General features: G+C 43.7%; 1 protein-coding gene across 1 annotated transcript; it reads right to left on the bottom strand.

The window, feature by feature from the left end:
• Nucleotides 1-13156: 13156 nt before the first annotated feature.
• Nucleotides 13157-48338, bottom strand: hhip (hedgehog interacting protein). The gene is made up of 13 exons (XM_070988440.1): nucleotides 47500-48338; nucleotides 43439-43631; nucleotides 36923-37067; nucleotides 35098-35299; nucleotides 28806-28957; nucleotides 27509-27682; nucleotides 27241-27384; nucleotides 26932-27050; nucleotides 25095-25218; nucleotides 24143-24288; nucleotides 22875-22956; nucleotides 15969-16117; nucleotides 13157-15729 (listed from the first exon to the last, which is right to left on the bottom strand). The coding sequence occupies exons 1-13, from the start codon at nucleotides 47773-47775 to the stop codon at nucleotides 15533-15535; spliced, it is 2103 nt and encodes a 700-aa protein (XP_070844541.1). The 5' UTR covers nucleotides 47776-48338; the 3' UTR covers nucleotides 13157-15532.
• Nucleotides 48339-72089: the final 23751 nt, after the last annotated feature.

Below are 72089 nucleotides of genomic sequence, written 5' to 3' on the forward strand. Positions count from 1 at the left end.
CCTGTGATCGGCTGGCGACCAGTCCAGGGTGTACCCCACCTCTCGCCCGTTGACAGCCGAGATAGGCTCCGGCCCCCCGCGACCCTGAAAGGGATAAGCGGCATAGAAAATGGATGGATGGATGTTTGTTTATTTTAATATTATACCCTGCATATGTGTTTTTTTTTTAACTAAACAATAATTCTTTTCTCTTTTGTCTTGTTTATTTGTTGCTCACTATACTAAAACTTACGGTAAAAAGCAAAAAAATAAATAAAACAGAGTAATGAATTGCTTTTCATAAAAAGTGAAAGACAGACACAGATGAGGACTAAAGTGTTTTCCAAAGGCTGGGACTGAGATCTCGGGGTCGGAAATAACTGCTGGCAGCCTCAGAGGTAGAGCCTTTGAAGCCTTAACTATTACCAGCACTGATCAGAGTGCAATCAGTTGTATTAAGCTCAAAGGCGGAGTCCATGTCTGGACGCCTGGTGGTCCGCTCACTATGCAAAATCGCACACACACACACACACACACACACACACACACACACACACACACACACAGTCACACACACTTGCCTTAACACTACATCTGTCTGATGAATGAACATCAGCTGCTAAAAAAGACTTTTATAAGTTAGCCCCCCTGCAGCTTCACTGAGAGCCCAGATCAAACTGATTATACTCATCCCCAACAAGGCCAACATTATTCTGCTTGTTTAGTCAGCTTACAGCAAACCAGACTTGTCTGTTCTCAATCGACACTTCCATTTGTCTCACCCCAAAACAACAAATGTCACATATTTGGCAGGTCCCTTCATTCCCATTCGGCTAATTATGAGATTACTGTGGGTAGGTGGCCCCAGGGTGCCACAACTGCAGAGGAGACCATAGCGCAGAACTGCAAACCACACAGTTTTTACATTCAGCCAATCATACTTGTAGAAGAATGTGAGTGTGTGAGGTGCTGGATGGCAGTGAAGAAGGTGTGGTTTAGGGTGTTTAAAACTTTTGTCTCAGTTCATTCTCAACTATGTCACTCTGTAGACGCGCACACACACACACACACACACACACACACACACACACACACACACACACACACACACACACACACACACACACACACAGACCCCCCCCAACCCTCCATCTTGGATGGTTTTTGTCAAATGTGTCACCACCACACATCAGCAAGTGAGGTGGAAAGAAACCATAAAATGGCTGTGCACGGTCTGCCTTGAGTTAGTGCCAAACCTCACTTCGTATCTGTCATAAACGATACAATTAAACTTAATCCTGCCTGCCAAAGAGGAAAGGAGTGAGGAGAGCGGAGGGAAAAAAGAAAGTGGCCGTCAACAGTAAAACGGGATGATAAACGCCGTCGGTGCAGGCGCAGTGTGTGGCAAGTGCAGGAGTTGATCAGGGAGCTGCGCCGTGCTCGCCTCCATCTGCCCGCATGGACTCGGTGGGAGCGGATCAAGATTTCAAGAGTGCGTCTGAGCCAGATCTGCAGATCCTCCTCCTCCCTCTCCTCCGACCACATTAGAGGTGTAACACACTGGTGGTCTTTGATTCCTCGACTTGAAAAGGGATGCCCCACAAAGAGATCAGATGTCATTTACTTAAAGCCTCTTCCCCACCCCCACCTGCTCAAAAAATATAACATATCCGTCATAAATGATGAGGTTGGAGTGAATCCCTCCATGTGAAAATAAGATTCCTGGAACAATGTTGGTGGTCAGTCACACAGGCCATAAAGACAGCCCTTCTGCTCTTATTAAATCCTACTTTTTCATATGTAATAGTGACATGCGGGTGTTCTACGTGACAATTCAGATTTTCTTGAGGAATATTTGCTTTTCAGATCTTGCCCACAGTGATAAAAAGACCACCAGTGCACTGGAAAGTCAAATTAAACTTAATTCCATAATTGCTGATTATCATTTTGGAGTTAGCCACTAATGGCTTAATTTGGACTTAATTGTCAAAGATCTGCTTCCAAAATTAACACTCTCATGAGTGTAGTTTTATTTTTCTAATCTCTCTGTTTTAATGTTTATATGTTGAAATTGAAAAGACACGTGGACATTAATCACACAATCAGCTGAAAAAGGAGACGATTCTGTACATTTATGCTGCCCGCATGGGTTTACTTTGATTACTTTTTCTGAATTGAGAATAAATCCTTTCAGTTTAATGAAAACACAGTTCAGGAGAGTTTAAGGAGTCTTCTGGAGTCAACATGGAGAGCATGCTTCAAATAAGAGGCGACCAAATGTCACAATGAAATTAGACTCGCAACGTGCTTTAAAAGCAACTTCTAAGGGCTCCAGTTGTTAAATTTCAGAGGAAAAATAAGTCACGAAATCCACAATAGCTTGTCCTCGTAAACAGGACGCCACTTGTACAAACCATTAGAATATATTCTTAATAAACTTTTTGGATTCCTGGCTGCCTGCACACTAAGCTGTTGAGTCCAGGAGTAAAACTGGTTTAGAGTCCCAAAGAGAGCAAAGCTTGTCAATGATCAAAGGTCAAAACAAAAACTTAATGTGGTTCGTTTTAAAGATGCTACAGTCACATACAACTTATCGAGTTTCAGATTAACGGATGCTTCATTTCTAAAGGCCAGGAACTAAAAGACTACATGAGGTATTGAAAAGGACAATGCATTTAAAGCACTATGTTTTATATTTGCATTGAACCCGCTCATACGGCTGCTTCTGTCCACTGCCGGTCTGTCACCTTCAGCTCTGTGGATGCTCTCTGCTCAGGAGCCGGCAGAGTGCAGAGGTGAACAAGAGACCGATACAGGACGTTTTCTGCTGTTTAAACCAGCAATGAATGAGCACTTCACCTCTCATGGCGTGCTTGACAGACACACTGCTCTGTATTCATTCATATGCATAGCTTCACGCACACATGAAAAGGTGTAAAAGAACATCTGGTTCTGATACACATGCAGGTCTACGATATGAATTTATGTATGAGTGTGTATGTAAAGCAGATATTGGCCCATGCCTGTGTACCTATGCATGTTTCTCTATTTCTTCATGAAATGCTAGAATCTGACATTTTTCAACCTGCTGTTTAAGACCACAAAAGCAAAATCAGATGAAGATGAACAGGTTGTGTGTAGTCTTTGGTGTGTTGTGTGTGTTAATGAGGACATGTCTCCTGCAGGAAAGAGCAGAGCATGAAAAATGAGACTTCCAAAAATCCAAAAAAGTTGTGTCTCACACTCATCGGGATGAATTGTGACCGTGCAGAGCTGATGTAGTTTTTTGGTTAATGCTTTTACCAGGTGACCCCCTGGATGATGGACAGTCTGGGGTCAGAGTTCGGAGAGGGTATGCACCGGAGTGGTCCAGGTGTGAGGGGTTAAAGACTAAAGGTCAGGGACGAGGTCAGCAGATGGGACACCTGCGAGGGCCTGATGAGGACAGCAGGGACGGCTGTGGCAGGAGGACAGAGTAGAGGATCTGAGGGGAAAATGGGGAAAAAGCTGCACTCCATATATCACCTCGATGTTGAATGAATTACTCTGTGATCTGTCCTTTCATGTGCGGGAACGTGTGGACATTTCTTTGAGTCCTCTCACTTTGTAATTTGCAAATTGAAATGATATCAGTGCGGTGAATTAATTTAAGAAACTCCAGAAATCAGGTGATGTTGTGCAACATGAGGATGATCTGTCTCCCTCATAACAAGAAAATTGGCAGGTGTAATTACACCTTTATCCGCATCAGCAAGTCCTCTGACCAGACTAAAACCGACAAAACAATTCATTTATTCTACTAATAGGTGTTGTTTGTGCTCCAGTTTCATGAATTGTTTGATTTGATTGTAAATTGAACATATTTGGATTTTTGGACTGTTTGTCAGACACAAATGAGTAATTTGAAGTTGTGCATTGGGTTGCTGAAAAGCGTAACAGACAATTTTCACCATTTTCCACAAAGACACCACATTCACCCATGCAGAGAATTTCAGGGCTCAGAATCTAGTTCAACGACACTTTGAAATCAAGGAATCGAACCCTCAACCTTCTGATCAGTGGACAATCAATCCCCCTGAGCCACAGCCTGCTAATACTCCCAAACTAACTGACAGGCCTTGTACGAGGCATATGAGTAATTCATGTTTTCTGATACATGTAAAACAGGCATGTACTCTCATTTATGACCCTGCTGATTTTTATGTCACAGTCTCTGTAATTATATATGACCATGCCCACAATTTAACGCCCTCCTTCCTCCCTAACTTCCTTCCTTCCTTCCTTCCTTCCTTGTCTGCTTGTGTAACAACCTCTTCCTGTCACCACCTCGCCATGCTTGTTAGGCTATAGCTAAACTGGAAGTACACAGTGTACAGAGAGGCAGTGCAGCCATTAGACACAGAGCTTTGGGGAGATTAGGATGCACACAGTACACCACCACCACAGGCAGCCTCTGTACCAAAACGAGGATTAGGGCTTTGGCAAAGGCAAGGCAGCGCCACAGAAGAACACTTAACCATGCAAAAGACGCCACAGCAGCGCCAACGAAAACTGTACACCATGTGTGTTTTTACCTGATGTGGCACTGATGAGAATGAATGGGCAATATTTTCTGAGAAGGAATGAGCAATATTTCTCGCTCAGTCCAATATTTCACCGAGGAGAACGGCATGTTTACTCTGTAATCCTCCATTTCTGGAATAAGAGCGACTTGATTTATTTACGATTCATTTTGGAGAGTGCGCTCCGACGCTGGAGTCGGAGTTATGGGGGTGCATTTGTATGATTGTGTGTGGGTTTGACTGAGAGGCCATTTGTTGTGATACCAGAGCCATAAACAATCAGGTTTTTTTTGTTTACCAAGACTCGCTTTGCCTTTTTGTGTTTTACAGTGGAAGTTGATTCATTAGACACGCTAAGAGAGGGTTTTTTATTTTGAATGTTGACTCATTAGAAAGCTTTACTTAATTAAGCTTCAACACTCAAAGGAATAGTTCAACATTTTGGAAATGCAGTGATTTGCTTTGTCACAGAGTTTGTTCCTTTGCAGTTTCTCATGTTTGTACATTAAAAGCACAGAATGTGATTTCTTCTTCAATCAAACAATGAAAACAAGTTGTGTGGGATCATGGGAATTCAAGAGATTTTAATGTGGAAATCTTACTTTTTATCTTTTATCATGGAGCTAAAGCCAGGAGGTGATTAGCTTAGCTTAGCATGACTGGAAACAGGAAAACAGCTAGCCTGGCTCTGCCAAAAGAGTCTACAGCCATGCTAGCAGCCGCACAGCTCTGATTGGACTAAATGAAGAAGTAATGCTGAAATATTCACAAATACAACGTCAACATAGTGATGTTTAACAGATATAACATTTACCATGTTCAGCATCTCAGTTTAACGTGTTGCCAATAAGCACTGAACACAAAGAACAGCTTCAGATTATCTGGTCCAAAACAAAATACTGATGATTTTATTAGAGAAAAAGACATCAAACACAACATTCAACACGAACATCTGAGCCAAATTTCATGGCAATCCATTCAATAGTTGGATGGATTTCACTAAAAGACAAAAAAAATGTTTTTGTATTGTGCACTGAAGGCAACATTAATCAAGCCAGTGATGGTTTATTAATTTCAAGAATAGCTTTTCTGTTGTTTTAAATTAACTTCTTGAATTAAGGGACCGGTGTGTCAGATTTAGGGGATCTACTGGCAGAAATGGAATAAACTATTCATTTACATTTTCATTAGTGTAAAATCATCTGAAAATAAGAAATGTTGTGTTTTTGTTATCTTAGAATGAGTCCTTTATATCTACAGAGGGAGCAGATCCTCTTCCAAGTTTCTACAGCAGCCCAGAATGGACAAACTAAACTATGGCTCCAGAGAGCACCTTTCACATTGAGGCAAGGTGGTGGTTGCATTCTGAGACATCATCAATCGATACCAGAAATCCCACGCACTGGATCTTTTTAAAGAGGTTCAGATTTTCTTATTTGATATTTCATGCTGAATGATAATTAAGAATACTTCAGATTGAAGCTGCAGTAGGATGATGGTCTGAGAAGATCTGCATGCAGAGGTGTGCTTTTGTCTCTACACATGTGTGCTCATACCTCTAGGTGTGTGTCAGTGTGTGTGCGCTATCACTTGTGCAAGACCCCAACCTCTTTGCTAGTGGCTTGTGATAAAGTGTTTGGCCCACACAGCGCAGCAGAGCGGGCCGTGCCTGTACAGATAACAAGGCGGCAGGCATCTGGCAGAGTTCACTGGCCTGGACACACAGAAGCTCGGACAGTGGGCTGATGCAAGCTATGGCCCCACTTCAGTCAGAGGAAACCACATCTTTGCAAGCACAGAAAACCAACTGTGCTGTACTTTCTTTTCCTTTCGCTGTTCCTTTTTCTCGCAGGGCAGGAAAGTTCTGGAGGGAAGTCAGTGTTTGAAGAGCAAATATGTACAAGGACATGGTCGTCAGATGATGCATGTTGGTTCCAGGAGCTAGAAAGTACAGATACAGAACAGGTCATTAAAGGCTGCCCTGCTGCAGTGGCCAGGTGCCTGTGAACATCAGTGGATGCTTAGAGTCAACTAGCCAGACCTTTTTTGGCTTTTCTCTTTGCTCGGCTCGCTCTGGCATAGAGACACACAAACACACACACACATACACACTATTTGACCCCGGTGTTAGCTCTGGTGTTAGCAGTAAGGCTGTGGCGGATGTCCCTCTGTTGACTCTGAATGATGTAAGCTCGAGATGAGCTCCGCAGATTAAGAGTGAAGGCAAACAAAGGACCCTGCCAAGATGAGCCGCAGTGTATACAGATTAATATAACAATACAGCCACACGAGCGCTGCCGTAAACCATTTGCATAACTCTTTTTAATGTGTTTCGGAAAATTTCCTCACTTTGCTTTGAGGGGATACCCCCACATGGAAACTTGTACCTAGGTGGTCCATTCCAGCCGACATCAGTTGTTTACCTTGCCCGGCTGAGGATCACAGAGAGGGGAAGCAGACAAAGAGCGATGTGTTGTCTTTGACAGCCGCATGCACATTCATCATAGATCAGACACACATACGCAGAAATATGTGATACATGCAAGGTTACACATGCACTGAAAGGACCTGCATGCTACTGTACACACGCTCACGGTAGCACATTTCACTCACACTTTTTATAGCAGCGTTTTTGTTGCATTTTTTTCCCCCTCAGTCAGGAAAGGCACCACAAGTGAGCAGGAAGACTCCCCGATATTCAGAAAGCAATATGACATGTTGAATACAAGATCAAGTGAAAGGAAAATTGATTAAACTCATCAGTCAAATCCAAGAAGCCTGTGTTTCTCTTGAGCTTACTGTCAAGCTAATGCAAGAGCCTCGACAGTTCAGGCAGTTTGAGGCAGTTCACAACAATAACTCATGAAAAACATGCACTTAAATGAAACATGCAGCTCTATATCTGTACGGCAATACTTCTGTTGGTACGCTCTGCAGTATTTTTATTGGTTGATAAAGTCAGGTCCACATAAATATACAAACACATGAAGGAGTTGTGGGATGCATGTGGGATTCAGAAGCTGACATTTATACTCACACACTTAATCTCCCATCAGTGTTGTGTGGTATCATTTATCATGGTTGCATTTCACCTCCTCTGCAGTACAAGGCGCCGCACTCCCCTCATTTTTTAACCACCCCTCACCCCCGTCACTCTTACCTGTCGCCCAGCACTCAGTGCTGCTCTCAGCCCTCTGTGGGGGTTTAGCATGTGTTAAGATGACAGATTGAGCCCCAGTGGGATCCTTAATTGCATCATTTCATGGATGCGAGTCAGTGCTGTGGTCCGGGAGAGTAAACAAGCTCTGAATCCAGGAGCAGAGAGGGAGGAAGGAGAAGGAAGGGGAGGGGGGGAGTGATGGAATGAAGAGTGGATGAGAGGTGAACGGAGAGGAGCCATACGGGAGCCGGTGGAAAGAAGAAAAGAGGAAGTGCTTCAGGATGGGAAATTGGTGTAAATAGCTGAGGTATTGAGATGAAATGAAGAAGTGTGAAATATGAGATAGTGGAGGTGTGAGGATGGGAAAAAAAATCTCTTAGGTAATAACAAAAGCTGACAAAATCCAACAGCCTCGCATAAAACCACCCAAACCTCCTCCAAGGTGGTCGGCGAGCGAGGTTTGTTTTGTTATGTGATAAGCCGAGAGTTAAGTGAGGCAGAAGGAAAAGGCAGCAGCAGCAGGCTGGTCGGAAAGTGTGTCTTCATTAGTAAGCGATCAGGGCCAAGGAATATGAGATTTCAGCTGCCCGTGCGTTTCAGCAGTAGTACTCACTGAGTCAGCCCAGAGTAAACACATGAGGTCACAGAATACACTACGCAATTAGGGGTGTGACAAAACCAGATATACAACCGGGGGATTGACATGCACACAGATGTGCACATGCAGGTACAGACAACCAGCACATTTAATGTTTACACAGTCCAGATCCAATATTCTCACATAAATCAATATGTGGGAACCTGGAGGGGCCACAATTCACATTCACAAATCACAAGAGACCAGCATGGACAAACACAGATGTTAACGCACAACATCAATCAGCGCTGCTCCCCCAGTGAGGATCCTTCCCTGACAAGACATCATGACTTCATGTGCTAACACATGACATCAAACTGAGCCGAATGTTCGACATACTCTGCATTTAACGGTGATTTCCACAGTTTTGTGGTACGGCGGTGAAGTGGTAATGTACAGTTAGATCACAGTGGAAACAGTTATTCATGGTGCAGGCAGAGTCAAAGGAGTCTGGAGGGGATGTCACGATCAGACTGGATGCTTGGAGACGTTTCCAGAGAAGTGTCAAGGGTGGACATGAGTGCTATCACAAACAGGGAGTCGCTGGAGTCAAGAGTTAAAATAATGAATAATGACGTGGGTTTGATAAAGGAGCGGAAAATTTGGAAAAACTTTGCATGGGTAGTGAAAGAAAATACATTAAAACATGGTGGTCCACATTTAGAATAATTTATTTGTGCCAGCTTTATTAAAGCCAATTTTGTGCAAATCTAAATGATTTATTTGAGTATGTATTTCTAAAACCTTGAAAAGGCAATTTAGCAATTAGATCATTAAAAGACATATTTCACACCAACCTTTCAAGTTTCCATGTACGGCTGGATAGAATTATATATGGTTTTTCCACAGCGTAAGTCATCCCGTACCTGCACTGTGTTATGTTTTACCTCCACGTGCACGCTGCACTTTGTGCTTATAAACCTCGCAGTCACAAGGGCACCTAAATATTCACTGAATGCTTATTTTTGGAGAATGCCAGTGACACAAACAGTGCTACACCTGGATGGGACTGCCAGGAAAAAAGGGTGTGAATACCGACGGCCAAACATGAGCTCAGGGAGGCTTAGTGAAAATGTAAAAGTCTAAAAAAGATTGGACACACGGTGACCTTACTCTCTTGCAAAAAGGATCAAATCGCAGCACCAGTGTGTAGAGATGGTGAAGCTATTTTTTTTTAAACTTATTTCTGTAGCTTTGCACATCCTTCTCATTGGTAGTGACAGGATTGGACTCTCAAAGTTAATTATTAAGGTAAACTGTTGCAAAGGCTCCATACAATGTTATACAGGCGATGATGATGAAGCATTTTTGTAGATTTGTAGGATATGAACGATTCAAATGCACAAAAGATAAGCAGGTGCATTTAAAAAAAAAAGGTAAAAGTCTCTGTGCATGAAAACAGATAAAATAAACTATGACTCCCATGGTGCATTTAGGTACAAATGATCAAACTGGCTGGCTGAAGATAAAGATGGTGCTGCAGCAAAGTGATACTATAATCTGACACTTAAAGCAGTTCAATTTCAGATTTCGGGTCAATTTTAGATGAATTCAGCAAACGGGGTGGGGCTTGTGGACAGACCTCTGTTGGTCCCTTTACCTCACTTTGAGAACCATCCATCCATTTTCTGTACCGCCTATCCCTTTCGGGGTTGCGGGGGGCTGGAGCCTATCCCAGCTGTCAACGGGCGAGAGGGGGTACACCCTGAGCCGGTCGTCAGTCGATCGACAAACAAACAATCATTCACGCTCACACTCACACCTAAGGACAATCTTAGAGTCACCAATTAGCCTGATGAGCATGTTTTTGGTCTGTGGGAGGAAGCTGGATTACCCGGAGAGAACCCACGCATGCACGGGAAGAACATGCAAACTTCACACAGAAAGGCCCCGCCCGGGGATCGAACCAGCGACCTTCTTGCTGTGAGGCACACGCACTACCTGCTGCGCCACCGTGCAGCCCACTTTGAGAACCACTAATCTATTTTTTCAGTATTCGTCTCAAATGTCCCAGAATTGGTGCATTTATGTGTGCAAAAAACAAATTTTTGCAGCGTGCATTGGTGGGGTGGGGGCCCCAGGGATTTCTTGCTTGGAACCCCAAGAGACCTTAGTAACGGCACTGTCAGCAAATGTGGCACCAGGTTTTGTTCCAATAGCAACTAACTACTGCATTATAAAATATATAAAATTTGCAGCCCTACATAGATAATCTGTCCAAAACGGAGTCTGGCTGTAGTTGGATAGACCGTCCAATCACATACGTCTCATGATAGGCGGTCATCATTAACATTTAGTAGAGCAATAAATAGTTAAAGCCTTGACGTGAGTGTCCAGTCTGAACAGTTGGTTCGTTGAGGACCTGTCAGATTGTCTGTCTTGCCCCATCGACATGATTTGGGACAGTGACAGTCCCACAGGACGTAATAGATTACTGCAGAATAGAAACAGGAGTAGATGCAGCTTGATGAGTTGTTCACTTTGGTCTGGACGAGCAGAAAAAGAATGACGCGTCTCTTTTTTAATCACGGGGCTATTGTTTCGTTCCCATTCTCTCCTGTCTCCTCCTGTTACCCTATAAGTATTGCTTGTGCCGACTCTTTCGCTCATGTATACAATATTATAGCATGCACTTCCAGCCATCTCAGTCCTACAAATATTTGGTATACAGGCTCCTCATGTTTATTCAAAGTACTGGGTTACACTGTTTGGGAAAGATAGCCAGACAAGGGCCCTTTGGGAAGGAAAAAGAAAACTATTCCAAATGAAAAGTAATGATTCATGCCACAGATAGTGTATAAACTCAAATATACGCTGGACCTCGCAGCACTATTGGACAGTTCCACTTTATGCAATTTTGATTGGATCTGAACATTGCGTAGACAACTTAGTATTGCATTACTCTAAATATGGCAGTGCGTGCACTGGTGTGTATGTGTGAGTGAGACCAGAGTGAGGTGGGTGGTCTCCACTCGCTATCATTATACAACACAAAGCCTCATTGGTATTTTGAGAAGGAAATTAATATTGCCATCAGCAGTGGCTCTTGCGTGTGTGCCCTCATGCGTGAACGTGTTTGTGTACTTCCGAATTTCCACTTCAGATGAGGAATTTTCAGGCTGAACTTTGGCATCGCTCGGAGTGACGCTGCGTGACGACACAGCAGCCATCTCGGCCCGCTCGTCGCCGTCGGCCCAGCGGGAGTAAAGGGAAAACCCTGGGCCCGCAGCCACGTTGGCCCTATTTAAACTTAAACATCTTTCTTTTTACTCTTAGAACCTGGCTGGAGGACAGAGCATCAGTGGAAATCCTGCAGCTGATTTACCAGAAATGACACAGGTCCCAGTATGGAGCCATGACGAAGGACAAAGATGTTGTACATCAAATGACAGATTACGTCTGATAAAATCTTTTCTGTATTTTCTGAATAATTTCCTAATAGTTGAAATTTAAAGTGAAGATTCTTAAATTGCCGTTTTTCTACAATCATATATCGAGTATACTGTAAAGACAGACAGGAAACATGGGGAGAGACAGACGTGTCCAGCAGCGATTACAGGACAGAAAAAAAAGCGCATTTTGATTTTATTGGAGCATCTCAAAGGGAAGGGATATGTTGAGATTTTGGGAAATTTGTGTTTCATTGCACAGAGAGATGAGGGGACCAACACAACTGTCAGATCTGTGCCATAAATATGAAGCTACAGCTAGCAGCTAGTTAGCTTAGCTTAGCTCAAAACATCTGAAATAAGGGAAAGTCTCTACCAGCACCTCTAAACCTCATTATTTAAGGTTATATTATACAATACACTATATTTCGTACACATCCTAAGTGTAACAATGACTTTAAAATGGTTTTATGGGGTTTTATGAGCTGGGCTATTTCTTGACAGAGAGCATCAACTTCCTGGAGTATCCGCTGGTTGCCTGGTAATGTCACAGTGTTGACAAAAACCCAAAGTGAACAAGAGGTCTAGAGGTCTGGGTTGGTAGATTTTTATTTATTCATTGATCTTACATTTAGGCAGAGCCACAATAGTGTTGTTTAGTCTTTATGCTAAGCTAAGCTAACTAGATCCTTGCTGCAGCCTCATGTAATGAACAGACTTGTATCAACCTTCTCGTCAGAGCCTCTGCACGAAAGCAGAAAAGTGCTGTTGACTTAAATGTTGGGACTGAAAGTTAATTCTTTACCTTGAAAAAAGCAGCACAGCTCTCGATCATATCGCATGATCTTCCTCAGTCAAAATGGTTTATCCAGCCAACGCTAGCCGGCATGGACACGTGCTTAAAGCTGGAGTTAAATATAACGTCTGTCACGTTAAAGCCCTTTCCAAACAAGTTCACAAAATGCTGATTAAGCCTTTGACGCCCGGGTAAATCTCTGCTCCAGTACAGTGGAAACTATATCGCCATTAGCATGTGGACAGCGTTTATGTAATTACTCTCACTGCCAGAAGGGGGAGACAAACGTTTGCAGGTTTAAAGTGTTCAGAAAAACATATCTGCTATGAAGGTCATGTGAATGAAGTGTGAAATTTGCCATAGGAAGAAATATCGACAGTAAAGGGGAGTAACTGGGAAACTTCTACTCACTGCAGTCATTAGTGTAACCTGGAGTCCTTTTGACAAAGCAGGAAGTCAGTTGGACAATTTACATGGAGGCGAGCATAAAATTCAAACTAGAGTGAAGTTTATAATGATGCCTGAATAATGAATGAATATTTTTATTAAATTGAGCTTTTTTTCAGTTCTAACTTGGACAGGAAACATCCTCGGAGATGAACCGAAAATCAAAAACAAAAGAGACAAACATTTCAGACATGCTATAAATTTTAATAGACATATTGATATTTCTGTAGAGAAACAAAGTTATCCCTAGTTTTATTTACAATACAGGAATAAAAAAAATTGTCACATACAGTACAATGGTAAAAACAACATAGAGAACTTAAATAATTATTTTATTTGTGTAACTACTTAAATAATGAAAATGGTTATTCTATTCACACCACGCCGTCTCAGCAGCTACAATGCAACTTTCACATTAAGTGCTAAAAAAAATTAGAATTTTCCATTTTACAGCATGAATTCCATTTTGACCAGGTAGAGTTGATTTATTTCAGCAAACACAAGCGAGGCGGGAGATGAAGGACGAGTACACCTTTAGGAACTTCGATTCACTGATGATACTTGAAAACGTGTTTTTCAAAATAAAAGCAAAACTGTGACTGTTCGCCTTCAAAGCCGTTAAACATGATGACTGATGGCTCTGTCCAGACTCATTTTATGCAATTTAAATGGCAAAAGATCAAATGTGGAGTTCTTAATAAGATGTGTTATTAGTTTAAGAGAGTATGGACATGCGTGCGTGCTGTATATGCCGCATCTGTTTGAACTTCAGTCTGGCATCCGAAAAGACAAAACACATTAATGTGGCTCCAGACAATCCCAGTCTGTGTTTAACTGTTTTCTGACTGCATGCGGGAGTCAGATGCTCATTAGAGTGTACCGTTCAATCTTATGTCCATTAGACGGATCCTTAGGTTAATCTCAAGTCTGCTCTCCACAGATAAGATCTGCCTGTGAACTGCTTCCACAGTGACTTGGTGGCCCGACAGGATCTTTGATCATCTCGCAGCGGAGACACATTTCAGACAGTGGTAATGAAACCACGTCAGGGAAGAGAATTAGATGGATTCAGCCAACTGCTGCCAATTACTCTATGCAGGCACAGACATGCATCACTTTTATGCACCTCACGTGTCTTTCTTAACAGAGGAAAAAGCTGCATATGTATAAGTACAAGAACATGAAATGACATGAACTGACAAGCTTAGTGTAAAACTGCTTTCTATAAACACCATTCTCTCCCATATATTATTACGCTTAAAAAAATAAACCCTCCTCTATGATAACAATAGTAATGCTATAGTTTTTTTTTTGTTTTTTTGTTTTTTTTTGCAATGCTAAGTAGTACTTAGGTAAGCTCTATTGGAAATATACATCACCGCGCAATCTCTTCCCTTTGTAGTTTTGAGTTCAGGTTCAGTGTGTGACGCAATGGAAGGAGCTTGTCTAGGAGACCATACCTGCGATAGTGTGGCGTGTGTGTGTGTGTGTGTGTGTGTGTGTGTGTGTGTTTGTGTGAGTGTGAAACTACTCTCATTGCGCTTTTACTGACAAATTCATTCTGAATAATAAAGTGAATGAAAAAAAAAAAAAAAAAAAAAGAATACAGTGCATGGGAGCCGGGGACTCCGTTCAGATTGTGTGAAACTGGCTTTGACGAAACGTCGCTCAGTCGCTGCTGTTTCTGTGTCGGTAACAGTCCTCTGTTGTAGATCCATTCTGTACATTGGTAGCGAGTGAGTGTTGCAAAACGAAGTATACATACTGTATACTGTTATAGCTTTTTATGACAATGTGCCCACAAACTAAATACAACATCATGAGTGAGACAACATGGTTCATGTCTCTTGTATTAGTGCCTTTAGAATAGTATAGCACAAAGCACTGCAGGCTCTATGTGACTCTCATTGTCTGAGTGTTCCTTCAGTCTGTGTATGTCGACGTCTATTTTGCTGGGTTTTGAATGGACCACCAACTTGGATCTCGAGCCACGCCACCCTTTACAATTTTGACTCCTTAAAGGACCGCTGAACAAGCAGCTGTCGCCAGTGAAAACGCCTCGCACTCCATTTTTTGAGGGGTCTTGCGTAAGGCGACAGATCACCCCTGAAAAGATCCAAAGTCTTGAGTTAATATGGTCTGTTCCTGTGGAGTTCCTGTTCGTGTGGAGTCGGCCGTGTGCGACAGAGGAAACGTCTTAGTGGAACTTCCGTATCTTGGCCATGCTTGTCGATCGTCTCGCGGCTGTCTGCGGGTCAGTGAACACGGCTTGGATGCCAGGCCTGGTGCTCAAGAGCGAGTAGCTTATAGGCGGAAGAGGAAGAGTTCGGTGATGAGGATGAAAAGCAGTCTGACGGGGATCCTGTGGGTGTCTCTTTGTGTGTGTGTGTGTGTGTGTGTGTGTGTGTGTGTGTGTGTGTGTGTGTGTGTGCATGCCTGCGAGGGTGTGAGGGAGATTAAGAGGCCATATTAAGGACACCTCGTTAGAGTCTGCTGGTGGTGGTAGGTAGATTTGTGTCAACTTGAGGATGACAGCGGGGAGCAGCCCCCCTCTGCGCGCCCCTATACGATGTAGCTGGTCAGGTCCAGGAGGTACGAGGTCATGTCGATGATGTGGTCCAGTATGCCGTCTTTCTCCTGGTCGTTGGGCATGCCCCGCTCGCTCTTCTCGCACTGCGCCCCAGAGTAGCCGCTCTTACACAGGCACTTGTTGGGCTCCATACACACTCCTCCGTTGCAGCAGGCTGGTTCACATTTGGCTACGACCACAAAGAGAGAGAGGAGATGAAAACAGTGAGGTCTGAAGCAAAGTAAGAAAAGATGACGCGAAAGATCAAACAGCTTCTTCGACGATTTTGAAGAAAAGCTGCGGCGGGCCTACTGTGCATGTGCATCGCTAAACCTCGTTCACACATGCGGAGAGGAAAAACACATGGCTGTTTGTACAGATGATACCACTCGTGAAGCAGCGCACGCAAATGTACTGAAAGGCACTCACCAACTCGGCAGAAGGGTCCCTCCCAGCCGGGGCTGCAGCAGCACTTGCCGGTGGGAGTGCAGTGTCCGTTCTTACAGTGTCTGGAACAAGCTGTCATCAGCAGCTCTGGAGGCTCCACCTGACGCTGGCACTCCTTCGGGGCATGAGGCCTGCAACAGTTGTTAGAAGGAGGGAAGGTCAACATGTGGGGGACACAAGCGTGCTAACGAATGACGTTAGCGCAGAACTGAGACACATTAGCAATCTCACAATTGAAGCTATTTAGGGAGTTTAATTTAAAAACATCAGGTTTAGGAGGATTTTAAATATTGGCAGCTTCATGACAAATAGTTGGGATGTAATAACAGTATGTGCTAAGGACCAAAATACTGGTGGTCATCTTTCTGGCTGTCTAAATGGTAGTTATACTAAAAATAAAAATCTTTGGCTTTAAGGTCACAAAGTTAACTCACGTCTTCATTTTTCTAAATTAGGTTCAATGTTGAGTTTACATCCAATAATATTGGCAAAATGACAGAATTTGGATATCTGGGGTATGCCATTCCAGTCAAACAGTGAAGCAACAGATACATCCAACAATAAGAAATGTACTGTAAAAAATAGGTGTGGTGTGGTGTGAAGGTGTGGACTGTTACCATAACTTAATGCTTTGATTTCATGCTGTGAGACCAGTTTAAATTCTTACTACTTCTCAGAGTTGTGTTCGGTTAATCAGCTCTGGATTCGTTCTGTGTTCTGCCAAGTGGAGAAATAAGCAGGACTGATCCACAGGTTGTTTTTAGCATCGGCTGGTTTCCTTCCTCTTTACGTTAAACAAGTCCATTTTGAGGTTTTCAGTGAGAAGTCACACCCAACTGACACACACCACTTCTTATTGGTCAGATCACAGTTTCCACAAAGTTACGTGCAGAATCCATTCATACATTTTTAAAAAACATGCTGCTGACAGAACAAAGAGCAGGAAAATTAAACCCTGGTCCAGCTCGTTCCCGCTGAGGCACACAGTAATACTATACCGCGACTTGTGGAAGCACTGTATGAAACATGTTCTGTTTACACACTTCATTTTGATGAACTGTGATAGCTGTGGCCATTTGTTTACTGTAAAGCTATTTTTGAAGAGTACAAGAAGGATCAACAAGTCAGCCATCATATGTGTCTGTGATGACAGATGATCCGCGGGGCGGTCAGCTTTTGTTGACACAGAAGTATGTAACCAAGTGGGACAGTACTTCTGACGTGATGCACATTAAAGCAGAGATTTTAAGCTCTGTAGCTATCTGTAAGCACATGTGTCTCTAGATCCTATATTCTTTCCATTTTCCAATGATTTGTCATTGAGGCATTAGAATTTTTTCTGTATATCATCAATTCACAGCGAGTCAATCGTGAATCCACGGCCGAAGATGGATTTCAACTGTACAGCTGGGACGAATTCCACGTCAAGTGTGGTGCTTTTATTGTTTTGACGCATGTTTTCCTTAAATTCTCCCTACTTGAAGAACAAAACAACACATAGGGTTAACGCGGGGCTCCCGCAGATATAAACATGATCTGGAAAATGCAGACACACACAAACACAAACATCTCCACACCATATGCGTGAAGTCTGAACACGAAAGAAACATATTGTGATCATTCCATATTAAGACAAACATCCAGACACGCACATCAGCAAATGGGCTGAAACTGAATTTTTTCATATCACGCTCTACAAATCTGGAAATAATACACCGAGTGCGTAATCAAGTTCAAATGTGAAGCGTCTGTTAGCGCCTGTTGCCCGCTGGCCCACACACACACACACATATTTGTGTGTGTGTGTGTTTGTGAAAGAGAGGGAGAGATATAGATGTGTAAACAGTCTGTTGTACTGAGGTAAAACGCTACTGAGGCAACACACTTTGCGCGCACACACACACACACACACACACACACACACACACACACACACACACACACACACACACACACACACACACACACACACACACACACACACACACACACACACACACACACACACACACATTTTTATACACAGACATGGTAACTGGACTCCTGTGGATTGATGCTGGTATGAGTGGTGAGGTCAGTGAGTGTGTTTACTGTATATACTGTATGCTGACTCCAGGAGAGAGCCGACCTCATCGATCAAGGCTGGAGAGGAAAAATGGACAATCAGCAGCAGAAACCAAAACTAGGCTGAGTTTAGGACATGTGACCATGACGATTCTATATTAAATCTGAAGTTAGTTAACCGTGCTTCACTCTTTGATGCTTCAGTGTTCTGCTGTGGGGAAATGTCGATGGGTCTCACCTGTTCTGACCTGCTATACAGGACTGACTGCGCTGGAAGATACACATCTCAGCTTTAAGTACTAATCTGCCAGCTGGCGGATAAACGGCTGTATTTATCTGACTGTGCGACGCTTTCCTTCCTATTTAATAAATGTGTTTCCAATGTTCTGACAGACACACTGACTGATGGCAGTGACAATACTGTGACTGTGTGTGTGCCTTAACGTTGCTTTAAATTTGGAGGATGGAGGGGAGGGCGGGAGGAGGGGGGTTGATTCCCATGCTCCCATCAGCACCCAACTCCAGACTCCATCCGCGCTGGCTTTTGTTGTTGCAGGCTGCATGTAGTTAAAAAAGAGCGAAGGAGGGAAGCAAACAGAAAGAGAGGGAGAGAGAGAAAGAGTAAGAGTCCCTGGAGGATTGGGGGGTCTATAGCTAACACTGTTAATAGCAGGCAGGGGTCAGCAGCGCTACTAAACAGTCTGTACGACTGCCAGGGTGGCTGTGAAAACAGCACCTGCTGGTAGCGCCACTTGACAAAGGCAGCTGGGTCAACAGCCACTGTGGGAATTTATCAACTTTGGGAGGGGTGGTGTATGTGTGAGAGCGAGGGAGTGGGAGAAGGGCGACAGCGCTCGCACATGAGGTAGTTACATGCACCGAGGGAGAGGTGATGATGACGGCGAAAATCAGAAAGCTGCATAAAGCGCAGATCGGGTCGTAATTAAAATGAAAGCAGAGCGGAAAGAGAGCAAGGCGCACTGAAGGCAGAGAGGAAGGAAGACAAACGCGGGTTCAGAGCGTCGCTTTGTGCTAAAAACTGAACATTAACATATCTTAACACTGACATGCATTCAGGGCTGCGCCATCAGAGCCGTGTGGATGCTCTGCCTCAGATTTGTTCCCGATCGGTTTGATTACTATGTTTGTCAGTGTGTGTGTGTGTGTGTGTGTGTGTGTGTGTGTGTGTGTGTGTGTGTGTGTGTTTAGCTTGTTGGCTCGCAGGGCCCGTTTGATTGACGCGAGGTATATGTGAGAAAAGGGCTGTGGAGTGGTGTACATTGTGTGCCCTAACAATGGCTTAATCAAACGGCCCAGTGTGGTCTCTTTTGCTGTTTTGTCATCCGACTCCATTGTTTGGGGGCTTCTTTTGTAGCTTCATTCCTTGTTTTAATTGTGCAAGAAATTTACTGTGTATTGTAGGAGCCAGGGCTATTCAGTGCGACTGGCAAGCAGCTTTGTCAAGGGGAGGACCACAGCAGAGATGTAGGAAGATTTAGGAGGGATAGGAAAATAAAGAAAAGGCTTTTTCTGCAGCGTGCTGGGGGCTAGCGTACCACACGCTCACACAGGCTCACAGATGTGCATGTTCGCGTGTACCCACCACCCACACGGCTTATATCTGTACACACAAAACACAGAGAGGCACACATGCAGATAAATATATCCACAAACGAGCACCCGCAGTCTCCTTCTGCTGTACATGCAGTGATTTGTGACTTCCATGGCTAATGCAGTTCATAAAGGAGGTCCCAGGACCCCATTCGAAGTTCACTGTGTCTTTTTAAGGTCTCCGCTCGCTGTAATTCAATCAGCCCAGCCTGCAGCTGACAAAACCTGAACGTGTGAAAAGTCCTCCGTAATACTGCTTTCCCTTCTTCTCTGTGGAGAGGTGCCGCAACAGTAAACAGAGACGGCAAACTGCATTCGACAGCAGAAATCAGCAGGAGGGCTGGCGCTATATGTTTCAATTAAGCTGCTGCCAAAGACCAACTGTAAGAGCAAGGCTGATTCTGTCCAAGTGCATGGACGGAGTGCAGCATGTGCCTTTTGAATTATGTTATAATAAACATGCACTTTACTGTTCGACTCCCATGGCGTATTGTATTTACACAGAGGGGCTGAAACAAATCCCGCCTTGTGCTGTATCATAATATCTTTGTTTGTTAGTGTGTTTCTTCTCCAGCATTATTTGTTCCTGGCATAAATATAATGCCCCCACTGTGTAAATAATTATGTTATCAAATGCAGACTCAGTGGGACTGAGAAGTAGCTCAACTTGTGCATGAATACCTGCTTACAGTGTGTGTGTGTGTGTGTGTGTGTGTGTGTGTGTGTGTGTGTGTGTGTGTGTGTGTGTGTGTGTGTGTGTGCAGTTAATCACAACTGGACTGAAGTTTCACTCAGTTTGAGGGCTAAAGCTCTGCTGTTTGTTTGAGGCTAATATAAGAAGTATTGTTGAAAAGCATAAGAAGATGACATTATTTACATATTTTACTACATATTCTAATACGACAAACATTACTCTATTATTTATGTTTGTTGTGTTTCCTTTATATATTGCCTTGGATAAAACATACATGCATGAATGCCCATTCTTATGACATACGGTGAAGGGAATCTAAGCTCAGAAGTCCATTTCAAAGCATTCAACTGGTCATGATATAGAGAGATATATGACTGGAAATGTTTCTATCTGGCTGCTATACCACAAACAAGCCACGTCTTGCCCTCTGTCTGTCTGTCTGTCTCTCACACTCACATCCACCCTCACACCACACACATTCAGCGTGTTTCAAAATGCATGGTGGCCTATTTATTATTGGAGGGGTACTCCAACTGACAAACAAATACCTAGAAATGAAGTCATCTGGCCAGGACATGTTTACACAAACACTGCTGAGGGATTTTATGGCTGATGTTTCTCTGTAAGCCTTTACCGCTCTCCCTAACAGTTCCTCTTTCCCCTCTCTAGGTTCCCAAACACACAGTTGATCAAAACACAGCACTAGATGCTATACTGGACCACAAAAACCACCATATTCTAACACAAATCTCTTTATGTGAGGGCTTTAGGGTCCAGATGTCCTCGCAGTATGGAAAAGAAAAAAGGGGAAGACCACCAGACTTGATAACGCGCTCAGGTCAGATACGTTAGCTACTCCATTTACTTCCCCCTGTCACCCCCTCTCCATCCTCCCTGTAACAAGATCATAATAACGAAGCCAGAGTGTATTAGGAGTCAAGACTCCAACACCACAGGGTCCGCGCAGACTAAACAAGTCCACTTGACGGTGGAAAGAATTGTTCTTTGGGAGAAATGCGTCCAGCGGCTATGCCAGAAAACATAAATACGGAGCTGGCCACCAGGGCCCCTTTGAAACATCTGTGGTGTAATTAATTGCACTAATGCCTGGGTGGCACTGTCGTCGCCCAGGAATAATCAGCTGCGGATATGTTTCTATTGTGATTCTGAGGCATGCGAGTTCTCTCTCAGAGTCTGCTTCTCTTACTTTATCTGCCCGTCTTAATCAAACCTGACTTGCCTGAAGAAATATTATCCATTTGGGACTTTTCTTGTGACTTTTCCTGAACAGATGGGTCTAACCCTGCGGGATCTCTCTCTCGACTTCCTGCACGAGTGCTGATAAGGCGATAGGTAAAAGCATCGGCGGGGTGGGGGGGCTTCAGCTTGAAACTTAATATGCAATCGGTTTGAATTACAAAGTCAACTTATCTGCTTGTTTGCGGTGACTTCCTCACTGCCGGGGTAATATATCACATGTAAATACTTACACATCCCTCCTGTACCATGCAGGATGAATTCATGCCCTGTCTGCATATTCTCTCGTCTTGAGTGACAAATGTTTTTCACATGTACTTGACTTTGCACAAACAGTTTATAGATCCATCACTATCGGAGCGATTTCTAATACGGTGATGCATATGGTAAGGATTATGACACAGTGACACGTACACACGTTTGAATTATGAAGCTGCACTCGCGCGCATGTTCCCTCAACATTCCAGTTGTTTAACATCAACTAATTAAGCATTAGACCGCACGGAAATAGGCTGGATTGAACCACTCAGAGTAACATTGATGGATGTGTGTGTGTGTGTGTGTGTGTGTGTGCTCCGTCTCATAATGATGAACAAAATGTGCACCACTTTATATGCATGAATGTGTGTGCGCTTCTACATTAAATAAAATATGCAGAGGTCTCCGTACTTGACAACAGGTGCCTTTGTGTGTTCCTTACGCTCAGCAGAGTAAACCCAGCTGTCAAACGCTCTGAGAATAACCAGCAGGCAGCAGTTACTAAGGTGAACACAGCCAGCTAATCAACTACACACGCCAGCATTTTGAAGTTTTTTTGCTTTTTCTCCAGTTACTGCTCAGCATTTGTTTTGGCCGAGGCAAGTCCTGGTCCCAGCGATTTGTTTTGTGTGTGTGTGTTGAGGGGACACGTATAAGCAGTGAGGACCGGAGGAGGAAAATGAGCAAGAAAAGACGTCACCGCAGTAAAATGTGGTTAACTATAGATCCACTGTTTCATGAGAGTCTTGGATCTTGCATGATATACTCAGTGTGGGTTCGTCTTAAAACAAAACAAAAACCAGCATGGAATTAGGGATGGTGGGCTAGTTTGTCTCATTAGATGTCATGTACAAGTACTGAGGGATCACTTACTTCTTGAACTAAGTGTACCGCCACAGTCTACAAACATATGACAGCTGAAAGAATATGGCTCACTCAAAGCCACTTTCCAAATGAGAAACAAACCACCGCTGAGAAAAACAAAATGTACTTCACTGTTGTACCTTTTGGGGTCGACCAGCTTGTAGAGTTTCCCGCTGTGTGACTGCGCCATGCTTTTACTGCTCGCCAGTATGTAGACTTCACCTGCAAAAGAGGAACGGCCACATCAGCATTTATTTGCATTACATACTTTGTGTAATGTCTAATGTGCAGCATACGTGCCGATAATTCAACTTTTCTGCCACCCATGCAAGAAAAATGAGGAAAGGAGACAAGAGGATGAGAGGAGGCGACACGAGGAGATGAGGACAACGAGTGTGGCTAAAGCTTCTGCATTGCTGCACTTGCCAAATGACTTTAAGAAAGAGTTTAATGGGACAATTGGATACTCATGACTGGGAACCAGGCGGATAATTTAATGAGGAACGAGCCTGCGAGAAAATTCCATAAGGGGACAAATTGTAAACATGTGTCTTTTGGGGCCCATACTTTGGGACACGAGCCCACCCCCTCCGTGATTCTTGCACCACTTGCAAAACATGATCAAATGCAGGAATCTTTAAATACCTCGTCAAATAATAACTCCAAGACCTGGCAAGAGCTGTGATCAAACATTTCTGATGGCTGTGTGAGTGATCCACATCAAATGTCTTCACTTTAATCAGAAACACCAGAGCTGACAGCTAATAATTCTGTGAGTGTCTGGTGGGGGTCCAGCGGGTAAAAATGTTCTGTATCATATTAGCCTGCTCACCTCGGCTCACCCCACCTAATCTTCAAGCTGCAGTCCCTCAGGTGAATAGTAACACATCTCTCCACCCATGAAAACACGGCCGTGTAGGTGGCCCACATAAGTGGGTCTTTGGAGTATCACTGCTATCTTATGGAAATGACAATTAATCCAGAAGGAAGTCACACTATTTAATATCCTGTTGGGAATGTTCCATAGAGGTAGAGTAAGAGGGGTATTACTTTCCCTGCAGTTCTGAGTGTTACTCCCACTTCCCAGACTTTCAGTCAGATTTTTTGCATTACTGTGTGTTAGTGCAAATCATCACCAACTGGAAAATTCCATGAATGTATGTAGCATTTATAAATATACAACAAAATAACTCCAAGCCATGATTTTTCCACAGTTTTGACATCCGTCATTTGAAGCCAACAAGCCTTTACGGGTTCAGGAGGTGAAGTGATGTGTTGACACATAGCTTTAACTCATGCGGATTTGGGAGGAAGAACAAAACAAAGGATGAAAAGATTGATTGAAAGATTGAAGAAGAGATAGAGAACCTGCATGACAGCATGGGTTTCTTAACCTTGCCCCACTAACCTAGTTCATCCTCTCCAAAACCCAAGATGTGGCCCACCAGCGCAGATCCACAGGAGCCGGCTGAGCCCAGACACAGAGCTTTCTCCTGCCACTGGTCACCACCTGCTGATGTTGACAGCGTAGACTTCTGGAGGATCCGCAGGTTACTGAGACACACAAAACACACAGAGAAGGTCACACAACACTGTGCACAATATATTTATGAATCGTGTGGGTGAGAAATATAATGTGATTCATTTACAGCAGCACAAGTCAAAATACAGTTGAGATGTGGAAACAGCTATTACTTCTTGTAACACGGTTCATTGGCCCATCGTCCTTTTTCACCCCGCGTCTCACATGGTGTTATTTAAGACCTCGGCTTTTAGTTTCAAAACAAACATCACGCCGGAGCCTTCACTTAGCCACAACAGTGTGCCCTCAAATTGTAATGAGGCACAGAATTAACCGACCACACATTGTTTTAAACACGGTGCCAACTCCTGATAGTGTACTTCCCCGCCGCTATTTACTTCCTTTGTTTACTCAAGCGTCAGTGTTTGACATCAGCAAAGTGGGATAAATTACAAACCAAAGAAAAGTGTGAACAGCACAGGGCAGGACGTCTAATCTCCATTTACACTGAATGGGCCATGCCGTAGTGATGACAGTAACATAAAACTTGTTTTCCCCCCACGTGGATAGAACTTTGTGCTTACTTTGGCGCGTATCAATGCAAGGGACAGATTTTCAGTGTGAGAGGAGGAAGATGATATATGTTGATCTATATGAGACTGCAGATGTTTCTAATAACTCATAAATCAAGTTTACATGAACGCCACTGTAGAGTCTGTAAAATACAGCTATCTGTCATCAAGCATGAAGGAAGTCAATCGACATTTCACAACATGCAGCAACTTCACTTTTCACTTTGATTGTACTGTTTCAGCAGTCAGCCCTTTATCACACTTACCCATTTTTATCTCCAAACACATAACTGCCATAGAGTCTTCTAGACTGGCAGCCTCTGTAGATGAAGCCCCCCACAGGTAGCGCTCCTCCACTGGACTGCAGGTCATAGACGGAGGGCTCATTTTCTAAAGAGGCACAAAGAGGCAAAGGTCCAGTTTAAACACTGCTGCCTGCAAGCCCCACCAGCAGACAAACCACAGAGATAATCCACTGCAACTCTACTGGTTTACCTCATAAATTGCTATAATTTGTGCCCATAATACAACCCTGATACCAAAAGCATTGCTGTGTAAAACATAAATAAAAACAGAATGCAATCATTTGCAAACAAACTGTGTTTATTGACAACAGTGTTCCTGAGTCCATGCAGTAACATCCTTCATCCAATCATGTGTTCACAAAGTGGTGAACCTCGCTCCATCCTCTATGAACGACTGAGCCTTTCCAGGATGCCCCTTTCATACCCAATCATGATCCTCTCACCTGTTACCAATGAGCCTAATTACCTGTGGAACGTTCCAAACAGGTGTTTTTGGAGTGTTCCACATCTTTCCCAGTCTGTGAAATGTGTTACTGCATCAGATTCACAATAAGCAGATATTTACAAAAATCACTGAAGCTGATGAGGTCAAATTAAATATGTTGTCTCTGGGCTGAATTAAATTGAGTTTATGTCAAAAAGGATAAGCAAATGATCACATTTTGTTTTACTGATGTTTCACACAGCATCCCAACTTTCTTGGCATTGCGGTTGTAATAAGTGCTGTTTGTTTATGTTGGAGTCAAAAATATGAATCATGTTTGTGTATTAGACAGAACGGCTGAGTGGTTCCTATTAGGGAATAAGAAAAATAAAGCAAAGAGTGAATCTTGATTTAAATTGGATGGTAGTATATTTGACTTCTTCCTTGGCAACTAAATTAGACTTTAATATGTCTTTATCAAAACTGGAAGAGGATGTTTTAATTTTTTATTCATAAGTGGGGTGTTGAGGCAAAATGAGATGTTTTCTGGATTACAGTCCTGGCAAAGGGAAATATGAATGGAGGTTTGCTGCCTTTAAAATTTTATGATCCAAGCCTTGGTGTGCTCATTTCCCAACTGCAATCACTTTAGGGTTTGGGTAAACTGGCTAAATCAGGCATCTCGCCAGGTGAGAGCTGGTCTGTGACAAGAGCTGGCACTTTGAATCGGAGTAGGAGATTGAAGGACTAATTTGAGCTGCCAAAGCATCGCTCATTGTGGCAAAGATAACCGGCCCAGTCCAATTTGGAACAAATAGCAGTGATTTGTTTTTTTGTGAAGAGAAGAAAGCTAAGCATTGTCAAGGCGTTGCTGTTATTGATTACTTTCTCAATGTGAGAAGAGCTCGGCCCCTCTCGGCTGTGGCTTCAGCAATGCTAAACCATCATCTAGAAAGCTATTGTTGTTGACAGCTTTAAATCTTACTTGTGGACACAATCTCACATTCCCTTGGCAAATCTACGCTCTACAAGGGAGGAATCTTTCTCGATCACATCATTTTTACATTTAACCTTCACTGTCTCTGCACTCAGCCCGGTGTGTTTTCTCAACTTGTTGCCAAAACACTGTGGTTTTACAAAATGAAAGACATTCGTAAAAACAGATGAAACTTTCAGCAGGAAAAATATGAAAGGTTAGCCGGGAGGTTAAGGTATTTTCATTTCTTTCCCCAGATGTAATGCCATCAAACAAAACTCAAGCAACTCTTTTATTTTTGTCAGAAGCTACATTAAAGTTGCAAAATAATGAACTCCTTCCAAACTTTAAAAATATTTTGAACATTTTTGGAAAACCTCATGGAAATTGTAACTCACCATAATCTTTACCCTTAGTAATCTCCAGTATCCTTCCTGCTGATGCGTTTTTGCCACTGGCATCTGTACAGAGGATCAAGAAACTCCCATTGTCCGTCTGAAGCCGATCCACTGCACACCTACAGTACAGAATACCAGCGATGAGGACAAGAGGAACAGTCTGAAACTTTGCAAAAAACAGTAGTAATGAACACCATTATCAGGATAATTGCCTTTTTTTTAACTGAACAAACAGCTGTAAATGTTTGAATCCGTAGCAGCACTGAACGGTGGACCCTCAGTGTGACGTTGCTCAAATATTTCACTCACCTGCCTGGATCATGTAATCCATGGGCAAAGATTTCAGGCGGCTGGTTGGTGCTGTTGAAGTAAGGGTTGTTCCGCGGTATGGAATAAGGTGATGTGCAGCAGTCTGTGTCCACATCTACCCTCAGGACAGACCCTGTGAAATCACTGCATTCAAACACACAAACAAAATATACCTTCACGATGGCAGGAGCTAGGAGAGGATTCAATCATTGGGACACACACCAGCACTCGATCAATTTCACTACGATTCTTAGACCTCTGAGCTCACCTGAGTCCATCCATCTCCTCCATATCATCCAGGGTGATCATGCCATCTCCCAGGATGATGTGCAGCAGGCCGTCAGGGCTGAACAGAAGCTGACCGCCCAGGTGCTTCCTGTGCAGCTCCGCGACTTCCATCAGCACCCGCACAGTCCGGGTGTCCACCTGGTTCGGGTTTTTCCTGAGGAAAAGCATAACACAACACGACTCTGTCACCGAGTGAGAAAATGATGGTTGTTGCACTACAAAGTGACTAATATTTACATTTCTATCCTACATGCTTCCATAGAATCTCACATAAATATTCACGAGCATACACAGTATTAGGCTCTAGGTAAGTGGTGGTAATGTTTAGAAATATGCTGCATAAGACATGATTATGATTATGATTATGATTATGAGTACGCTCTCCGATTGTCTCTGAGTACGTTAGAGAATAGTCGTGTTGGTGGGTAAAATAATACCAAAGCACGGAAAACGCTGACATGACACACCAAACAAAATTCAACATTAAATGACTTTAAATAGTTTGTTGTCTGGAGACGTTTAGTCTAAATCTACTGCACTGTCGCATTAAGGCAAAGACAGTGGGTGGAGATGTAACACAGGCTTCAAAATGTTGCACAATTTCGACTGCAAAGTGAGGATTTGGCTTCACAGTATCAGCAACAAATATTTCATGATGTGTTATTTTGGGTAGTCCTGCAATTTTTAAAAAGCAGCTTCCCAAAGAAAAAGAATTACTCCTTACACAATCATCAAATGCTTTAACTGTCATTTCTCTATTGGACCCTCAAATTAAGGAGTGCGGCCTGCAGTCACCGAGACTGCGTGCCAAGACTGTAATTAAGATTAGATCATTGCGTCAAACATACAGCTGTGATTATGCAAATTAAAATGTAACACTTAAACACGTTCGTGAGAGAAGATTGTTTTCTTCATCACAGGTGTGTGATTAAGGATGCCGCTAATGAACGCCCATCACATATTCAGCAAAACTCTGCACACTGAACGTTAGTTAAGTGGGACCTTTGACTGACATTCTCCAAATCCCCCAAAGTCCTTGATTTTTTTCAAGTGCATCTTCAGAAAAATTGTGCTCTACTGGGTTTCAATTCTTGTTGTGGGACTTTGAAATCTAAATGGATACATCAGTGGACTGTGTGTGAAGAAAAGTAAGTCCAGGCTATATCAATCCTCAGTATGTAATAGATGAGTCAATTTAATGTTGTGCAGACTGTGAGGCTCTCAGGCAGCGGACGACCCATATTTAAGGCACATTTGGCGCACACTTCTCCCATTACCTCGAAACGGTGTACTCAACCACACGGAGAATGTGGTCGTGTGGTCCGATGGCCCAGCGCTCCTGGTTGGTGGTGTAGGAGACGTAGAGCTTGCCATTCTTCTTGTAATTGGGGTGGAATACCAGGCTTAGCAGGCCCCTTTCATCTCCACCCTGCAGTCAGATGAGAAACACAAAAGATCCAGGAGTTAATTATGTCCCTCCTTGGCTTCTGCTCAGCTGTGTGGGGTTGGAATCACCCCCCTCGGTCATCTTCATCATCACCAGGACCACTACATGCAATCCCTACACACCCATCATCCCCCACCTCCTTTAATTCTTCAACCTCTCTAATCCCCCTTTTTTATTTATCCATTGCATTCCCTTTCACACCCCTGCTATTCGCCCATTCTCTCTTTTTCTACCCTTGCCTGTTTCACTTCACACCTTCACCAGCCTCCTTGAATATACCATTACCAACCATTATAAAGCATTTGACTCTGGGTAGAGCTGCGCCTCCTCCACAGCCCCCCGCCTTCGCCCAGTCCCTCTGCAGCCTGGTTATGTGTGCTTGTCCACAGGGTCGGGGGCCCCTGCGACGCCCAGGCCCTCCCGGTGGCCTCCATTGTGCAGTGATTTGTGTGTGTAATCTATGGGGGATATCCGTGAATGCTACGCTGAGTGCTTGAAAGAATTTATTAGCTCACTCACAGTTCATAGAGAGCACAAAAGTGCAGAGTGCTTCAGTCCGTGCTTTTTGCTCCCCGTCCCCTCGCTCTTTCCCGGTTTACAAAAAATCCATGCAAAATTCAAGGCTTGGAAGGGGAAGAGGGGAGGGGGCAGAGAGCTGCCAACTCCCACTGTCTTGGCAACATGTTTAGAAAACATCCAAATTGCTTGTGTAATATGTAAACCTTTGTCTCACCCCGGAGGCAGCTACATCAGTTGTCACTACCCTGGTGGTCCTCCCATCATAGTTAGCTGTAATAATCAGCTACAGCATTTCATTCCCCAGGCAAGGCAAGCCAGGTCGGCCCTTTTTTATGTTGTACTCTCCCTCACTGTTTCTTCTTGACAAAAGAATGAACAGAATGCTGGGTTTAGGTGTGAAGAATGTTTATAAAGTGGTCCCTGTGTGATTATTTCCCTGCTAAACAGCTTGATTCTCGTTTCTTTGACTGAGAAAATTAAAAAAGAAAAAAGAAAAACAAAAGTGAGCATTAAGAAGGGAAGTTATCTCACTCATGGCAAGCAAACAAGTGTCATGTCTGCAGTTAACACAGCTGTCTCATTCTTAAGATGATGCCACTCAAAATAGTTTAAAAAAGGGAATTCAGAAAAAGAACTATCTTGGTTTGGATGTGCGTAAGTGGCAGGTTCTGGATAGGTGTAGTTTGTGTCACGGGCCAATGAACACACATCATAAATTGGTGTACTGGATCTCGTAGTTCTGTTTGGACTGCTTTAGACTCGGCCCAGTCAAACACAGCAGTGACACAGGCCACATGCGAATGCAAAAGAGATGACTCTTTGCAAAGGAATGTACTTGAAGCACCACTGAGCAACAACAGGGACCCACATGATAAGCCACAGGGGTTCTATCAATCTGAATATAAAGTGAAATGTTGTGAAAGTTGACAAATAAATCTCCTCCCCAAAAGGCAAGGAGTTCCTCCGCAATGAATTTATTGAGTACTACTTAATGTCAGATCATTGAAGTCAAATAAAAAAGGAGTTATGTGGGAGTGGATGCAGCACGCTGTACAGCTGGACGTTAGTCGGAGCAGAGGTTACTGCACTTTGCCAGAGAATGTCAAAAAGTTGCATCTTGGGAAGAGAAGTTCTCAGCCTCACCTCTGAAATGCTGGATCCATATGTTGGATTTTGGGGATGCAGTGACCCACATCCCAAAAATAAACTCACCATAGGGAGTGGGTCAAAGACCACAATTCCAAAGAGGCCTAGATCCGGAGCCAAAGGGGGACCACCAAGATACACAGCGGTTAAAAGGGCTGAAATATTAGCTGCCTTGCTAATGACTAGCTCCTTCAGCAGCAGGCGAACAGCAGACCTGGCACCCAGGCCACGAGAAACAAACACTGCGTTAGAAAGCCTTTCATTGTAGAGCCGATCCAAGGAGACACCTTGATTAAAAGAAGACAGAGTGCCAACCTGTGGCTCCCGAGCATTGATCGCGGCAAGACGGCTGCCAGAGCTGCAGTAGGTAAGATATTCTTGGCACAGCTCAAAAACCAATATACTGTACAAACAAGCTCATTTAGAGCGTGTACAAACTCTGGGTTTCACATACTGTCAGCTGCAGAGGGAAATTTCAGGGGGTTTCAGGTCAACATTGTGGGTTTAAAAGCCGTAGTTTGATTTAGGACTTTTGCTCTGCCTTGTGTCAGAGCACATTTTAGCTGACACCTTTAAATTATGCTGAGTTATTCCAGTAAATATAAATGAGAATGAGGGATTCTCTGTTTTATTACACTTTGCTTCATATTAGAAATAATTTACCTTTGTGATTTCTTAACAGCAGAGGTTAATGTTGCTGGTTATAACCTCTGCCATCTCTAACCCTCTTCCAGACTACACAAATGTCTCTGCTGTGACCACTTGAAACACATTCCCCCCATTTTTCCCTTGAACATCTTTGTGTTTTTTATGACTGCCATCATTCTTCCACAGCCAGTCAGGGGGTTCTGATTGAATCTCTCATGAGGAATTATCTCTTCATTTTTCACAAACACCTGCCTCTACATTCCTCTTTTCCCTCCAATTCTCTTCTCTGGGGCTCCGGCTTTGGCGCTGTCAAAGTGTTGGCGTCATTCCACAGAAAGCTGGGAAAGTGAGGTGCAGGGATGAGGAGCGGTTGTTATCTCACATCTCACGGTGCATTACATGGAATGCTGGTCCTGTCTGAGCAGTGGAGGCACTGACACACCACGCTACGATTTCCAGTCCTGCAGGGGCAGCTGTCTTTGAGTCCTGGTGACGCACGCTCGCTCAGGCATTGTTACTCTGAACCTTTTGATCCTGCCTCTCTGGCTCGTGGGCATTCCTCTGCCGAAAGACATTCCACATGAGTTGATTGGAGCAAAACAATGTCTACGCGCTTCACTCAAAGGCTACCTGATGCATCTACGCTCACACCTCCCTCCCTCCCTCCCTCGCTCACAGACATACAATACACACCTCCTGTGTAGTATTCTCTGCCTCTCTCAATGCAATGAGAAGCTAATCTCCACAGCAGCTCCTCCACCTGTTGATGCATAAATCCTATGACAAGCGCACAGCAATCCCATGATATATTAATCCTCCCACCGACCAAGAATCAGATACGATCCATCATCCGGGCCATAAAACTCACAGAATAGGCAATTTCTTTGCCTAACTGCTGTACTTGTTGACATTCATCTGTCACTTGAAGGCATCCCACTGTTTGAGGATCATTGTGAGATCAGTATGAGTTTGACCCTGCCTTTGCTTCTAGTCAGAGTAAATAGTGAAGATGAGACCACTTATTTTAGTCTGTGTGAGAGCAGCACTGAGCCTCTGATGGCTGCTGAGAAGGCACAGCAGCTGTCAGCAGAGCAGGGACAGAAAGAATAATATGCTGTGACTTATTTGTTTTAACAGTGGAATATTTTATTGCCGGCCCCCTCGTCCCTGTTACACAGGCTAATACGTGTCAGTGGACTGTCAAGCTTTGGGTTGCTGCTCACAGATGTCTTCATTCATAAAACTCACTGTCACTATCACACATGCTTCTCTCAAGTGTCTCTTCTCAAGTAGTACTTAACTGTAGTTGCTGTCATGTTAAATTTCATTCAAATTTTTGCTTTTTTTTACACCTCTGTAAAGCTTTGAGTAACTCCTCTATGTTCAAATCACCAATAAAACATGTTTAACTAAGAAGATGGCGTCTTCCTGAGCCACACCTGTGCTTGCGTGGCACTGCTGTACAGAATGAAGGTGGTGCTTTTGTGTCCTCAGACTCACGTTTTGTGAAATATTCGAGTAACTCAAATGACCTTAATTGACTATTTACACAGGCACAGGCAAGAAAGATGAAAGATGTTGCAAACTTGCCTGAAAATTGTTAAATTAAATAAAAAACATACTGTATTGTTATGTACTGCATATAGAATACTGTTTAGACCTAATGTGGTTTTGTATCACTTACAGTTGTTCTTCCAAGCTGAAGCAACATTATCTCAAAATACAAAATATTCAAATTTTGGCAGCTTGTTATTGTGTTTGTTTTTGTATCAGTGCTGGACTCAAAAATGAAGTATCAGTCAGTGCTTCACTAACGGTAAAAGCTGGCTACATTAACCAATTCCTGACCACATCCTGTAACAAGACCCTGTCCAGTCAGGAGGTTTGTCTTCAATTCACCATCATGTTAGAGGTGTGTGAATGTCAGCCAATTGTGGAGAGACCACTGTGATGATGACATGGGTAGCGTGTGTGTGAATGTGTGTGTATGTGTGTGTATGTGTGTGTGGTAGGTGGGTGGCGGGTCGGGGGGGAGCTGGAGTATAGAGATTGAATTTCAGGAGAAGAACACCCACAGCGCAGTTAGGAGCCCACACCACCACAGCACAGCATTGTTTCTGTGCAGTTCAGCTTAATTGGCACCGGGGGGATCCGTGGAAGGAGGGGGGATAGAAGACCAGGAGGAAGCACAGAACATTACAATCAAAGCATGTGCATGGAGCTGATGATAAACCCGTTATCTGCCCTGTCTCCTGGGGGCCTTGGTTCCTCTCTCTGTATAAAGGCACCTCCATCCTGTTGATGCTGCCAGTAAACACCTTAGCCCTCCCCTGGTTCTGTTCACCCCGTGTGGCTGGGAGCCCGTTCTGGCAGCCAACATCACAGAATAGGACTCCTGGGGCCTGCAGGGGATCGAGCCACGTCTAATTGTCATAATGATCGCTTTATCCACAACCAGTTTGGATTGAATGACGATAAGGGAGCACAGCAGAGCAGTGACAGTATCCCGTAGGGGGCAGTTGCATATTCAATTGCTGTGCTCTGTTTGACTCCTTATAAGCAAAGCGTCTTGTCAGTGGAGGAGCGGGAGGCATGCGTGATAGATAAACTTCCTGTCTGGGAGTGTGCCCCCCAAACATCCCAGATTCCCTATCTGCTGCAATCTAAACAATTTCTGAACAATTCTCAAATTCAAAATGCGAGATGCAGAGAGGATTACTGATAAAAAAAATCATCAAGGCATTAGAGACATTACTCTGAAGATTACAGTGTCATCGCAATTGAGACGTCCACAGAGAATTCTTAGAACTGCTGTATACATCGCAGAACAAACACTGTATGTCTGAGGCTTGCAGTATGTCCGCTGTCACGAACAAGATATTTCAGCCAAGTAGAACCACACCACAAGACGCAGGTGGATGAAAGTACACCATCTCTATGCCAGAATGGGTGTAACAATATCCAAAAATCTGCAAAAAGCCCAGAAGATTTACTCATGTGCACCTTTAATCTCTTCTTTACTGTCTGCCCGTGTTTGTTTTTCTCAGACAGGAAGCAAAGCCAAACACAAGCAGAACACCTGTTTACTCGCCGCTTGATACCCCATCATCTTATCATGTCCCCTCTTGGAAGGCAGGCATATGACTCTGTCAGCTCGTCATTATTTCTAAATGCATCATAACCCCTCATTATTTCACTAGAAGCGCAGGAGAAAGCAAAAAAGACACTGCAGACAAACAATGCTGCTGAAGTAAAGGATATACCTGGGAGATTTGTTTCTTGTTGACTTGTTTGTGTCATTTCAGTCATCATGTGGGGTTTTCAGTCAGTCACTATGTCAAGTGTTGGGTAAGTCACTATGTGGGATATCAGAACCTTTAGAGGAACAATATGGTAGAGATTAAGAAAGCCATTAACCCATCTTGTGAGAATTAGCAGAAAATTAGCAGTGAGCACAATGTGTGCTGTATGTACAGTTAATTAGCAGATAATAGCATAATGATTAGCCACGATCACATTTGATGAATGACTGCTTGTTTGGTGTAATTATATAATTAAATACTAATAGTGAGCAGGCACCACTTTCAAGGGATTTGTCTTGGCCGGAGATATTCCTCACACGTTTACATAGGTGCAAACAGTTGTGTTGTACAGCATTGTGTCAAGGCTCTACCACATTACTTCCTTGGTCTCGCAATGTAGCAATCAATATTTCATAGTCCCTCAGCCAGGTTCATTTCCTCTTCTCTCCTGTTTGCATCTGTGCTCAAAGTGCATCCGTATTCTCACATTAACAGGCTCATTCCTACCTTCAGGCCGCTCTGCACCAGCTTGTGGATGTCCAGGAAGGGCTCCTTGATTAGTTCAAAGTCATGGTTGAGTATCCTGACAATCCCCTCCCTCTCCAGGACAAAGAGCCGCTGGGATCCATCCCCGCAGTGCACCACGGCCACCGGCTGCCTCAGACCACTCAACACCTCCTGGGCACAGTAGCAGTTGTGTTTGTGTTTCCTGGGTAACAAGGGAGATACAAAAGGTCAGGGGCTGAGGGCGGCAGTGAATAATCCAGTTACAAGGACAAGGGCGAGAATTTGAAGTAGTAGTACTTGAAAGGCATGTATGACAAAATCAGCAAGTTACATTTTAAAATGATTTTTATGACATTTGTGGTCATTTGGTGGAGGATTGCTTTATACATTCTTAACCAGGATAAACATTTAAATGCAAAAGTCTGCTTCCTACCACCATCTCAAGTGTAACAACTAGTCTGCTGTGTGAAGGCTTTCTGTTGTATACCTCCCTCTACACCCATCTGCAGGCAGCAGGTACAGTGATTTCTATCTGCAGTCTCTAATCTGAGCTTTTTATCCCAGATCCACCAGTTCTCTTGATCAGTATTGTACAGTAAACATCCTCACTTCTGTGCTCTATTTTGATCTAACGGGCTGGTTGTGACTCCTATTTTTTGCTGTCAAAGTCATGATCAGTGTTGAAACTATTGCACCCTGAGGATGAATTAGACATATTCTATTCAGAGTCATAACCAGTTGTCCCCATTAATCCTTTCTCTCTATCTTTACACCTTAATTCAAAAACTCCAGCTGCATGCCTCATCCCGAACTAACTAACCTCCAACGTCCACCCTCCACAGTGCAGGTACCTCACCAAACTGTAGAGACCAGGCCAAGAATCACTGTTGCTTTCCCACTTGCCAACATGGCCACTTTGGTGCAGAGAGCACAGATTTTATGCAGGATAAGGCAAGCTGATGTGATTGGCCACAACAGATACCAGCTCATAATCAATAAACACACTCAGGTAATGTATAATGATGGATTCTTTAGTGTTCTGTTTTCTCTGTGTTCCCAAGGTGACCTACAAACCACCAGCCATGAAAATACCAAAAAGTGCACCATCACTCCCTCTGTGCATTGCACAAGGAACACATGAGCACTTCCATTAATTCCCCAAAAGAGAGGCCAAAATGTTGGCCAATAACTGTGACTTAATTCTGGCATGTTCTCCCAGCCTCTTACGTAAGAGAGTCCAGTCATTTACCTGAAACATCTGAGAGGATAGGGTCACAAATTAGGCCCTGACTCTAACTTTTGGAAGTTATTTGACTGAATGTCGGTTGCTGTTATTCAGGTGCACATGCTGCTTGGCCTTCTTGCCTCAGGGAAAAACAGAGATGAAAGGCATCCCCCCATGGACAAAAGGGCAAAGCCCTCTGTGATGTACAGACCTTTGCAGTGAGGGAGGCAACCAGAATGACGCAGGATAAGCATTTTCATTATGTGAGCAAAGCTGCTCAAATGCAGTCTGCACAAACTTTAGGATTAGAGGAGAGATGGCATAGCATTTCTGTCTGAGAGTATGGACCTTGTCAAAATGGACCGGTGAACCCGGAACATGTGATCGAGGCTCCGCCTGTTTCTATAACAACATAAAACATCACAGCTGAATGTCATGAATCTGAACTCATACCTACTAATGAAGCCTGAAAAGAAAGGTTCACTTGGCTGAAACGCATTACGGACTGGCCAAAGCTCGTTCTTAATAACAATATGTACGGTACATCTTCCATAATATAACTAAATGGATGAAAAATACGGTAAAAGTTAAGCTACAAACCTGCTGATATCTTCTATTTTCTCATCTGACAAGTAGTTGGAATCTTGCGCTTGTGGTTGCTTTCGTTGAAAATCCGGAAAACACAGACTGGCATCTCTCCTCCCATAGTATTGGCAGAACTCATCCACATCGGCTTGGAACAGTTCTAGCAAACACAACACATAGAGACATAGACAGAGGGTCATACACTTTATGTACATAGCTGTATGACTTCGTACACTGGGCTCATGTAGACGGCTAAACCGAGATAATCCAAAGAACATTGCCCTAAAATTGGTTTCATGGTACTTAAGTTCTGTGCACGTCTGTATTTTATGTGGCTGTACTGTGTGTACACGAGTATGTACGAGAAAGGACAAAAGAGTAAGAGTGAAAGAGAGGAAGAGAGAAAGGATGTAATGTGCTTGTGTGCTGAGGAGGGTTGGAGTTAGTCTTGATGAGCCAAACCAAATCCGAGCTAGACTGGGCTGAAATGAACAAGTGAGGAGAAACTGGGCCAAACCAAATGGATCACAGATTAGACAGGGCTCTGCAGTGAACTGTGCCTCCTCCACAGAGCAAAAAGACTGCATTCTCAATTTAAGTTTACACTGTCAGTGTTTTGATTTATGAAATGATGACTGTGCACTAGTCCTAATGGGTGCCGATGGAAAAAACTGAGTCTGCTCAGCAACACAGTAGTCAGTGATAATAAAGAACTTGAAATACACCCAAAGCAAGGTGAGGTTTGATCTGGGCAGCAATGTTCCCTCTTTGGCACTAAAAAGATCTTCTATCAGCTGGTTCATGGGGCATTTGATGGTTGGCTTGGTGTCTTGTTGTTAGTAAAGTAGTGCTCTTCAGAGTGCTGCTATATGTAGAAAAACACACCTTCACCCCAGAATAGAAGATCAACGGGCAGTTACATCATGACTTTTAATGTGAGGTACAAAGCAAGCAGAGTCTTCAATATGAACTATCAGGACTATTGTACTGGATCTCCCATTCAAACTCTAGTCAGAGTATTTCAATTTTTACTGCAATGTCTCCCTGGCAGCGAACTCAGGGGATTAAATTTAACAACTATGGAGCCTTTCCTCTATGCACTTAAACACTGCATATACAGACTAACCCAACCAGACTGTTTGATAAAAAAGTCTTGTTTCCTTTCGATTAAGGAAGACATGACATGACATGAGCAGAGAAAAACTTCGCAATTCCTACCTCATATAGAGAATACAATAACAATTTACATTTACCTAAAAGCAAGTGAGCGCCAGACTCACCATCAGAAAATGACAAAGCCCTGACCTTTCAAGCAATAAAGTCATATTCCCCTCGTTCAGCTGAGGCTCTGCTCACACATCCTTAACACACCCTGATACAAACCCAATCAAACTATCAACAAAAACAAAACTCCACTGCATATCAGAAAAACAACAGAGAAAGACTGACAAACTCCCACATTTACTGTGGTAGCAAAATCGTCATGTTATCACATCAAAACAGCTCACTTTATAAGGTTTACTGTAGCAAAACATTTCATTTGGCAAAGTAAAAATCATTTCTCCCTGCACAGAAAAGTTGAGGAGTACAACGTGTCACAGCTCTTTGTATCGCCTGATAAAATCAGCATGTCAAAAGTTTTCCCTGGAAAAACTGCGTTCATTCAATTAATTGGAGTTTTTTTTAATCCCTGCAGTTATTTGGGATCCCTAAATCTTCTTTAATGACCCAAACACTTCTTCTTTCCTTAAAACAGGTGTGACTGTTTCGCATTACTGAGGAACACATGGGCACAGCGTGTGAAATGAAATAATCAACCTGTTAAATATGGCATGTAATTCTAAATAAACAAAATGTCTTCAGGTAGAGAGATACTCTTTGCTTGTATTGGTGAACAAAGAAATGACGTTCCCAAATGCTTCCCATGTTGTATCTCAGCAACTATATATATATATAACATATCTGACAGTAATCATTTGGAATCTTTTCAACATGCTTTTAGTGCCTGTCACTGAAATCAAACTGCACTTATTGATTTGGTGAGTGATCTTCTGGTTAATATGAATTTAGATTCCACCTCGGTGGTTGTATTCCGAGATCTCCATGCAGCTTTTGACACCATATATCACTGTAAACTCTTAGATTGCCTGGGAAATCAATTTTGATTCTCTGGCCTGGCTCTTGCATGATTATTGTCTTACAAATCTGAAAGAACACAATATATTTTCTATAGTGATAACACATTTAAATCATCTGAGATGATGTGGAGTGATATGGAGTACCTCAGGGCTCTGTTCTTGGGCCTCTGCTTTTCTCTCTATATTTCACCTCTTGGTCAAATTATACACAGTCGTGGAATTAATTGCGACTGCTACGCTGATGATGCTCAGCTGTATGTGCACGTAAAGGATGATCATACCCACATTATTAAAGTCGAAGCCAGCTTGACTCTTGTGATAAAACTAGCATGCTGGTCACTGGCTCTGCTCGACAGAAACACTAGTTTGACCAAGTAAGAGTAACTTCCAGACAGTCTGATTCTAGTGAGGTCTTTAAATCCAAACTTAAAACTCATCTTGTTAGATTAAATGTAGGTACTTGCTTGTTCTGTTACTGCTTCAGGCCTTGTACCTGTTACCACCTGTTACCTTCCTTCCAGCAGGTCGATCTCAGCCTCAATGAATCTTTTAAGCCTCATACTTATGGTCCATATCCCTCTGTTGTTTGTCGTCCCACAGGCACATGAACATCCAGGCTGTGTGCCTACCTCTCTCTCTCTTTTTCTCTCCCTGCCAAGTTTCTCCTTCGTGTCCTCTCTCTTCACTCAGGCTTCTCTATGCTGAACCTCTGGCCGTCCTGGGACCTCTTTCTCCCCTGGCTGTAGGTGACTCGTTCCAGATGTTTTGGATCTGGTCCTCCAACAGATTCAGCCTCCCCTCGTCTCTCTTGCTTGTGTGCATGTCGTCCCTGTCTCTCCCTCTATGTGTCTCATTCGTCTCAATAATCTTTCACGGCAGAGAGGAGGCGGTGTGGCTTAGCTCATGTCCATTTGGCAGTACCTGGAACTTCTCCTGGATCAATATTCTTTAAACATCTTTAAACATCCATCTATCTATTTAGAATTTTGTAATCCTGATTGTTCATACTGTAATTTTACTATGGTGGTCTGTGCACAAAACATCTACTGCATATTTTCCTTCCTGGAAGAGGGATCCCTTCTCTGTTGCTCTTCCTGATATTTCATCTATTTTTTTGTCTGTTTAAAAGGTTTTTGGGGGGAGTTTGTCCTTATCCAAAGCAATTCATGATTCAATATTGGGCTATATAAATAAGCCTTAACTAGACTTGGCTTGACTTACTGATTGTATTCTACTAATTTAGCATGTGAACTCAAGGTAAAACTACCATCACATCGTTCCTTATTTCCTTTTGGCCTGCTGGTGTAACCGAAAATGTTTCAGTGCTAGAACAAAAAGTGATCTGCATAAACATGCAGTCACACACAGCTACGCCTCCAGCCTGAGCAGTCACAACATTATTCCCGGCAAAAAGCAAAGTGTGCAGTGGGTCTCGGAGGCCCTTTGCGACCTAAAAACAATCTTTCCAATATTGTTTCCTTTAGTCAATCCCTCAGAGGACTGAGGAGAGCAAATACACCAGTGATAAAAACACAAACAGGACTCTCCCTGTCCCTCCTTTCATCTCCTTCTCCTGCCACACACCGACCGCAAGCGCTGACCGCACCAAATACTGGAGGTGATAGGATATCCCCTCAAACATCTAAACACAACATGAAGATCAAACACACACACACACACACACACACACACACACACACACACACACACACACACACACACACACACACACACACACACACACACACACACACACAGAGCTTTGGCTATACCACCCACCTACTTGTGTCTGCAGTTATCTTAACCATGCTGGTTGGGGACCTCGGGTGCAGGGTGGGGGGATGAGTGAAGAGGGGAGGAAGATATGAGAGGAGTGAGGGGAAGGTGGGAGGCCTCCACACAGAAGTGAGAGTCAAGGCAGTAAATGTCTTTATGGAGAAATGGGGGCTAAGTACAAGGGCTAATCAAGGGCTGGTAGGAAATTTCATGGGAGAAGGATGACAGTTATGGATGCTGTAAAGGCTACTGTTTCATTTTAATACCTTAGACAAAGGACACATCATATTGTCTGTGGTTATATTCAGTGTTACTGCCTCGTATGATACGATTGCGAGCCACAACTTAAGAAATGCTTGTATTAAACGCAAACACAGTTTTTACTGCTTTTGTAAGCAAAGCATATACCTTTTCTGGAGAGATTTCTCCCTGCAATAGGATTCAGTCTAATTAATGTTTTTTGCATTTAGTTAGTTCTCTATTCTAACATTTCATTTTAGATCCAAAAGCTCTGGCAACATGTTCTACCTTTATTGTACTGTGGCACAAATAAAAACCTAGACTGGAAGAGAGTGTGAACCAAGTAAAAGACATGGGGAAGAGCATGCAAAAGAAAAAATACAAGAGAGAGAAAGAAGAAGGGAATAAAGACAGAGCGAGAGAGAGAGAGAGAGAGAGGGAGAGACAGAACTCTATCCATATTCCCGGCTCCCCAGCGCTAAAGTTATACTTCCATCTGGTTATCTTCCAAGGCAACCTGGGTGGCCCACCCAAAGTACTTGACATCTTGATGCACTTCAGCAGTTTTACATACACACAACCTTTGTAGAAAAATAAATGTGTCATTCGTCACCACATATGCTGATCTGTGGAGGATGGAGGGGTGGGGGTGTGAGTGTGGAGGAGTGCGACGGTGAACGCGGGGGGGGGGGGGGGGGGGGGGGTCTTCACTGGATTCCTCTCTTGAGCTTTTTTGGTTTGACTCTTAGAGCCCATATGTCTGTCAGCTTATGAGCAAGTAATGTACATCCAGACAAGTCTTCTTCTTCATCCCTCCTCTATCTGTGCTCTGTGGAGCGCCACTCGCTAGCCTCAATTGTCCTTCAAGTGTTACACAAGTTGCGCCAGCAGGCCATTAGATGCAGACGAGGATGGACTCAGATGGAATGTATGTGTTTGATATTCGACTTGAGCTGCAGCGTACCATGTGGGTGGGTTGCAGACAAGTGTGTTTCAAACTGCTCTCTGTTTGCGAATCTCGGCAGATCTAATCAGTTTGCGGAGACAGAGATTGGAAGAAGACTTGGCTGGAGCAGAGAAGACACTCAAAAAGTGTTTGATCATGCTTGGTATGCGCTCTGAAGGCACAGGTACCTGTGATCTTGCATCCCTTCAAAGGAAATTCTTCTGAAGACCAAATGCTTTCAGGGGGCAGAAGGGTTCCTATTATTTAGCAGTACTGTATCCACAAGAAAAACTGTTGCATCGATGAGTTTTTTCCCTGTTCGGTGGTTTCTGCCATCTCATAGTTGAGCTCATGGTCAGAGATGACAGGGCCCAGAAAAGCAACACTTCAGCTATGTTTACATTCATGTGAACTTACTACTCAAATGAAAACATACTGGTGGCAGAACATGAGACAGAGGTTTTTAAGTGACAGTTTATGTCTGAGGAAGGCAAGGTGCAGGGCAGTCATGTCTAGACCACAGCTTGGGTGCTTATGCATCCCGAATACAGAATCAACCCCGGGAGTTGAGTCTGGTAAGCAGTATCCAGGAACAGGTCATAAAATAGTTCATTTTGCTCCAGTCCAGTTTTCTGGTACACTGGTCAGGCTGGACTGGCTTTTGTTAGTGAATGTGAGATATTTGTTTTCACACCCACCTTTGCAATTCAAATATTTTCCGTTCACGTCAGGAAATGCCTCAAATCTGTGTATTGTTACTACACTCGAGGTCTTCAAAAAAGTCAATTTTTGCAAATTTATGCTGATTAAAATAAACTAGCATGATCCCCATAAACCTAACAGAGACAAGGGAACAAAACTTTTTGCACCTGGTGCCATAAACACAGTTAGACCGAATACTGCATCAAATATTGCTCTGCTATTTGCTAGACCAAATGTGCCAGATCAGTCTGCAGACTTATCATCAAACCGGCGTTGTGTCTGTGCAGTATATATACGGTGTGCGGCGAGTAATTTTACTGATGCATTTAAGTGCAACAGCAAAGCAAGAAGCGAGGCAGTGAGCAAGTAAACGGGTAAGACAAGCTCAGCAACAAATGGAGGTGAGGTCAGATGAGGTAAGAGCTGGATAAATAAATATTCAGACCAGACTACTGACGCACCACTTCTTGCATAAGTCCAAAAATCTGCCAGTTCTACATGTGCAGGCTGAGTCTCAATGAAAAATAAGGCCTGCTGTGAATTTTAATTCATCCCAATCAGACGCGTCAGCTTCATTTCAAACGTATGACACTGAAATGTGAAAGCATAGCGTACACCTACTTTCACTGAGTCTGTTCATGTGTGTATGTTTGCTTGCGCATCACCAGGTAACCGCACAGGGTCTATAATTCAAGTCACATTCATGGTCATTATTATCTGTGTAATTACCTGGTATGTGCCCCCTGCAGGTGTAGTAGAACTCGCGGCAGAAGTCCTGGCAGAGCCGCGGCAGGTCTGGCTCCCTGTGTGGCGTCTTATCCATGTCCAAGGAGTGGAACAACACCTGGGCATTGGGGGAGCAGCGAGCACACTTGATCTCCTCCAGGAGACGTCCACATTCGGTGTTGTTGGTGGAGAAAATCTGGAGACCACACGCAACAAGGACCGGTGATTAAAACGGTGGGCTGTAAACTTTTACTTCTTCACTTCGCACAGCCGAGCCATTTGGAGACATTTGGTGACATAACATCATAAACATGACGCTAAGAAGTCGGGAAAGTTTAGATTGTAGGGTGCATTTTCAAAAATGAATTTTCATAAACTCCTGATAAATGAAGACACGTCTAAGACTTTAACTTTACAAAATGAGATGTTTCCAAATGTTCCCACTGAGTCCAAATGACCTTTATAAGGCAAATATTAGCCCTTAAAAGTTTCCAAGCAACTTTTGCTTTCTTTCTTTGTTACATGTGCATACATCGGCCCATGTAATGTGTAAAAAATGTTAAATGGCTTTTGTTTAAATGTTTAGATCATTCCTACTATAAAACACAGAGATGCTTAAGCACTTTCCAGCCCTCATTAGACATTCTCATTTAACAGCCTTAAATTAGCCAGTCTCACCCCAGTTACCACACAGAGCATCAGAGATCTCTACTTAACACAAATACTCTGAAGTTACAACTTACTTACGAGTTACAACTGTAAGTTAACAACATATTTTTCCCATATGCACGGTGAGATGCTCTGGCAACAAGGCAAGAAGCAACACTAGATGTCATGAACACGTTACTTCACATGCCACGCCATATGTTCAACCTCCGTGTCATCATGGAGTCTGTTTGTATTCTACATGATCTGCAGATCTGACATGTGGTTCGTTTGGCTAGTTATTGTTAGGGTTGCTATAGTGCTGAACAGTTTGTTCACACAGCAACTTCCTTATTTTTCAAAGCATCATCTGTTCAGTGCAGAATGAGGAGGGAGACAGACAGTCACTCGCATAGTGTGAAAGTCTGCAGCATCTCCACCACGATCTGCATGAAGGTTCACACCATTCACACTGCAAAGACAGCAACATTTCACTGTTATGGTGGTATTGCCTCTTTCCTAATTTTCCCACTGAAACATTTCTTTAGAGTTTTTGCAATCTTGTGTACATAAACTGAATTTTAACAATGCATTTCTATCCTAAGATTAAAAAAAATCTTCTGCAATATCCAACTCTATAGCCTTTGGTACCAATTTGTTAAACACTGAGGTTGGAACACCCTGTCTGTTTGGAGAAATAAACACAGAAATCATCTCATTCACTGCCTACTTACCCAAGTTCATAAACAGTTAAAGTCAAATTACAATTCCCATGTCTGACAGATCTCAGGGCATAAAATGAATGAAGCCAAATATGAGCCTCAAAGCCTGACTTAGGGTCATTACGCAAAAGTACACAAAGAGTTAATCCAAAAGAAATTAGCAGGATTATTTACATAACAAATTAGCTGTAATAAAACACAATGTAATCTGTTTTAGGTCAAGAGCCGCACTGCTTGGGCAGCCAAGCAGGCAGGCAGGCTGGTAGTGCTTTGCTCTGTGTGAGGTCCATGTGTAAACACCAATTTAGAGATAGACAGGCACATCATTCCCACTCTGGTATCAACAAATTAGCAGTCTGTCGAAGTCAATTACACCAGTGGACCCAAGGCCAACATATGGATGCCTTACACTTTGTTCTGACTGCAGAAATGACTGCAACTGAGGAAAAGATCTTTGGTTAAGCTATCCAGAGCTGTGTTTACCCAACAGGTGGCAGAACCTCTGGCAAAACCTTGAGGGTCTACCTGAAAAATGTAGTTAAAGTCTAGTTGCAAAAGGCAGTATAACAGATGAATGAAGAGGGGAGATGAATTGCAGCCTGTTTGAGGTTCCACAGTTAAACTCTGATCTGAATGCCACTTTTGTTCTATATTTTATCTGTCTAATTGACGTTTTCCCCAAAAAGGGAGCTCCAGGCTGGCTATGACCCTGTATGTGTGGTGTGCTCCTCTGTCTCCGTGCCCTGTTCACTCATGCCATGTAGCGTTGTGGGCATGCCTGCCCTCCTGCTCTAAATTGCCCATTGATTCCGTGTGCCATGGGCTGGCACAAGGTCCACGGAGAGTAGCATTTGTGTGCTCTCAGCCATGCCCTGTGTCCATATGTTGCTGGGACGGGCTCCAATGTTGCCATCATCCAAACCAGAACAAGTGGACCTTTGTTTGTTGTCTTTCGCTGCACCTCAGTGTGTACATTCCTCAAAAGGAAGGAGAAAATGGCAATGAGGCTCAGCTGTTGCACTTTTGCTGAGGACACGCAAACAAAGCTGTAATCAAACAAACACGGAGCTATAAGCGTAAGAAAATAAAATCGTCATTAATGCACCCCCGGGCTGTTTCAAACGTTTAGATGACATTTTCTAAAGTTGGCATCACACCAAGCTGCACACACCGCTTCTTATGGGAGGACAGCTGCTGAAGGATTACTTCTTTCTACGATAGCGTGTGCATAATGGCTTTTACCGATGAAATTGCCGGAACAAACATATTAATTTGCAATGCCACACTCGGTTGCAAGAAATCAGTGACGCTCTGCAAACCTCATATGGCCAGAGAGACTGAGAGAGACCTGATGCAGGCAGCACCAAGCTGAAACAAAGCACTAGTCCTCAGGGAGTAGGTGTAAGTTGGCTGGCAGGGGGATATAGTGAAGGACACACACCCTCTCAAAGGCATTAACACTTGGACAGGGTGATGACTGGGGGAGAGTGATGTTCTCCAGCTTCTCCCATTAGTGAAACCAACAAACACAATGGTGTTGTTGTTATTCTTTTGCCATAATCAGAAAAGGCTCCGTGTGTGGGCAGTGTAGTGGGGAGGAGGAGAAGTCGAGTTCGCCCCATTCAGTTTCCCCCCCCTCTTATTTGCATGACTTGAGCAAATTAAATGATGCAATATGGCTTTTTGTCGCAACACAAAGTGAGATACCACCCAGCCACTGAATGATTCGAGGGGGTGGTTTACATGAGAATAGCCCGGTGAGGATCCGACGGAACCCACGACAACTTTGGCGCATACAGTCGCTTTTTTTCCGCCTTCCCTCCGCGCGGGACCCGAGCGGAGCTTTAAAAAAAACCTACCTTACATGACATTAAACACGTATTTTACCACTTCGGTCGACGCCATAACGGTCGAGAGTGTTATATAAACGGCACATTTTGTGGAACTTTTTGCTTACGGTAAACACGTACGCCAAACAAACTCCTGTACGTTAACGCCGCACAACCGCGAATGGACGTTAAACAGACGACAACAAAACAGTTCGCTAACCGCTTCTAGCTGCCGACGGTTGATAAAAAGGTGAAGCCGGGCTCCTACCTTTTCGGGTACGCGGTTCGACAGTTTACCTAGCACCCCTTTCTGCTGACAGTTGGAGCGGACCGCGGCGAGAAGTAACGTAAATCGGCGACTGATTACCATGGTAACGCCGAAGCGCAACGGAGAGCTGAATTCGAGTTGCGCCCTGTCGCGTGAAGCGAGGCAACAAAACGAAAACACGGTTTATCCTCGAAACCTCGAGTCAGTTTCAGACCAGGTGGGCTACAGAAGAAGCAGGTTAGAGAAAAAAGAGCGAATTTAGGCGCTTCGAGAAGATATAAACATGATAAAATAACAGTACAGACACGGTGCGTGTCACAAATGGGGTTTTACAAGGTAACGGTCAAAAAACAAAGGTTTGAGCACCCATAGACACGTTATATGTCCCTGTAGGACTGCTAAAATAAGACTTTTTGTCCCCCAGAAGCAGCACAGCCCAAAGCAATCCCCCCCTGACCATCCCAAAATTCAGCTGTCGGCAATAAGACGCAGAATGACAATACACAAAGGCTGTAAATGCATCACCCGGGGCGTTTCAGCAGTAAACCCCGGACCCCTAATCTGAGGAAAATGCACCGCGGTGGACGGACGTGGACCTACCCTGGCATCCCTGCGGTGCAGGATCTGATAGGCGGCTCTCCTGGTGGGACAGCAGGACACTCGGGGGTACAACCTGTGGCAAACTTCTCCGCTGCTGCTGCTGCTGCCGTCAAGCAGCACTTTTCGCTCCCTTTTCTTCAGCCGCTTGGGAAGGCTTCCGTCGTAACATCTTCTCCTCCTGGGGCTAATTTCTCCCCTCTCGCCGAATTTTGCGTCCCCACATTCCCACACGTTGACCGCGATGGCCAGGACGAGCACAAATTGCAAATGCTTCATAGTTTAAAAAATCATATAAAAAAAATAACAAATATATATATATGAAAATATAACAGCAACAAGGAAATACCAAAAGATATGACCCCCCTTTTTTTTCAAAAGACTGGGGTTAACTAGAAATGTTATATATATATTGTTTTATTTGGGCTATATTTCTCCAAGCAGCAGAAGCCAATTACTCCAAAAAATTAAAAATATGCTGTTTGTCAGAGCAGGTGTCCTACATTTGATTCACTGCTATAAAGAAAGGTGTTCAAAAATAAATTATTCTTGCTTCTGCTTATATACTACAAGTCAGAAATTAAAAAATACAATAAAAGCAAAACAATAACAATTTATCCTGATGAACCAAAAAGTCAAAAACCCCCCAAAAACACCGTGAACTGCCAAAGAGCCGTGACGTTCCTTTAGATGTAATTCCTTTAAAGCACAGCACGGCGGGTTGTGCATGCACGGGGTCAAAAAAAAAAAAACATGTAAGACATAAAAGTTGTCTCTCACTAAAGTCCTCAGACCGCTCACATGTTTTCGCGTGCTCTTTCCTCCTTCTTTTTAACCAGCGCGCGAGAAGAGGAGCGAGCACGGTGACGTATGACTCCGCGGGGGCGCGCGTGTGGCCACAGTCGCGTCCACGTCGAGGTAAACAGTTACCTGGTAGAGCGGAGGACGGAGAGGAGGAGGCGGCGGGAGGCGCGCGGCGGGGCTCGGTCCGCCGAGAAAGTGAAGAAACGTGTTAATCAGAGTGTACGTCAGGCTGTAATGTGCGACGTAAACTAGAGGAAAACCACTTATTATTTGATTGATAATCGAATAAATGAGGGAAAATGACTTCCCTGCCCCATCGGTATATATACTGTGTGCGCGCGCGCGTATTTATGTGTATGTATATCTAAAATATATCTCTTCTTCCCTCCTGCAAACAAATAACCTCCAAGCTTTAGTCTTGTAAACCTCTTTCTCTGTTTTTTAATTTCTTTGTGGCAGCTGCAAATCAATTTCACGCTCAGTGGTGGGATGTAACTAAGTACAGTTACTCAAAAACAGCAGAATTTTAAGACACTTGCTATGTATCATTAAGTATTTTATGTTTCTATATACTTCCGCTCTGCCACATTTCATCGGATGGTACCGCACTTTTTACTCCTCTACATCTTCTGGCAGCTGTAGTTGCTCTGTAGGTTCAGATTTTAATATAAAACATAATGATATATGAAGCCTTGTTATAGATTAACAGTCCATAAACTCTTTTCTTTTCTTTCTTGCAAACTTCATGCATCAGTAGTAATAATGCAATGATATAATATATAAAAACAGTATTCTTATAGTTGTCCATTCGTTTGCATATTGAATACTTTTAATTTTTTTGTACTTTTGCAAGATTTTGAATGCATGATCTATTCTTTACTTGTAGTGGAGTACTTTTTCATTGTGTTACTGGTACCTTTACATAAGTAAAGAATCTGAATACCCACTGCTGGAGTTACTTCATGGCCATGTACGTGAGCCAAGTCTTAGAAATATTTGAAAAATGATCCAGAAATTGTTGTTTTTTTTATCCGCTCTCGAATAACTGAGCTTCTGAGAGAGGCATGGAGATTTCTTCAAGACACTGACATTATGAAAATGGAGTATTATGTTACATCACAAACTGTGTCATGGGTGTTTGACTTTGTTTCTAAATATGGTCTGAAAGGTTTATTCTGGTAGCCGCAGAATGAAGAATTACATGTGTCAGGCAGTGGAAAATCAGCAAAAATGTGAATCAATCGCTGTGACTTGATGCCCAGCAATTTGTTGCCCTGTGCAGTTGCACATTCTCTAGGCCATCTTAATTTGGCTCCTGATAATACCAAACCAAATGTGGGACAAATCCTCTTTCATTCCCCTCTTCAGAAAAGTCTCCCGATAGTGATCCGAAAGGGAATGTCCAGCCATGGCAATTACTGGAGAAACAACTGCCCCCCTTTTTTGGGATACACAGAGAATCTGAAATCAGTTACATTAGCGGCACCTGTTCTTACTTGGGGGTCTCCGGCGCTCACCAGAGCCCCAGCTCAGCTTATCTGCAGGAATCTGGACCGGGAGGAATCCAGGAGGGGTTGGTTTGATTGTGGGCAATTATGGAAATGACTGTGTGTGCTATGAAGCCATGGCAGACCATGCCAGATCTGACCCCCCACCCTCCACATTCTTTACGTTACCCAACTGGAGACGTTTCAGGACCAAGTATAGCCAAAGTGCTACTGCAGTATTCTGGATGTAAAGGAGGGAAGGAACAAGACCATATTCAGAGAAGGAATCTGCCACCACCACCACCGCTAGAGTTCCTCGCAGAGAAAAAGAATATAACTGCGTTGTCAAACAGCGTGAAAACATGTGGGATGCAGCTGTGGAGCAGAGAGGAGTACATCTGCTGGGAGAGATAGACCATTAGAGAGAATCACAGTTCGACAGACCGCAGTTCTAAGCTGACAGAGTCCTGCTGAAGCACAGGCTCAAAGCACACACACACACACACACACACACACACACGCACACACACACACACACACACTCACACACACACGCACACACACACACACACGCACACACACACACGAAGAAATAAGCAAACAGCCATATAAAATGTCTTCTCTTGCAACATTTGCTCTCCACATTTGTTCAAAAGTCATTTGGTTTTATTACATTCATTGCATCACATGTCAGGTGTGGAGATGAGGCTCACTTTGCCTTAATTTGCCTCATTTGGATCACGCTTGAAACGCACTATTGATGTAATATTAACATGAAAATTCCCTGAAAAGACACCACCTGCTCTGCCCTTTCATTTCTGCAGGGTCAGTTGGGGAATTCTCATGCACTCAGCGTCTGACCCTCCGAGAGGATATCCCAGAGGATGATGGTTAGGTTTGCGTGTGACCACATAAGGATCAACAACATGAGCCTGGAGCTCTGCAAGCCCTCATTGCCGCCTCCACTGTTTCCCAAACTGAGGAGATGTTGAAAGTTTCCTCTGTTCTCTCTGTCGATTCTGTGTCTGCATTGTTTGCTTCATAACTCAGCATCGTAATAATGAGCATACACAACAGGACCGATGACAGAACTCCATTTGTGCTTTTTCAGTTTTTCCATTGCAAGCTGGCGAAACCACTACCTCACACCTCACAGTTCATAAGTCTACCGAAAGTTGTCTCCCAGTGTTGTTAGAGGTGGCCAACACTTAGCTGCGGGTCCAGCTCAATTCATCTGTGGAGCTGCAAGAAATGAAGGATTTTTAGTCATTATTTGACTCACTAATAATCTCTGAACATGAACAGAACAGAACGTCTTTTCCAGATAGCTGTAAATATTGGAATCACTCTATTTTAAACTCTTGTCATTTTGTTGATTTTGAAATGTTTGAATAAGAAAATCAGCCTCTGAGATAATTCTCTTCTGCGTTATTCCAAATTGAAATATCTCAATAGGAATTTGATGGACTGCCATTAAGTTCGGTGCAGACATTCATGGTCCTCAGAGGTTGAATCTTAAAGACTTTGGTGATCTCAGACCTTTCCTCTAGCACCACCATGAGGTTCACATTTGGGGCTTGGAAAGAAATGTCTCAACAAAGTTTTGGATGGATTGCGATGAAATTTGGAGCACACATTCATATTTCCCTCTGAGTGAATTATAATCACTTGATTACAGTTCATTGATTGATTCCCTGACTTGTCATCCATCATTCGCCACCATCAGTTCAAAATAACCCATTTATTCAGTTTGTCTAATACTTTGGTTTATGACTAATTACCTTCAAAAACTAATGCCGTTACATTTGGCCTCAGCTGTACTTGCGCTGATTAGCACATGTTAGCATGCTGACACGCTAAACTGAGATAGTGAACATGAACATTATACCTGCTTAATATCAGCGTTAGCCTTCTTGTTGTGTTGGTGTTAGCATCAACATCACTGTGCCTAATAACAACCTCACAACTTGCATAGAAAGTATCACCTGAAAGTAGTACTAGTGGCAAGTACTTATCTGAAAGTCATATCTGTAGTGTATTTTCCTCTACCACAGAATTAGGTGTAGAATTGGAGCGTACACAATGCATATACTGTAGTATACATGCAATGTTGCATTGAAGGGTCAAAGCATCCAAAGTCCTCTAACCGTCCAGTTCTAAAGTGCTGATAATTACATTACATTATACCATTTTTCTCAACTCCACAACTAACATGAAATCATTAACGTCAGCCCACTGCTAACAGCTATTCAACCATGTGTGTACTTTTCTTTCATGGCCGTCATCCCTCACCTTGCAGCACACAGCAGCATTGTGTTACTCTCACACCTTCTTTAATGGCCCAGCTTTGGCAATCGCAAGCCCTAAGGCATACAGAGCTCGGAAAGTGTTCACAATGTCATTAATAGTCCTGACAACAGCTTAATGAGCCTCTGCCATCTGTTTATGAAAGCTTCAGGGAAAAGCGAGAAAGAAACAAGAAAATCAGATCCAGTAGCGATTTCCAGCTGTGTGAGCGCGCCTGATTTCCACTTGAACATTTCTAAACACATGAGGACATTTTAAGTGTAGTGACTTATGCAGCGTCATCTAATGTGAGTCAGTGACTGAGCCTGGGCTGTCTGCCCGGTATCAACAGCCTCTAAATCACTGGCTTCAACCATCGGACCACACTACCTCGCCTTTAGCTTCCTCACCCCTCCTTCCTCTGTACCACCCTGGAGTGTCCTTAGGCCTTGTTTGTCTAAAGTATACACATGGCATGAGTAACTGAAGCCACCCAGGGCTCCCCAACGCGGTGGCACGAGACACATACCGGGTTGCACAAGTCGAGAAGATGAAGTGTCATGTCACTGTTTACGCTATACTCAATGCCTGATGCATACAAATACACACAAATACGATGGCACAGCCACGGGGAGATGAATACGGCAGCACTGGCTTGCTTCAGATAGATGCCTTTCCAGATGTGTACGCACAGCGACTGTTTAGATTCTAACCCGGGGAGCTTAAAAGTGGTCGTTCTACCTCTCAGGGGTTTTAGATCTTTCACTTTGATCATGTCTTTTTTAATCTTTAAGCAAAAGGAAGAGAAGGATTGAAGTGACCATAGCTCGGTCCTGTTAGTACTTGGCTAATTGCCTCTGTAGTCTGCTTTGAAAGGGACTATTTCCATTTCCTCCCCGTTTCAATTTCTTTGGTCGTCTCTGAACCCTATAATAGAGAATAGCACAATCCCCCGAAGGCAAGTAAGAGGTTAATGTGCAGATTGATGACTCTTTGTGGCCACTTGTTTGTAAATGTTTCCATCGGGGGTTAAGGATCCCAAAGTAGTACCATGTTAGGCACAGTACATGTGTGCAAATTGCAGATTCATTACAGTTGAGACTGCGCTGCAAATGAATTTGGTGGGATGGGATGGTGGCGGGCGGGCGAGTAGTGGTAAATGTAGTCTGGTGTGGGCAGCAATGATGGTGGTCCCTGACTGTCGATGCTTCTCTCCCTTCGTTCCCTCCCTTTTGCTCCCTCATTCCCAGTACCCCGCCGTCCTCAGCCCATCTGTTCCTGCTTGGCCTCTCAGGCTCTCCATCAGGTAGGCCCTATTGAGTGCTCCTCTCATCTCATGGCATCCAAACAAGCCAGGCAGAGGATTGTGTGTGTGAGCGTGTGCATGCATATGCGCACCTGCAAGACTGTGTTTTTCTAAATGTTCTGTCTAAAGCGTTTGATAAATGAGGGCCCGCCAGTGTCATTAGCCGGATATCAACTTGCCGTTGGGCAGATGGGCTCAAGTGAAAATATTTAGCGTGAAGAAGAACAGCGAGGTAAGAAGAACAGGTGATATCGAGCAGCATGTTTTTCTGTCGCAGATTTGCTGATTTAGAGATTATTTTCACACCGTTTCAAATCTAAGCAGCGTCACACCTTTCCTGAGCAGTTTCTGCCTTTATCAAGAACCATGCCAGTAAGTTTACACCCCAAATTCCTGCTGGCTTGGTGGATATGGAAGGCATCAATTCTCACTCTAAACTTGAACATTTTGTCTGAGGAGACTTGCCTGCAGTGTTGCTTTAGTGCCACATACTGTATATTGAACTTTTATCATTCAAACAAAAAGGCTAGCAGACACACCAGCCAGATTAATCAATTCCACCCTTATTTAGATTAAGCAAATGGAAAGTTTTTTTATTCATTCCTTCCATTATTTGGAAAAGTGGCTCTCAGGGTGGTCCTCAGCATGAGTTGGGAGGGATGACTGGTATGATAGTGCTGTGCTGCACAAGTTCTCTCAAAAGTGGACATTATACAGTTTTCTCAGGGCTTGTGGTCAATTGTGAAATCCCGGTTTACACAGACTCTTTGCGTTGGGATCGTTTTACAACAGAAGGAAAAGAGCCGAATGGAACAGGCGCTCCCAAGAAGGCAGTTAGGTGTGGTGTGGAATCAGTCTTGGGATTTTTTCCTTTCATCCCCCCATACAAAGGTCACAGTTTGGGAACCCACTGTGTTTTATTGTCCCAGGGAATTGTTTTGAGGTCTCATTTCAGAGTAATATTTCCTCGTCTGGCCCTTGTTCTTTTATATCAAAAAGCCAAAGTGAAAACTTCCCCTTTGTCTGGGATCTGGTTACCAAGCATGAGTCATTTTTATAATGTGCCAGCCTGTCCTGTCAGGATGTTTTTGTTCTAATCCCTTTCAGTTAGTCCAAGGTACGTCTGCTAGAAAACACTGCCCAGTTATTACAGTATACATTTTCATATTGCCACCCTAAATGTAATTCAAACTGTGCTCTCCTTTGTGTTTTTGGTTCATACTAGCCATGGAAGGTATTTGGTGGTAGCTTTGATGCAACAGCTTGAAAACTGCAATGTGCCAGATTCGCCACTGCTTTTGTTAACCTTGCTTGCTCTAAAACTCAGTGTGACATCAACATGTTTCATTATTTATGTCCAGGTGCATTTCCACCTTGCCCCCGCTATTACTCTTTGAGTATCACCGAACACTTTAATAGCTACAGCGTCTCAGGATTGGTCATGCACAACTGCATGTTAGTCAGATGTGTTTTGCCTCGTCGTGGCCTTAAGGTTCTCATTAGCAGCCGAGTGAGCGTCGTGTCAGAAGGTGGTCTCCATGCTGGCCCCAGCGATGGCAGGTTTGAGTCAGTCACTACGTTTTTCATGCACACAAGGAAACAGGTTACCATTAAAAATCAAGGTGAATTACAAAATGGGTTTTACATGCACTGTTTACTACATTTACTACAGCTTCTATCCTACCTCCCAACATATTTTGAGCAAAGGCAGCTGAATGAGTGTTTGGATTGACGGTGAAGTAAGAGAACAGGCTCTAAAGTGAACAGCACAGTTTTTACTTTCTGTGCAAATGTATCTGAATTTAACAAACAGTCTAAAGGTCGGCTGTGGAAACTGATTTATTGGGACTCATCTGCTTTAGAGTTTGAGTTTGAGTTATTTTGAAGGATCAACAGCTACCAGTAACAATGTGTACACATGGCTAAGAAATTGTGTGTCTTTAGCAGGAATCTTGCTGTTTTATCCAGTTGTCTTTTAATCTCCTCACCTGATTGAGAAAACCACATTTCTCATTACAAAATCATTTAGAAATCTGACAGTAACCCTGTTAAGACAGTGCATGTAAACACACTGTGTGATTGAGCAGCCTTGGACCTCTCTGAGCACGGTTCATCTCAGACGGATGGGGTCGCTGCCCTGTCTGCCACTGTATGTCCCCCTCCCATTCCTCAAACCCTCCATCACACTGACACTTGAACAGACAGGCTGTCTCTTATATGGTCTGAAACCTGCAGATGTCCTCCATACATGTGCGTAAATCCATCCACATGAGAGCACAAAACACACAAACAGTTGCTGGCCTATTAAACACTCGAAAACATAAACACGGCCTCATTATCTTCATACTCCCCTCATAGCCATTTAAAGCAGACAACAAATTAGCGAAAGTCAGTGAGCATAAACACAGGCTTCATGTTTGTACTTTCTTGTGGGAAAGATCATTTTGTAAATAACTTAAGAAACAAAGGATAAATCAGGACAGTGTAAAACCCAAGTTTATCTTCAGCTAATTGCAAAGATACAGAACAGAACGTTTTGGGTGCAGTCCCCACTGTGCTACATTCCAGATGCTGATAGCAGTATTGGACCACCAAGGACTTTAAGTATACTTACATGACTGGAGATGTACAAAGACGCTGATAAAATGTTTCCTTCTGCTGCTTATCCATCTCCTCTGTGTCAGAGAGGCAGCATTGGATGTAAGGCAGCATGTTTTATTTCACAAGTCTATTAGCAGAGGTTTGAATCCTGCGCATGGCCTGGAAGAGACAAACTCCGTGGACAGATTTTAAAAACGAAGCCTGCTGCATCAACGGCCTGATCGACAGAACGCACTGTCAACGGTTTTCAGTGGCACTATGTCTTCAGTAGAAATGAGCTCCAATGAAAACTATCCACAGTGAGGTTTGTGGATGGTGAAGAGTAACCTGCGTTTGGTTCTGGAAAGATGCACTGCTGTTGAAAAAATTTAAGGAATTAAGTAGCTGCTGGGCTCTGGGGATGGAAAAGTTGGTCTGTTGGGTCAGTCAGTCCACCACATCGGTCCAGACTAAAGTACCTCAACAGCTACTGGATGGATTGTCATGCAGTTTGGTACAGACATTTGTCTCCTCATCTCAGGGCTTTTCTTCTATTGCCACCATCATAGGAAACATGGAAAACATCATACCTGTACCATGCCAGCAATGCATTGTGGGCATGTTTGCATGCTCAAAGCACCACAGTGCCTACAGCCTCGCTCAGCTGCTAGCATGGTTCTTGACTCTTAGTCTTGTTTTGATTATGTGAACACCATAAATGAAATTCCATTCACCTGCCTCATATTTAGGTAGTGCTGATAAATCCTACACACTGATCTCTCAAAAAACCTGGAAAAAGCCCAAAAATATCTGCATGGCTCGATACAAAAAGGGGTAAGTGAGAAAAGTATGTTTTTTGTAACTTTGGTGAACCATCCCTTTCATTTAGGGGTCTCCTTTGAAAACCATCTGGTACAAGTACTATACATAATTGTGAACAGCAATGCTGTTAGTCACATGGTGGCCTGCATGAGCAGGTGTTTGACGTTGATGCTCATAGATGTACAGTCTGTGCTAATTCGCTGTAAAAGGCTGACTTTTTTATTCAGCCCTTGGCAGGAGAATATAAAGAAGGAAATGGGGTGTCTTGCCAACATTAGGCCACAACTGGAATCAGTATTCCTTTGACACAATGTCTTTGATTAGTAAGGTTGTTATGATTTTACAGGCCAAGACATAGAAGCCATATGGCATGTTTTTTATTAAGATGCTAAATGAACTGAGCCTTTATGTTCTTGTGGTGCACTCAGCCCACCAAAAGAGCTCTGTGAATTCTGATATCCAACAAATGCTGGTGAGATAAACCAGCAAGCATATTAGAGGATAGATTGATCATAAATCATTTGTGCACCGCTGTGCAACATTCAGATGCATTTCAACACTTGTGCTTCCTTGGGAAAGTGGATTTTTTCCTACCAGTCTTTCACAACCTGTGGCTTGCACGCGCTTTCAAGGAGAAGCGGACTGCCAAGTATCACTGCGTACTCCAAATATTTGTGTGGTCAACTGGACAGCGCTGTTGCGGTTGGATCCCATCAGTAATGTTCAAACACTCTTGAGCTTGCTTTATGTTTTATACTGTGCTCTTCAAGTGTTGTGCATTTATTTTGCTATTCAATGAATAAACTGTGGCAGTTATTCAAGGGAGGAGATGTCTTTCGGTTGTCTGCTGATTTCTGTTGTCCTGCAACGGCATGAGCATTTGGTACACATTACAACACACGATGGCCAATAAATTTGGGTTTTATTGCTTCATGAATAGGGATGACAACAATGCTGTAGATGTTCTGATCTGTTTGTGGATCAATACCAATATTTACGTAATTACTTTTGGAAGGAGCTGAGATTTTAAGCTTTTAGAAGTCACTTTTGGTGTGTTTGGGGGAAAAATACTAAATTCAATAAACATTTTACCGTTCATCAGTCATTCCTTAGTTTGCATCACAAACATTTTAAGTTTCTCTTGGATCTCTGCTCTGTTTCTCATTGTAATTAAGTTGAGTTGATTACTGCGTTACTGTACAGGTGACATATAATCAAAGGGAGGTCAGGGAAGGAAAAAATTACTTCTGCAGATGTGTTTGCAGTACCGGTCTCTGATAGTGGTCTGTGAAGGTCAGTGGTGGTTCTGTCTTCAGGGTGTACGAAGGTCAAGAATGAGCTCTGCCACTCAAACAGAGTGTTTCACATTTCTCATCAATAGCAAACCAGGAGAGTGTACTTATGATGCACATTTTTATGTGTGTTGTGGTAAATATCAAGTGTGTAGGATTTAGGCGGTCTATTGACAGAAACTGAAAATAATACACCCATTTCTTTAAATCTACAGAGGGAGCAGGTCTTCTTCCATGTAGTCCGCCATGTTGCAGTTCCATGTTTCTACAGTAGCCCAGAGTGGAGAGAGGCCAAACCCTGGCTCCAGAGAGCCATTTTTCACATTGTTAGCAGCCATTGCAGGGGAGGAGAGTCGAGGGGTTTTCGCTTGGTTGTGAATCTACAGCTCACCGCTTGATGCCACTAAATCCTACACACTGGACCTTTAATGTGTGAGTTCACCAATCAGATAACTCCATATTTTATTTCAGCTACTTTCCATTTTGCACATGTATCAAACATTTTTTCCTTTCTTATGCATCAGATGTGCAGTTAGAATCATATTGCGTGCTCACATGGTATTATTCTTATTCTATTTGGCTAACTTTGGGTGGCTACCACAAACAGCACAGCATTATGGTTACCCACAGTCACAGGATACAGTCTTTGTTGGAATACAGCTCAGTTACTGTAAGTAGGAAGCTGAGCGCCACATTGATTCATCACTGCTGTAGGCCTCCGGTGTGCTGACCTGAGAGCGTAACACAAACTTGAACACATAAAAAATTCAGGAAGATCATCGCATTTATTGGAAACGGCGAAGTTTCCAAGATCAACTGCAAAATGCTGAGCATCTTTAAATCACCGTTCCTGCAGCCTCATTAGCAACCAGCAGAGGAGAGGAAGCCATACTTTAGCAAATGTTTGCATACCCAAGTGTGACAACTTCAGCGGTGGCCAAACAGAAGGGTTTCGTGTGTTTGTACCTGTCTTTGTTACATGCTTAGCAACCGCTGTGTTAGTCATTTATGACTCTTGTAGATCCACACGACCAAATTATTTTCCATCATAACATAAGTCGAAAGGATCTCCCTTCACACTGCTGATGGTTTGCAAAACAGTTATTTTTTTGTAAATCTAGTGTGCAGCCTTAATGTAAAAGCCATGAGTCTATGCCTGATGTTATGCTGCAATTTGGGTTAAATTTTGTTTTAAATCATACATTTGGACACTTTCTTGTGTTGCAGCTGTGACGGGTTGGTTGTATAATTATAGAAAATACTGTCACTGTTGGGATGTCGACAACTTGCCCAATGGAGCTGCTAAATGTTATTCTAACACTCTGGGTTTCCTGTGCTATCAGTCACCTTCTCTATGTTTCTGGCCCCACATTTGAGACTGACCGTCTTCTGTCCGTCCAGCTTGTTTTTTGTGAGAAATTGTAGAGTTCTCGTGTTTGTGGTACCATGTTGCTAATGAGCACAGAAACACACAAACACACAACCCCTGGGCATCATTTATAGCATGGACTTCACGGCTTGAAATGTATATTTTCTTTTTCTGTGGTGTCAGAATGACAGTCAGTGCACAGTCAGTACAATTTGACATTTCAAGTTAACAAAATATCACACTGTGTTTTAAAGCCAAATACTATATTGACACATGGATACATAAAGGAGGCAGCGCAGTATACAGATTATGCCAATGATAATTGTTTAGCAGGTTGTTTGGACTGGCTGTGTGTCACAGTGTGGAGTCCTGGCTAAATATTTACTGGGTGCTGGGGGGTTAGGAGGCATACTTGGCCAAGCTTGAGACTCTGGTTCAGGAGCAAAGACACGGAGGGGGGGTCAGATGGTGAAGTCATCGCCACCGACTGATGTCGTTAGCAAGCCAGTGATGTTCACTCCTGACCTTTTTACCATTTAGGGGGCCCTGGACTGATATGAGTGTTATTGACCCAGAGGCCATGCGTGGCATGTTTGGGGTCTGCAGAATATATCCCAAGCTTTAACCTATACAACGAAGCCAATTATAGCTGCGAAAGGCCAAACAATACAATCCATCAGTCAGGTTCCTCGGGTAAACAGGAATGGGCGGCCCATGTCAGGGTGTAAACTCCAAATCCCAGAGAAGCTAAGGGTCAGTGGAGCTGTTTGATTGTCTAATTGGGGGTTGGACTCCGTGTGAGTGTGTACGTCTGAGAAAACGAGAGAATGAGAGATAAAAAAGAGCGTAAGGGAGACTGTGCATGTGTTTGTGTGTACGTGTGTGTGTGTGTGTGTGTGTGTGTGAGTGTGAGTGTGTGTGCATCACTGGGCAAACACTACGGGTCTGGAGGCACCAAGACACCTAATGAATGTGTGTTTGTCCTTCAGACCCCACACACCTCTGTTTATTTGAACATGGGATAGTGTTCCTGAGCTGTTTTATCCTCCCTGTGTTTGCCACTTAACACGTGCACCGCAGGGTTGGCCTGTGCAGCACTGCGCACCACATTTATAAAGCCAGGAAAATATCAGTCAGCCTGACAATAATGATAGACAAACAAACTTTATCTTGTAGTTTGTGGATACAGTGTTCCTCTTCATTATTGTTCAGTCTTCATAATGAAGCAGGGTGATAATCCAAACAGCTCCAGTGCTGACGGTGCCAAAGGCAGTGGGCCAACGGGAGATTGGCGGTCGGTTTAGTGTCAATGATGTGGTGATGTGGGTCAGGGATAGCAGCAGCAGCGATCATTGCACAGTGGCTAAGAGCCCAGCCAGACCACCAGGGAGGAGGCCTTCACCTCTTTCCTCAGCCATCAATCACTCACATACGTATAAGCAAAGATAGATACAAGCAAACACACGCAGACCCTCATCCTTACACCTCGCCATTACGTTTCATTTACACTGACTCTCAGTCTAAATTACTTACAATGTAAAGATGTTATAATTTACATTATGCTGTATGTTATTCATGCCAGATCTTTGGTTCCCAAGCATTGATTGATGCAGCATGTGGTACTGTAAATGGCAGATGTATATTTTTGTTTAATGTTCTCTTTATTTTGTTAAAGCGGACACGCAGAATGAACCCTAAAGGCTAGCGTGTGCTCAAAACTGACTATTTCTTATGATGTGTCCTCCAACCACGTCAATCAGCAAAAGTGTTTGCAGCTAACAGCCACACTCAGAAAAGCCTGCTGGTGTAGAAATCAGTCAAACAGGGAATCCTTGTACATATAAACACGAGAGGAGTACTTCCGTAAAGTTAAAATCAAGCCTACTTTCTTACTTCCATTCACCTGCCACCTGCTGCAGTAAGCGGGCCTGAAGTTGGACAGTTAAAAAAATTGTCAGACACAATTCCGCCCAAATTTCGCTGTCGAAAAACAAGCAGGAGGAGAGGATTTCAGATGTTTTGCGATCACCTGATAAGGACTTCAATGGAAGCATAATGACATCTTAAACCCCCAGGGTCAAACAAGGCCTTAATAAACACTGACCTCCGGCTTTATGTCCTCAGATAAGGAGGTTTATGTCTCTTACATCAGGCCAGACCCTCTTTTATGTTCAGTGCCATATCTAGCCTACTAGCCTAGGAAAGTGACAAACTGAAAACACCGGGTAGCACTGATGGACACAGCTGTGCAAAGCAGGATCTGTGGGGTGATGACAAAACAGGTTCAAATGCATGTTTAGCTTGAAAGGAAACATGACCAAAGGGATCAGTCTCTTGCTATAAACACTGGTTTATTCAGAACGTTCTACAATCTTTAGGAAATACAACATTTCAGACTTTGCCCAGCATTGAATAAAGTCTTTGACCTTGTTTCATATTACCGTGAGAGTTCTCTCTGCACCAAACCTGCTCAGCATTATGTCAGTAACGGTGAAGTGTGTCTTTGACCTCTGAGCCCTCAGTGTGTCTTCTGTAGAGGCCTGCTACTCATCTGGTGTTCGCTGTTTCATGCCGGTATCATAACTGACAGTTATTAATGGTCATGGTGATCTGCGTGAAATTCACCCTGAAAGTGGCGACAGGAGGGATGAGAGGAGCGTCTGGAGGTGTTGAAGAATTTGTGAAAGTTTGATATTTATAGCATGGTGTCTAGCATGATGCGTTCGGATTCCACTGATCTTTATGATGAAATGAGCACCAAACATAAAGTCCTGCGTTTTTCCTTATTCTTAGAATCAACTTCACACACTCACACCAATACACAGTATGGACATGCATGCACTACTACAACCACACACACACACACACACACACACACACACACACACACACACACACACACACACACACACACACACACACACACACACACACACACACACACACAGAGGCTGCCCTGATGCAGCACCTCTTTAATTCACACCAGCACTCGCTATTCTTCGCTGGTGGTGTGATAGCATTCGCTGAGAGTCGTTCCTCCTGAGTCTTTCAGTTGTCTCAAACACTCTACTTCAGCGCAAGGCCTTATTGCCCACCCAAAGAGGTTATAGGGATTCTCAACTGCCCTCTCTCTCCCTAAGTGGGTGGTCCTCTGGGGTATGGCTGAGGCACAGGTGGAGCATTGTAGGGGTGCTCACAAAAATAACCCCCCTCACTCCTCACCAACAACCCCTCTCCCCACCCGCTTTTGCCACGCCTGCTCTACGGAAAGGTGGACTAAATTTTGCAGAACCCTCCATTAGACCGTTAAGGCACTAAACACTGAAGGTGAAACGCTGACACACACAAACCTGTGTGTTAGCCATTCCGGGAAAAGCTGAGCACTCTAAACACTCATATACAATACAGCGTTCTGCGCTCCTTTGAGTTCAAACCAGCCAACCGCTTTGAGAGTGTCATCATGGCGTGAAATCTGATTCTTAATTAAGTTTTTAATCACAAAGGCCGAGTGCAACAAACCCCCCAAAATCCCCCCACCCTTACTAAAAATATTCCCATGCTCTGGTTTTGTAAATAATTATAGTTCTGCTGAATGTGTTTTATAAAGTTTACATGGTAGGTTCAGTGCACCCTATCTGTTGTTTGGAACCCTGCAAACCACCAGCAAGATGTTGACATATGGCAGCTCTGGTGTAGTGCACAAGGCATGGATTACTTCGGACCATAATAAACAGGAGCATAAAGAGGGATCTGTGCAGAGGGGGTGCCCTGAGAGGGGTGACTCTCCTCGGACCTCCTTGTCTTAATATCACTGTGTCTGTCTCCAGCCTTCTGAAAGCCCTCTGAGCAGGCAGGGATGCTGGATGTAATCACACGCGCTCCCATCCCGTACAATCGGACCGTGTGACTGGGTTGGTAAGCGGCTGCCAGCCACCTGCTCATATGTGTTAACAGAGTGATTTATTGTTAAAGGGATGTTGAAGGCAGACGTAGAACATGTGTCTTTATAACCTTACAAGCCCTGAAATGACAAGAGATCAGCAACATAAAGGTATAATAATGAAAAATGTGGGTTTTTTACCATGTCATGCACTTGACACATACACTCATAATAGAGACATATTTGTGCAAGAATACAGCAGGTGCTCCCCATAGTGAAACTGTAATGCTAGCGTGCACAAAGACTTGGCTGTGTGCTCTATCCACCTGCACTTAGGTAAAGAGATGCCAGAATTTCTGATTCAATGAACCATTTGTACAAGGTCGAGTGACATAGTAGTGTGCATGGTCTCCACCTGTGCACCAATGCAGGGTGGATCATGCAAAAAACCTGAAAAGCTTGTTCACGTTTTGTCGAGCGTCTCACTGCAGAAAAGAACCAGTAAGATTGACAGCCTTGGCGAGGTTGCTTAACATGCGGTGGCAGGTATTTCAGACAATGACGGGACTGCCGAAGAATCAGCCAGCTTCATGTGAGGCTAAATAGCCATTATCAGAGTTCCTATCCTCTTACGTCTCCCATAACTTCCTGCTCAGATCTTTGCGAGGGCCAGATGGTTACATTGGCCACTGGGGATAGCAAGAAGCCCCGAAGACAGTTTTACAATGTGCAATTATGGGACAGATAAACTAAACGCTCAACAAAGCAAGGCATTCCCAGATCCCTGTCTTCAAGCCTTTGATAAGGAACAAGCTGCATTCCTTGGCCAATTTACTGTCTTCAAAATTAAAATACCAGTGCTAATGAACACTCTTACTGTAGCTTGAATGCGAGATGTTTGTCTCAGTCTAATGAAGGCAGAGCGCTGTAGATATACTGGAAAGCATGCCTCAGTGATCCAACTGTGGAACCATCAATGTGTGCTTAAAAATCTTTGCAAAGCGCTCAAAGCTGTCTGATTTGTTTTGGGCTTGGTCACATGCCAATTGATGCTAAAGGGGATAGAGTTTCTTAACCAATGAGTGGGGCTCCACATATTGCTACACTCAGAGTTCAGCCTGTTTTGTTCCACATTAACATTTCACAGAGAGATCAGGCGCCTGCCCTCTGTGCTTTACCCCAGGGAGCAAGAATCCCCCACAAACTGACACTGATACAATCTCCAGGTAATGGCTGCCTGCCTGCAAGCCAGAGGGTGTCTGAGGATATACTGTGTGTGTGTGTGTGTGTGTGTGTGTGTGTGTGTGTGTGTGTGTGTGTGTGTGTGTGTGTGTGTGTGTGTGTGTGTGTGTGTCTCCAGGAGGTACCCAGCACCACTGGTGTGGTCACAGGGCCAAAGTTCACTCAGAAATGTGTGGCCCGGGGTCGAGAGGTGCTATGGCCTCCGTTAACGGTGAGGGTAGAGTTTCAACCTCCACCCTCACCCTCTCCTCTTTCTCCAGGCTGCTCTGCCACTTACATTTCTCACCATGACACGCGTGACGACCCCCACCTTTTAGTCAGGTGACAGAGGCTTGATGGAGGTGAAGAAAGAGCGGACAACAGAGCAGGACCGCGGGGTGTTAAAAAACAGAATTAGACGTCAGCGGTTTGGCGGTTCAGATTTGTTGATGCTTTGAATGAAGCTGGAGAAAGTCGGGACAGAACATGAAAAAAGGATTGCTGGAAAGGTTTGCGAGTGACTTTTATGTGGGAGCGGGTGTGTTGATGGTGCAATGATGTAAATACATGGTTCACATATATAATGACTAGTCTTTGCATTTGGAGTGGAGCAGTGGTGGAATCTAAGTACAAAGACTCAAATACTGCTCTTAGGAACAATTATGAGGTACTTAACCTCTGTATTTCCATTTTATGCTACTTTATATTTTACTTTTACTCCACTACTTTTATTTGACAGCTGTACCTCTTACTTTGCAGGTTAAGAAAGATGTACAACACCTATGACCATCATAAAAGGTATTGCATTGTTCAAACAGTCAAATTTACTCTCTTATATAATATCATAACACTGCTTACATGTTTTGATATTTTCAGACTTTTGCTTTTGCTTATTTAAATTGACTTAAACATGGAGGTAAGTGCTTTTGCATTTTAGTAGTACTTCTTTCTTAAACTGCAATAACTGATTTTGGCCACTTGGGGCAGCGAAACAAGCTGTAAAGAGCACTGACAATTGTCACCTTAAAAAACTGTTATTTGCTATCGTGTTAGCGAACAGCAGACACAGCAGAACATTAGCATTCGTTTGGAGTCTCATTTCTGACCAGCCAACGAATTTAAGTCATTCACTCTCCTTTTAGCTCAGTTTTGATCTCCACCAACTCCTGAGGGAAGCTTTTGGCTCTTGATTCTCCACTATGTTCACCAGCTGTTTGGTGCTTGAGAGGTTGTGTGCAGTTTTTTTTTGTTTGTTTTTTTTTTGGCTGAAACAACCAAAACAATAAACCAAAAGACACTGAACGGCTCTGTAGAGGGGCGTCACTGAGGGGAATTACAGAGAAAGATTAAAATAAAGTCAGGAGTTAAGTGTGTGCCTGATATAAAAACACTGATTAGTGCACGTTTAAGTAAAAGATCTGAATTATTTCACCTCAAAGACATCAGATGTTGTTCTTCTGGTGTACAAACTAACATAGAAATGTGACCCGGTGTCCACAAACAGAAGCTTTCCCCTCTCTAAAATCACAGTGACAGTTTTAAGAGTGATCCACTTCAGGAATTTATGGTATTAATTGGTGCAGCTTGCAAAAATGGACACACACACACACACACACACACACACACACACACACACACACACACACACACACACACACACACACACACACACACACACACACATGCACATTCTCAGCCGGCCCTGTTTAAGTGTTCCCCAGACAGTATGTGATCCTCAGACAGGACAGTGCTTCCTCCTCCAGCAGTCAGGTCTTGTCTGAAGGATCAGTCTGGCGAGGTCATCCAGACAGAGACGGAGAGGGAGAGGATCTCTCTCCTTTATGATGCTCCTGAGCCCGCTCACAAAAATGTTGTGTTTTTTCAGTTCCGTCCCAACTGATGTTACTAGCAAATGTTGTTGACAACTTTTTCAGGTTCTTTTTGTGCTTTAGCCTCAGTTTTTCCCTCACTGTGCTCTGCTTCAGCCCTTTTCTGTCTGTTTATTTCCACCTATCTGTACCTGTGCCTCCTCTTTTTCTGCTTTAGGCTTAGCAGACCTGTTAATTCCCTCTTAGTTTTATATGTCCTATCTTCTCTTTGACGTTGTTTCCTACGCAGTGTTCTCCCTCTTGTTTTTTGTGCCTTTTGCAGTTTTGCCTCCTCGCCTCCCTCCGTCTCGCTTCCTCTGTCTCTGTCTCACTGCTGGTGTTTTTCTGAAAAATAACAAGGTCTGGGGCTGTGCGTGTGCATGTGTTTTGCGCTGGCTGCATAGACTGGATGGGCTGGCTGCACTGGGCTGGCTTCTTGTGTGGTCCCCCGGCAAACTTTATGATTTATTCAGCTAAAGGCAGAGGAGCACGACCCCCAGTGACCACAGAGAGAGAGCTGCACGTGGGTTTAATGATTTCACCACAAAAATGTCTGCTATGGCTGGGCCTGCATGGAGCTCAGAGCCCCCCCACTGGCTGAATGGTGGGAGGGGGGGGTTGAAAAGAGAGCTCGGCTGACCGGCCTGAGTCAATACGAACGCTTACCACTACACATCTACTTGGAGGGATTACGAGGGAAGAGGAGGACAGACAGAAAGCGACATCCGATCGGCATGTTCCAAATGTTTTAAACTCCCGTCTTTCAGCAAATGCTCACTGATTCCTGCGCGTTGTTATTCTTTATCACGCATTCTGCTATTTTGCTTTCTCCATCCCAGCCCCCCCTGAGTCCTGTAGCCAGTGGGAGATTTCAGAGGCATTATTGAAATGTGGACACTGAGGATGATGTAACCAAGCTTTCAAGAACAGGGAGAGGGGCAGAAATAATAGGGGGTGGGGGGGGGGGGGACAAGGTTGGGGTGGTGTGGTGGTTGAGGGGGGGGTATTTGGCATATTTTTCTCTGCTGGTGTCCAGGTCTGCTGGCTCAAGCGAGTGACTGCTGAGGACTTGGATCTGGATGCTACGCTCGGTGCTGCTTCTCTCTGTGTCTGTTTGGCTACAACTCCCCAGAACAAGATGATGTCATTCGGAGGGATTTGTGAACATTCTTGATAAAGAGACAAAATCACGGGGGTGAGCCTAATTATGCTGCCAGAGTGTGAACAGGTCAGGGAGCTACGCCGCCAGCCCTCGGCTTAAAGCAGGTCGGCTCGGTTCAGCTTGCTTTTACGAACTGAAAATGTCCCTGCGTACCTTGAAGAGGGGCAGCAGCCGCATTTTACAGGTGGAATTTATTTTTTAGACGACTTGTCGACACACAGAAGTCGCATGAGGAGAAGCTCGGGTGTGAATAATTAAATTAATGGCAGCTGCATTCCACTGAGCTGCTTCAGTATCAGGATCCTGGTGTTGTGCATGTTAACTCACGGCTTACTGAGACACTTGAATAGAGCAGAGCCATCGTTAATGCTATTAGCAGCACCTGTGCTCTCCCCACTATGACCAGTCAAAATGTCTGCTGTGAAAAAGGTCTGTTCCCTTGATGTTGTTCAGTGATTCATAGCAGCTATGCTCAGTCATCTGTGTTGAATTGTTTTGCTCATTTCAATAGAAAACTGACTCGAAATGCAGCAGCTTATAAGGTCAGTAGTACATCATGATTGTGATGTCTTTCAGTTACCTTTTAACCAACAGGAAACCATTGCTAAGTTTACAGTTGCACTTTCATCATTTAGAGGATTTTGTGGCCACTTGGGGGCAGTGGAACAATCTAAAAACACAGTATCTGACCTATTGTCACCTTTTAAAATGACAAATGTGGCAAGAAAACAATTCACACTTCCAGCAGGCACAAAGCAACGTTAGCATTCATGTTGGAGTCATGCTTCTGGCCTCCTGATGAATTTCAATCCAACATTCACTCTCCTTTCAGCTCTGTTTTTGGTCTCCACAAACTCCTGAGAAAAATGTCTGGTTTATCAGAGCTAATTTGCTGGAAACAGGGTGGATGAGAGCAGAACTGCAAACCCTAAAACCCAGACAAGGCACTAAAAGAGACTAATAAGATCTAGAAAATAGATCATGCAGTTAATAAGCTCCAATAACTTCCTCCATTTTGGGCTCTCTGTTCCCTCAAAGTCAGCACTATTAAGGTGGCTTGCTATGATCCGAGGCTCTGATTTGTGAGTTTAAATCCTCATGTGATTTAGAAATTTCTTTCTCTGTTTCATGTTTCAATGCACAGGATAAGCGAATTGTGGATTTCACTCGAATTTACTGACATTATCCTCCAGGTATGATGTCGAGGTTCTGTTAACATCAACGTCTCTGAAGGGAAGCGTCTGTTCTTCAGCAACCACATTAATGATGTAGTTTAGAGTTGTTTTTGCCCACTTTCTGCATGTGTTAGAAGCATAAATACACATTTGCAGCTCATTGAGAACAAATGCTGTGCGGCTGTATGACAGCCTTTTGCTGCTCCTTTACCTTCTCTGTCATCGCTCATTTTAAACGTCAGTATAGCCAATCACAGCGCAGCTGTTGACTGCTGTTCAATATGCTATGATCCACGATCAGATTTCATACTTGTTCCTTTGTCAGATGACAGAAAACAGATGTTAAAAAAAGATACAACTTCATATCACTGACACGCGGAGTCGCTCGGGACCAGTGTTATTTCGCCATATTGGCGGTAACTGTGGTGGAATTTTTACTTCACAAATTAAGGACATGGCAGATTTACACAGGATTAAAATCACAGATGACCTCCTCGGTTATTACTAAAGGTCCCGAGGTCATGCTGGTCGCATTGCTGGTCACTGCATTCCATTGGAGTCGATTGAACTTACTGCAAAATTTCACCGCTTTAAATGCTTTAAGGATTGATTTGTGCATGGAAACCTCCGCTAAGTGCTTCCCGCTATGGACAGAAGCTCTTGTGGGGTAGTATCACTTACATCACAGCAGGCTTCACTCCGTGTTTGCATGGATGCCTCCCGAGCGTCTCTGCATGTGTGTCAGAGGGTGAAACGGTATCAAACCAGTCATCATTACAGGCTCATTCCACAACCCCAGGAGGGATTACACAACGGTCAGTGTGTAGTGGGTGTGACACAGGCTCCTCCGTCAACCCCAGGCTCAGGGCTCACAGTGAGTAATGAGTCCACCCAGCAGAACCTCAGCACACGCCCAGGGCCCAAGGAAATGTATGTGCTCACCATGTCTGGTATGACAACCCCCCTCCTCGACTGGCCAGGAACAGAAACTCATATCTGCTGCTCTGTCTTTGATCCCCGACAATCCCTCCCACAAACATATTATGTGGTTTTTATATGGCGAGCTATGTAAGGTTTAATGGCTTATTTCCAGTGGCATCTCATAGGTCCGCAGTAATGTACACATGCCTTGTCTGTTTCCCTTCTTGCTGTATCTCTTTATTTTTCTATCACACACACACTGGCTCTACCAGGTCCAGACATAAATCAATATGACTCAAAATGCAAAGAAAACATTGACCCAAAACATACAGAGATGATGAAGGCATTTATTTGCTCAGCGGGGTCTGCGATGATATGTGAATGGACCATTTTGTTTGCTTAGAAAATGGAGGTGAATTAATTGATGTGCAGGCAGTGTAATTTAATGTCCAGAGGCCTGTTGAGCCCATTATAGTCAACTGGGGATTTCTCCTGGTATAGCAGGCCTCCATTAGTGCATGCCATCGAGAGACCATGCGGCAAAGGTAAGGAGGGAAGGAACGAGTTCCACTTTTCAACTCTCTTCAGCCGTAAGTGGAAAGTCCAGGGGAAAAAATGAGAAAGGGATGAGAATCCACGCAAAGAGACAGCTCTGTTCGTCTCCACTCATTCTCCGTCTCACCTCTTGTCGTTCTGGTTTCCTCCCCCCTCCCTCCTCACTTCCTCCTGGTCCTTGGAAGGATTTGGTAATACCAATCGGTTCCAAGTGTGACATATCCTCACGCTCCTGCTTTCCGACTCTCCCCTTCTTAACCCCCCTCCCCTGCCACCCTGTCCCTCTTTAAGGAGCGTTTGTTTTGGGCCTTGTCACCACCATGCACTGTGTGGTTCCAGCCACGATGGTGGTGAACCGTCTCCTGCTAATTACCGCACTCCAGATGAGTCACAGAGGGAGAGAGACCGAGAGAGAGGCGTTCTCCGCTATTTTTGGCCCCTGACATCGGCCCCATAAGAGACTTTCCCCTCCGTGCCTTCCCCTCTCCGTCCCTCTGATCTCTGGACCTCCTCAACAGATGAAACGAGCACTTTGAGGAGGGCCTCAGTCGCTGGACTCGCTCCTCTCTTTGCTGGCCTGGTGTGAACAGATGCCTGTTTTGGTTTGTGTCATACGCACAAACATTCATACACACAGTGTTTGGGTTTGAAGGCCTCTCTCAGCAGGTCCTCGGTGTCCTATGAGTTATGACAAACGTTATTATGCTCCCTTTCACATTGCTTCAGCACATGCTGCCAGAGTAGATCACTGTATTTTCCCAGAGCATGGGTCATTTGGCCGCCATCCAGTGTTTGAACAGCTGTAATGAGCACTCAACATTAATAACTTCACTATGGAGAGAGAGACTGGCTATAGATGCAGTCTTTATTAACGGTGAAAGAATTCAGATGGTAACGTTTGCTCCATCGATACTGAGTCTGAATGTTCTCTCTGGTTTAGCAGATTCGTGGAGGCGATGCGGACTACTCTGCTGAATTGTCTACATCAAGCTATAGTTCACAGTCAGACGACATCCACCAGGAGACGTCTGACTGGTGGGAGTTCTTCGTTTCTTAATGTTTATTGGTTGGAGAAAAGAAAAACATCCTTAGGGAAAGAATGCTTGCCATTACAAATTTCCATTTGTCACTGATGGAAATAAGCACATTAGTTGCATTTTCACAAAGACACATTGGGAGTAGAGAAAACTGTACTCACGCTGCTGTTAGGCCACCACAGCATGACCCAAATTAGACTTTATTTGCCACTTTGTAATGACTAGCTACGGCCCCAATTTTACCCTTGACAAGATTTAAATAAGGAGCCATTTGCTCTGGCATCAGCGGTGTAGGTAGCAAAGCAGCAGGCTGCCTGGCCGGACATGTGCGCTCAGCCAGAGCAATCTATCATTACCAGTGTAATAAGGGGAACTGACTTTTTTCTGTCTTACAATTGAGAGCAAAATGAATGCTTCCACACAAAGGGATAATCACGAGGGCTTGCCAGAGGAGATGCTGCCAGAAATCCACTACTGCTTCCTTTTTCTGCTTTTTATCCCAGTGGGTTCGGAGGGCTCATCGTTGGCTGATTGCTGTCTAATTTAGCGCTGACCTCGACGACTGCTGAGTCTTCCAAGGTCGAATAGCTGCGGCTATATCTGCAGTTTTTAATGAGCATGTCAGGAGGCAGTGTGCCTGTTTTGTTTTCTAATGGCTCCATTTAGTTCACGACCAGGATGTCACAACCAGTCGGTCGATCGCTCCGCCGCTTTGGTCCAGAAATAAATATTTCAACAAATACTGGACGGATTGCATTGAAATATGGTACAGACGTTCTCTGTGCCCAGACGATGGATTACAATGACTTTGTCGATCCCATGACTCTA

This window comes from Chaetodon trifascialis, chromosome 2 (assembly GCF_039877785.1).
Source record: "Chaetodon trifascialis isolate fChaTrf1 chromosome 2, fChaTrf1.hap1, whole genome shotgun sequence".
Lineage (NCBI taxonomy): Eukaryota > Metazoa > Chordata > Actinopteri > Chaetodontiformes > Chaetodontidae > Chaetodon > Chaetodon trifascialis.

Bases quoted from the DNA above. Each gene is read 5' to 3' on its own strand.
- hhip (XM_070988440.1), bottom strand. From the start codon at position 47,775: ATGAAGCATTTGCAATTTGTGCTCGTCCTGGCCATCGCGGTCAACGTG. The intron at 27,051-27,240 runs GTGAGTGAAATA...TCTGTACTGTAG, and splicing joins GGATTACATGATCCAGGCAG to GTGTGCAGTGGATCGGCTTC. The intron at 24,289-25,094 runs GTAAGTGTGATA...TGTGTGTCTCAG, and splicing joins GTGTTTGGAGATAAAAATGG to TAACCTGCGGATCCTCCAGA.